Below are 72,089 nucleotides of genomic sequence, written 5' to 3' on the forward strand. Positions count from 1 at the left end.
CCTCCCGCTCAGCCCAGAATTATGGATGCTGGAAATGTAGGAAGCATTTCTCAGCATGCCTATTCCATAAAGTGTGCTCCAAGGCAGCAAATGCCACTTCTGAACCCACGTCCCCTGTCAGCCATTTTGCACATAAGTAGCATTCCTGTGAGCATGGCAGACATCTTGCAGAGAAATAATATCACTTGTGTGTAGGAACCACAGGAGACATTGATAAACAGTACCCACTCTTTATTAACGCTGCTTTAACGAGCAGGAAAAAGATACTGCTTTATTTTTGAGCACTGTGAAGGCAGTAGGAAATTATATTGCTCTTGCAGGTGGATAAGGATATTAAAGATTTTACTTTTATTACACACGTATCATAGTGCTGTGAGGTAATAAAAGAGATATGAAATTAAAGTACTGCACCAGCTAAAGAAGTGCTGATACTTTTCCTTGAGTCTGTAAGAGTTTTATGTTGAAATGCCTGTGAAAATAATTCACAAATAACTCAGACTGGATCTAAGCCTTGATTTTCCTATTCCCAGCTCCTCCATTCCCTTCCCTTTTTTCATCCATCGTGCTTTCATCTTACTGGTGATCTAAATGTACACAGTGAGATGAGATACTGGAATTGGTAAAAAAGAAGTGCTCCTCTTTAAAACACATATTCTCAAATTAAAATAAATAGGAAGCAAAGAATGCTGTTAGGGTTTCTTAATGTAAAAAATTTGGCAACTTTCACTGTGTAATGTGGTTCTTTATTACCACCGAACTTGGGTTTTTTCAGCATCTCTAAATCAAAACTTCAATGCCAAATCCAGTATCAGAAATTAAAATGGTGTATGGGGAGCACTTTTAGAAGCCCCGTGTTCTGCAGAGCTCCTTGCATAACTGAATGAACAAGGAGAGCTTAGGAATAAAAATAGAAGGGGAAAAGCCAGTGTTGTCAGATACAATTTGCCAGACTTTTGATCAGAAAAACATTTACTGTGAAGTTTTCTTAATCAGTAACTAAGATCAGCAGTGCTGTTATTCACCATAGGAACTGTACAAATTTTTAACCTCTTCAGTGCTTTACCTCAATATTTTTCCTGGGTTATTCATTCTGTTTAAAATAGAATGTTGGGGGGTGTGTGTGTGTGTTTTGTTTTCATAAAATCACTCTTTGCTTTCATTTTTTAAGTAGCCCATCCTGCATTGTTTCATGTTTGTGTAATTCTTGCCACAGTGCAGTTTCGTCCTGACAGCTGTGACATATCTGTGGCCCCCCTGCACAAGTCAAACATTGATCACCACTGTGATACCCAGACCTACTTGCATCATTCCTTCTTAATGATGTTTACCTCATGTACTGCACCACCACCTTGTTAATAACAAAGAATTATTATATTAGTTAAGCTTCTTGGTTTTGCCCAAGATTTAGTATATCTGGTGTATTTAATATATCTGTATTCACCAGTATAGATGGTGTAATCTCTAAAAGTTGATACTTGATGTCTTGATGAAGTAATAGCAGCAGATAGTTGCAAAAATCTCAGTAGTGTACATTTCACACAATACTGTGTCTATTCAGATGGGTTGTTTTAACTCTTGACACTGTATTGGTCTACAACTCCATGAGTAAAGTCCTGCATCTCTAGTAAGCCCCTTGTGTAGTTCCCATCATGCTGTTGCCCTCACATCTCCTTGTGACAAGAGCAGAACCCCCCTGCTCACCCACAGACAGGAGCAAGACACCCGTTCAGTGACAGGTATAAACTAGCAGATATCCCTGGAGAGTTGTCCCACAGGAGATTGAAAGGCTTTCAAAAAGGATCCATGTAGCTGGAGAAAAGAAGCTGTCTGACCACCTCAGCCCCCAGGACTTTGGAAGAAAGAGACCTTTCAGCCCAAGAGAATTGGAAAGGGAAGGCAAGGAGGCTACTACAAAAAACTGTCAGAAAAGTGAGAGAAACTGCTTTTGCAGGTTCATGCTCACCGAAAGAAGACTTGCTGCAGAAGGCACTAGTAATGACAAAGGGAAAAGATCACATCTGTGGGGAATGAGAGAAAGATTAAATGAGAATGTAAAAAAAGATTACTGGAAACGTCCATGGCACAAACATTAATTGAAAGGAAGGAAAAATTCAGACTGCTTTGTAAACATGCTGTCTACAGCACAGATATGTAAGACTGAATACAGAAGAAGAGTGTTTCTAAAAGTCTAGCAGACAAACTAGTGAAAATAACTGTTTCCCCTTCTCTGCCCTGCCTGACAAATTATTTTTTATTCCTCCTGAAGTTACATTTTCCTTGGCTAAATGAAATAAAAGAGTAGCTTTTTTTGATCCACCAAGAAATCGATTTGACTCAAAGTCAAACATTTTTTGTTGGAAGATTACTTACTTTCTAAAACACAGAAAGTGTATTCGGAATATTCCAAAACAAATACTGCCAACTCCACATGTACAGTTAGTGACTGCACATTTGGAACAGCCAATTCATATTACTTGTAGATGTATTCATAGTCAAACCCTTGTTGAGATCTGAGGTGGTGAGAATGCTGACTGATATGGTACTTAGGATATATCCAGCAATATAATACCTAAGAAAAATTAAATAAACCATATATGCAACAAATGCATTTGATTTTATTCTTTTTAAATTAGCTAGAAGATAAATGTGAAAATATACCCTGTGAATTATTGCCTGGGAGTTTGGCACGCACAACAAAATAAAGGAGTTTAGGGTTCCACAAAAAGTGTCTACCACTGAAAGTACAATATTTCATATCCCTAGTTCCCATGTAAATGAGTGCTGAAAGAAGGCAGCTTGGTGCAGTTCCCACTGACTGGAAAAGGGAAAACATAACCCCCATTTTTAAATATGGTAAAATGGAAGGCCTGGGGAACTACAGACTTGTTAATCTCACCTCTGCTCCTGGCAAGATAATGGAGCAGAACCTCCTGGAAACTCTGCTAAGGCACATGAAAGACAGAGAGGTGACTGACGACAGCCAACATGGTGAGTGAAGACTTAAGGGCAAACCTTGCCTGACAAATTTGGTTGCCTTCTGTGACATGGTTACAGTGCTGGTGGATGAGGGAAGCTACCTGGAGTTGTGCAAAACATTTAATAGTAATCCACACAATGTTCTTGTCTGTAAGCTGGAGAGACATGGATTTGGTGGGTGGACCACTCAGGGGATAGGGAATTGGCTGGACGGTCACACTCAATGTGGTGCAGTCAATGGTTCAATGTCCAAGCGGAGACAAGTGTGAGGGGTGTCCCACAGAGATCAGTATTGTTACCAGAGCTGTTCAACACGTCTGTCAATGACATGGACAGTGGGATCGAGGGTACCCTCAGCAAGTTCGACAACACTGAGCTGTGTGATGCAGGCAGCACACTGGCGGGAAGGGATGCCATCCAGAGGGACCTTGGCAAGTTTAAGAGATGGCCCATGCAAAACTCCGAAGTTCAACAAGGCTAAGTGCAATGTGCTGCTCCTGGGTTAGAGCAATCCCAGACAAAAATACAGACTGGGAAGAGAAAAGATTGAGAGCAGCCATGAGGAGAAGGACTTCGGAAACAGCACCAGCCAGCAATGCACCCTCATAGACCAGCAAACCGAATGTGTCCTGGGCTGCATCCAAAGCAGCATGGACAGCAGGGCAAGGGAGGGAATTCTGCCCCACCTGCTCTCATGAGATTCCATCTGGGGTGCTGCATCCAGTTCTGGGGTCATCAGCACAAGAAAGGTGTGGGTCTGTTGGAGTGAGTCCAGAGGACAGCCATGAAGAAGACCAGAGGGCTGAAGCACCTCTCCTGTGAAGACAAACTGAGAGAGTTGGGATTGTTCAGCATATACAGGAAAAGGCTTTGTGGAAATTCTCATTGTGGCCTTCGGTCTGTAGTGATAGGACCAGGATAATGGCTTGAAGTAGAAAGAACATAGGTTTAGATGAGATGTTTGGAAGAAATTCCTTACTGTGAGGATGGTGAGGCACTGGAACAGGCTAGAGAAATTGTGGATACCACATTCATGGAAGTGTTCAAGGCCAGGCTGGATGGGGGTTAGAGCAACCTGGTCCAGTGGAAGGTTTCACTGCCTCTGTCAGGGGCTTCAATTAGATGATCTTTAACGACCTTTGAAACTCAGAGTTTTCTATGATTCACTATTTCTGACTTCTTTCCATTTTGTGTAGCTTTCTGTCAGTCAGCTAATTTTATAATAATACATGAACAATATTTGGAGTGAAGTCTGTGGTACAGTCTCACCCTAACATTTGCCAGTGAGATATTGAAGTTGCAGAACATGGTCTCAGTGCTTTGTTCCTCAGGGAGCTCTGAAGAAGTGATTTCTTCCAAGCAAAGGGTGAGCTAAAAGGGAGCACTCATGACTGAGGGGGTTGATCATCCAGCACTTCTTCCTAGCAGTTTACACAGGGGGATTCTCAGAAATCTCAGAAAGTAGTGTACTCTTCATTTGGTATAAGCCTCTAGAAAAGGCCAAGTGTGGTCAACTCACCATCCACAACTTGGGTTGTATCCCATCCCTGCAGAAGTTTCCAATTATTTTCATTTGTGCCTGCTTCAATGTTTAGGTCTCCGTCTGTATGTTTTCGGAAATTTCTGGCAAGATCTGTTTGAATAGTCTTGTCTCCTAAATCCATTTCAACTTTAAAGAGCAAGTCCTGATAGAGACAGCATAGCTGAACATTTAATTCAGTTTCAACGTTTTTTATCATCACTTGAAATTTGTCTCAGATGCAGTTATTGTAACCAAACTTATTATGCATCATGTTTTCTCTTAGCAGACTTATGGATTTTTAAGGTCTTTATATGATTCTGCAGCATAAAAGATGGCCTATGAATCTCTCTGCTTCTTGACACAGATTCTTATTACCTTTTTTACTCCCTATATAGATATGGAAAAAAGAAAAATTTTCCTAGTGGGATAGCAGCCATGAAGTATTTGACAGATCCTGTAATCACTGACTGGAACAATTTAATATACATGAGTAGTATTGAACTGAGAAAAGAAATTAGTATTTTAGATTCAGGCTGAATAACTTTTATTCTTTTTTTATGTCTTTGAGGTAAAGATCAAAAATCTTTGTATGTTCAAGTTATGCACATATTTTGAAAAATAAACAAACTGCTCTTTTTACTTTGTATTTTTATAATGATTTGGAGTTTCCAATCCTCCTCATGAATTTGCTAATTTCAAAAACATATACTACATTTCTATAGTCCTGTGTGGTTATTTTTTCCTCCACGGATCTTCTAAAGACTTATGAGATTAATAAGAAGAGCTGAGAGTTCACTAGAAAAGAGGAAACATTGAAACCAGCTCTATGAAATTGTATAAAATGCATAAAGTAAGCAGTAGGGAAAAAAGTTATTGTGATGCTTTCAGTTACCACAACCTTAAATTGTAAATGGAAACATAAACAAGTTAAAAATTATTATTAAACGGCATGTCCTTTTAAATCAGTGTTTTAATTTCAAATTCTGGTCTTCAAAAATAATACTCTTTTACTAGATGACAAAATTACATTTACCTGGTAATAAATTTGCTGACCCTGCTTCTCAGATATTTCTGGATAGGAAGACTTCTTTATAATCTCTGGCTGAAGATTCTTTTGTTCTTTACTTACTGCCCAAAGTTTCAGGCAAAATGGTTTACACCTGAAAGTCTTTGAATGAGTGATTTGTGCCCATGATAAAGTGATGTCACTGTGCAATGACACTCACAAGATTGACTAAAATCCTAAAAAGATTAGTTTATATGGGTGCAGGCTTTGCATTATTAGTTACAATAGCTGTACTTAAGTTCTTTTTATAGATATACTACTGCTGTCAAGTAATTTAGTAATACTTCCTAGCACAATATTAACTCATTCGGTTGGCATCTAAAACAGTATTTTTAGTGACACATAATTGCCATCAGAATAGTCCATAAATTGCAGGAATTTTTTTCTTCAAGCTTGCCTTTGAGATCAAGCAGTTAATTCCCAAACAAGAACAGGTTTTTTACCTTCCTGTCTCTAGTGATATCTTTCTCTCAATAAAATAGTTAGCAAACAGAAGTGGGAATAGAACTTTATAAATTCAGAGGTAACAAAAGTGGAGAGAGAAAAGAGGGCTGGCCTTTCAGCAAGCTATTAATACAGTTGCATCTGTAATAAAATGTGAAATATCAATATGCTGATCAGTTTAGATAAAAATGTGGAACAAGTAGTATTAAAAGGAGACAAAAGCTAACTAAAATAAATTATATTAAGATTTGAAAGAATTGTATTTATTTTAATGCAAATTGTGTCCCCATATCCATAGACTGGCTTGGTGCTACAGCTGGATCTTACATTTAAAAGGTCTAACATTGGATAAGAAAGGAATTAGGATCTTCAGATTGTGAAGAAATTTTCATTTTGTCTGTAATATTTTCATCCAGAAATTGCTTTAACTTCTTGGAACTTTATTGCATGTTCAGTTCAAGGAAGCTTAAAAAAAGAAGTGTCTATCCCAAACTAAGGCTTGCTGAAGCACCACTGAAGACAGATATTGCTGTGCTTATACACATCATATTGCAGTAGAAAACTTTTTATGTCATGCAAGGTCTCTGACTATTCTTTCAAATAAGTCTTGAGAAGAAAAGACAAATAAATCTAGTAATATGGTTTTATTTATAGTAAAAAAGGAAAACTGATAAGTGATTACACTTAGAAAGCCACATAAGTCGTGCAATTAGAGGATGTCCATCAAAGAAAAAGAGGCTTTTTTCCCTTGGTCTGTGAGGCTATAGACAGTCTTACATGCAACAATTTAGCTATTGCCTATTGTATGACTTTTGGGACAGTAAGGCAAATATTGGTGATCATAGAGATGGAAAGTTGTTAAAGTGTGAATAGGTAAAAGCAGTTTGAGATCCTGAAAGGTAATGTGTCAAGATAGGGGAAGAAATATACACACCCTTCAATTATTCTTAGCAAGAAGAGTTGTCAGTCATTTTTTCATAGCAAGCCTCATGCTACTTTTCCAGTTTTATTGCTTCTTGTTGTATTTTATACAGCACAACTGATTCTACCCACACAAGCTGGAACACTGAAACTCCTGCCTTGATGGTTTTCCATGGTTTTGTGGACTGGAAAATTAAAGAAGGATGAGAGGAAGAGAGGGAGAAAGGGAGGGAGGCAGGGAGGGAGGGAGGGAGGCAGGGAGGGGAAGGAAGGAAGGAAAAGAAAGAAAGAAAGAAAGAGAGAAAGAGAAAGAGAGAAAGAAAGAAGGAAAGAAGGAAAGAAGGAAAGAAGGAACGAAAGAAAAGAAAGAAAGAAAGAAAGAAAGAAAGAAAGAAAGAAAAGAAAGAAAGAAAGAAAACTGAAGAGAATTTACTATATAAACTCATTCCTAAATCAATAGTTTCTGGGGAGACAGTCTACCTATGTCCTCAAAACCCACTGCATTTATTTCCCCATGGAGGAAGGTGGTCCAGTGATTTTCCTTTGTGCCATTGCCTTGTTTTCTTCCTCTGAAGTCTGTAATAGCTGTTCTGCAGCTCCTGAAGCACTGTGCCTGAAAAAATTTTCTTCCCCTGCTGCAATTTAATCTCAATAATGTTATTTGCATAGTGAATATACAGTTTATCTTCTTCTTGTACAGATGATTTTGAGATCTCCAAATATGTACATTAAACTCCTGCAATGTTTGAATAAAGTTTTACAAGGGCAGATTCACTTTCAGGATAGTACAAGTCAATGAGTTTCAATCTTCATTTATTTGGTCCCTGCCATTCCATGTCTCTTTATTATACTTGGGTCAGCGATTTTATCCCCTGCTTTAGAACTGAATTTGCCTGCAATCAGAGAATGCTGAGTAAAGTTTTTTCTAGTGCAACTCCACTGTGGAGTACTTACATGAGGAATGAATTTGGCTCAGCATATTTGGCATAACATCAACGAGGTACCATAGCTTCTCTAGGCCTCTTTATTTTCATTATCCTTGGCTACTCTGCTTGGTACTTAAACATGAGCAGTGGTCAGATTTATCTGGGATCTTTAGGGAGGGATTAAAGTAAACTTGACACAGCCTGAATTATTTCCTAGAACATGGTGCTTCTTACTCAGATCTAACATCATTACACATGGCCAAAACTGTGAATCCTGAATGGGAGGTAGGAGGGTATAAAACATGCATCACAATTAAAGGAAATGAAGAGGATTTCCTATGCTAAACCAGGAGAACAAAATGCAGGGCATAATGTGAGCTTTTTTTGCAACATGTTATGAATTGCACAATGTTACTTCCGGTCAAAAAGTGGCTGAAAATGGTTGCAAATTTTATCCTTATGTGGTGAAATTCCACTTCACTATAGACTTGACTATTCTATATAGCAACATGATAATAATTTTATCCTCTCTGTTCCTCTGCTGACATCAGTAGAAACTCCAAAAAGATTTGGTGCTGTTCTGTTACTTTTCTGTGCCTTATGCAAAATATATAATTGATATCTTTTTCCATTGACAAGGAAATTCCCATAGTGGTCAGTTATGTCAGGGACATTTGTCCTTAACCTTGAAATGAAGCAGCATCTGCAGAAGAGTTAGAAAATACCATAAATTGCTACTTTTTGTGCCATATTTGCTTCATATAGAAATACTAATTTAGGGCTTTCCATGGTCATCTGTAAAGGCTTTTTAGGATTTTTGTCCACTGTAGTATTAGGAGGTATCTTTTTTTAACTGGAGAAAAATACAGGCAGGCTTTTTTCTTTTTCCTGTCACATCCTCCAAAGCTTGGGAATAGGTAAGTTCAGGTGCTAAATTAGCTAAGTGACATTAAAAATCTCAGACTTATCTGGTCTATTTACAAGCTTATGTTTAAGGAAAAAAATAAAAACAGATTTTTAGGTCAGAAAGGAATCCATCTCTAGGTTAGAGTAGCCATATGCATGATTTGGGAATTTCACTTAGCATGTTCCTCCTATTAACAGGAAAGTAATTGGCAAATAGTCATTTATTATTCCTATTAACAGGAAAGTCATTGGCAAATAATGACTCTAGTATCTCATACCCCTCTCTCTCATTTGAGTAGCACATTTTAGCTACAGCTTTTGTTTTGTGTGGTTTTTTTCCCAGCTACACAATTTTATTATGGGATATCAGTGATATTATTACAGTGCCTGAATCTGTTGTAGCAGGCTCCAAGACAGAGGCCTCTGCTAAATCATAATGTTCTTGAGTGATTTTCTTTTCATTCCAGCAGTATGAAATAGTTATTTGCTCTTTCTCTGCATGTTGCATAAAGGATCCATAGTGCCTGCTGCCTCTGAAACAATACCATGTTGGATATATGTATGATCTGAGAAAATTTAGTTGAATGATTTCCAGTTAGATTGTGCAAATTCTCACTAGGTATTAGGCTGAAGAATGTTTAACCATGACACCTTACAAAGACAATCATATGCAGAATCACAGACTGACTTATTTGATGAAAGTGTCCAAATTCATCAAGTAATTTCTATAAATAACTTGCATCTGGTTAAGTATCAGCAAAAGCAATTTGCCAGATATACTGTAAAATAAACACAAAAAGGGAGTGAGACAAATCATCTCGAACAAACATCCTGTGACATTGCTAGAGTGGTGGGTTTGAGGTTTGTACTGAATACCTTGCTAGGCCATCCAAAGCCACTTGTAAGACTAAAGTGCCTCTTCAGACTCTGAGATAGGCTGGAGAGTGAAAAGGAGATGACGTTCATCTGTTGCTTCCAGAACAAATCAACAAGGAGACCAATAAGATGAGGAGAGACTAGCTAGGACCTTTGCTGTCTGACATAGATATTTGATGGAAGATCTGAGGTGATATATAGAGGTCATATTTCCTGCTGCTGGCCAGCTGTGAATGGCCATGGTTCCTCCTGGGAACCATTGTACCAGAGACTTATCTCCAAGGTGGAAAACTTTCCAGAAGCTGACAGTATCAGTCTGTGGAGAAAAAGCAAAAATTTCACCATGGAAAGGTTGGTGTGTGACAGTGTGCGTTCAGTCACACACAGAAAGAGCAGTGACCTGCTGTCAGAGACTAAAATATTATATTATATGACTTAAACATTTTCTTAAAGGACTTTTAAAACGTATTACAAAAGCTGCAGAGAAGACTACCACACCCTGACTGAGGCCTTACACTCCTCGCTGATGAAGATAAGATGAAGTAACAATTCAGGGCTGGGGACATTCACAAAGCACAAGCTTAACACCTCCAAGATGAGGACCACAGCCCCAGGGCTATCAGCTGCCAGGCTCACACAGACCCCCTGCACCAAAGGGTGGCGGGAGGAGAGGCTTTGGGTGTGTGTTGGAAAAGCCTCTGGTCAGAGGTGCAGTGACTGCCCATCCTCCAACTGTGCAGAGCCCAGCTGAGGGGTCCTCACCGGGGGGGGGAAGCTTATCCACAGTAGGAGGGGGTGACATGGCCCATCACAGGGGCCCCCCTCAAAGGGGTCCCCAGACCCTGCACGAGAGATGATGCAACAGACCCTCAGTGCTGCAAGGGACAGTGTCAAGCTCGCCCCTGCAAGAGAGACACGTGGGCATTCCCACCTGGCCCAAAGTGTATATTAATCCATGGGATTCTGCACTCTTTGGTGGTGGTGGCGTGTGGTGTGGTGGTGTGGCAGTGTGGGTGATCTGCTTCCACCTAACCCCTGTCACCTCTCCCTGTTCCCCCACCCCCCACGCACACTTCTTTTTTCTATTTCTTTCTTTCCCTCTTTCTTTTCTCTTCCCTTCTCTTTGCCTCTTTTGCTGTTAAATAAAATACATCAATTTTTTGGCATCAGCATCTAACCTCGTTTGATTTTAATCTCGTTTCTGGGAATATTTTGAACCTTCAAAGTTCTTTCCAGTTTGTGCTCAGACACTTAGCTTTCTTTGCTTTTCTGGGTTTAAACCAGATCGTAACACCTGCTGAGCAGAAATACCTTGATAGAAAATTGAATCTTTTCATAGAAAAGAAAGCACAAGAACAAATCTGTTTTGTCAGGCACTGTTGTAATGCTAGGTTTAGTTTAGCAAGCTGCAGCTTTCCTGAGAGCTCAACAGAGCTGCTTAGGGCAGTGCGACCCTTGTTGCCCACCTGTAGTCCTTTTTGGATGACTGTGGTTTTGCTCCGGCAGCTAGCAGTGCTACAACCAATGATGGCAAAGGAGGTGAGAAGGATCCCTCCATGAGGGTTTCAGAGGACCTTTAATAGTCACATCTTGTCCCAGCAAAACCCAGAGGCAGAGAGACCTCGTGATCCTGGCACAGGGGGTTTTCTCAGGGGCTCAAGGGCGGTACATGAATGGAGTTGGGGTACAGGAATCAATAGGGAGAACCTGAGGGAGTGGCCCGGGCTAGGGGCAGGGGAAAGTGGAGGGGAAATATGGGACCAGAAAAGCAATGGGTAAACAGATCACCACAAGGCACGAAACATATTCCTGCAGAAGATGTATCAAGAATTAGATAAGCTTTGTAGTTTACCTGTTATATGTAGTACAGCACAGAAATTAATTCTTTTTCTGAATTATTAATGTGCTTTATATACATGAAAATGAGCTTCATTTTATTTTACTATACATTTTTTTTTAGTTAGTGGAAACAGAAATATTTCTTTCACATTTATTTTCCTTTCATAGCTGTTTGTGGGAGTGACCAAATTCCCCCATGTTTTTGAAGAAATCATCTTGCACAAAAGAAATAAGTTATTATTTGTTTGAGTGTGTATGAGTATATGTTGATGGCTGTGCTTATGCCCCTCTTTGTGGAAATTGTACACACAAACACCCTGCAAGTAGAAAACAGTGGTCACTTTGAAATTTACAATAGAATTTTGGCAAAAGGATTTAGCTTTGTAACTCAAGGACCTCTAAAATAGCAAACAATTATCTACCTTGTCTGTAACAGTAAAGATGGATAATATAGCAATGTGATTTAAGAATTGATCTTAGCTCCACTCAGCTGAGCATAAAGGAAAATATATGACCTGCTGAGGAGACATAGTGTGCCTGCAGCATATAGTATATCACTGCCAAAAGTTAGGAAAGCCTTTAAAAGACCTTGCTACTATGAATCACGTTTTCCATCTGATGCAAATTTCTAGCTAAACTTTTATTTGACCTTGAAAAACTTACATTGTAGTCAATTTCATTGTAGTCAATGATCACCTAATACCAGCAGTGCATGTACAGTATGCTGGAACTTTTATGCCATGCATGTTTTAAGAAGTGCCTGTTCCTGATTCAGCTGTAGAAGCTGAAGACCTTTCTATGGCAGAATCTTAGGCTTCCACAGGGTTATTTTAGACTATCACCATTTCAGACTACTGGCCTTATTAGAACTAGACCACTATCGATTTGTATCTTTACACAAAATATAAAGGACTGGATATATGGAAGACCTTAGTTACCCAAAATACCCAGCAAAGTAACTAAAATGGGGTGCAGATTTTCTGAACTCCCCTGTCGGTGACAGAGGTCAGGATTCCAAAATGCTGCTGAGTGTTCTTTTAGCTGGAAATTTAGAAGTGCAGATGTGTTTCTATGTGTTTAAAAAATGGGAAAGAATTTAGGCAAAACCCCAGCAGAAGAAATTAAAGTGCTTTCCATATCACTTGCCACCAGCTCTGGCAGCATACACAGTCATATGGCTGATGCATATTTGTTAAAATATGATACCTTGACAGCATTTCCAATGCTGCCATTCAGTTTCCCTGTAGCTATCAGAGGCTGGTGGGTACTTCTACAAAGATAATAGCAGAGCAGCTCATTGCTGAGTGCATTGCCAGCTGGCATCAGTTCCAACAGCAACAACAAAAAAATGGGTTGGGTGCATTTCTGGCAGGCACATCGAAGATATTCAACAGATAGTTACCTCACATCAGGCAGCAAAATTTCATCTTCATTCAATTCAAGCTATACTTGATTTTTATCTCGTAAAGGACACTAAGATATTTTTACATTTTTACATCTGTCGCACTGCTCTGACTATAAGCTTTAATAATGCAATAGAAAACAATGAAAATAATTAACAAAAGAAATAGAAAAAAAGTATAAATTTCTTATCATATACTTTCCTGCTCATGGTCACTGGGGATCCTACAGTTTATCACTAATTATATGAAAGGAAAAGGTGTTGAATGGTACTTTCAGTAAGCAAAGGATGAATCCTTTTCTGTTTAGAATTTTGATGGAATTTGTTCACAATAGTGTGATCCTTATATTTTTTATTCCATGTTTTATGATGTGGGGTTTTTTTCAGAAGGTAAGAGACCATCTTTTTTGTCTGTAAGGAAGTTGTGCTGATTGCCATTTGCTCTTAAACTATCTCTAATTTTTGACCCTTTGTGAACAGAAAAGAATCATAAACTGTTGCTTGCAAAGACTGCATATGAGGAGATAGATACCAAGTAAAGTTAACATGGTTAGAAGAGTTGAGTAGTCCCTGGCACAGCTGTGAAAAACACTACTATACCATTTCTTTCTCTTTCTGATTATTCTTTGCCCAAGTTGAATTGGAGGGAATATTTCTTTGTCTACACTCTCACTACTGCAAGTAAGAAATCCCTGACAAAGTCCATATTTAATCAGCTGAAATCAGACCAAAGGTAGACCATGTAGAGCTGTTGAAAGTCTACAAAATGCTGTCTAATTTACAAAAATCAATTTAGCTTTGTTAGCTGTGAACTGTTAGCTTGCAACTGTGAACTAACATGAAGGGAAATTGATATAAGTTATGATTTTTCTGTAATTTTCTTGTGGCTCAACAAGTGCAACTGGAAGCAGACTTAAGCACCATCTTATGACTTTGGACTGTTAAAACAAGTTTATTAATTCAGACTTAAGGATTCTGTATTTATCTCTGAAGCAGAATAACAGGAACCATATTATAAAGATTGAAAATTACATTCCCTCTTTCTCCCCCGAGAACTGTTTGATTGCAGATGCCTGAAAACAGTACTGCAGCTCTTCATACTTAGACCTGTTGGTCTTTTTTTTTATTTTGCATATACCCATTCCATGATATTGTTGTCCTAGTCATGTTTTGAATCCTTGCCACGAAATTTTTTCATTGTATTAAAGAGGCCATCTGGACATATCTTAACCATTTTTCAGCCTGTCCCCTTCCTTTCTTCAGCACTAAATGGTTTCCCCTCCATATGGATGTGGAAATGGTAAGGTTTTCTTGATTTTAAATCCTTAAATGAATGAAAAAACCAGTGATTCAGCTTATGATCTCATTACCACTGCCTTTAAAATGAAAAAATCTTCTGAACTTATATGGAAATAAACCGATTTTGAACAGGGGTGAAAGAAAACTCCATCGTTCTAGACTTTTTATAACATAGGCCAGAGTGACTTACAGTCTGAAAACTGATTAAGAAAAAACTATCTTAAAAGATGTGCTCTTAAAACACCCTTAGAGGCACTTACAGAAAGCACTACATAACTTAACATGGGGCTGGGCAAAAGAACTGCTATAAAGAAATTATTTTTTGAACCTGTAAAACTCATTAGACTGAACAATATTTTACATATGATATTAGCACATCCTGTTGTTAGCACAACAGTCTCTGGTCTTTTTCGGGTATGTTGATTGCCTAAAAATATGGAAGATCTATTACATTGCCTGTTAACATTTTTAGGATTTACATTAAAGAAGCAGAGAGAGCATGCCCATTTACAATCCTAGAAATTAATTTCTGTTAGTTTTGTTCACTATTTAATTTTCCCACTTGATTCATTCTCTTTGGGAATAGTTTGGAATCCTTCTTCAGACAGGCCACTGGAGAAAAGCACTCAGTAGACCTTGTAAGGAGTAATTTCCATGTGGGAAGCTGTGCTGGTGCTATACTAGGCAATCAAAAGGCTGAGTGTACAGGGATGGCTTAAATGAGAATAACCTGTCACTGTAAAGGCAGCACAAGGAATTTTCAGCTGCTGAGACTCATGACTCATGAATTATGGAAGACATACAAATTTTGGCTTAGTGTTAGTGTTTCTGCAGAGTGATGTGGAGTCTGTCTGGAAGGCACAACTGTGGTGTGCTCACCTTGACCGTTTCCATGTGGCATCCTTTCTTCATGCAGCTGAACATGAATTTTGCTGTGAAATTTACTGTGACTGGTTTCAAGCTGAATGTTTCTCTCATGCTAAGAAGCTAAATCCCAGCTATTATATCGGAAATTTCATTGATACTGGAGTGAAAATGGTGTGAGAAGAGATTCCATTGCATGGCTATGTTGCTGCTGTTCTCATCCCCTTTTATTATGTATTCATATTGTTGCTGCGTCCTTGTTATTTTTCCCTTTTTTGCAGTTTACCTACCACACAAGTGTACTTTTGGCACTCATCTTCTGCAGCTGAGCTGAAAAGGAGCAGAACTCCACCATTTTCACCCATGAAGTATCTGACCCTGCATTTCCAATTGATAATTCTTTGAATTCTGTGAAAGCCACTTTAGTGATTGCCGTCTCAGGAAATGAAAACAGGAGGGTTTTTCATGTATCCAACTGAACTGTTCAGATGGAGTGGAAATATGGAAATGATCTACACACCCTTGTGGTGCCTCATCCCTGTGTGTACTCACACCATGAGGGAGGCAGTGAGTGCTATCTCATCCTGGGAGCACACAGCTGCTGCATTCAGAGGCATTTCAGAGGTAGCTGAGGCCTTTTTCAGGTTTTACTTCCTACTGGGGCCATCAAACTGCTTCAGATTTTGGGGGAGAAGGGTGTGTTTGGGTTTTTTTTGTTTGTTGTGGTTTGTTTTAAATATTTTAACAGTGACTAGAACCTGGAAGAACCTGAAAACATCCTTTGAAATGCTGCAAGTATGCCAGCTGTGGGAAGGATGGAAGGACGGAAGGACAGAAGAGAGGAAGGGAGGAAGGAAGGGAAGGAGGGAGGGAGGGAGGAAGGAAGGAAGGAGGGACTGGAGATTACAGAAGAAATATCTTTACCTCACAGAAAATCTGCAATATTTGACATATTTTCTTTTTAGAAAAGCTTGCAAAACTTTTAAAAGGTTGTTTTTTCCTATGGTCTCTAGGAAAATATGGTAAATAAATCAGATTTCCTTACACTTAGACAATAATATAAGAACACTTCTTGAGCTAGACCAAAACTCTGCCAAGGCCTGGACCCTGTCTGACAAGTTGCAGGAGTCAATGGTGCCTGTCTAGGTAAGACTGCAAGAGGAGGACAAGAAGGATGCACTCCCATTGCATGGTCCCCTCTTCCTCTGGGTTGAATCTTAGTGACTTGATGCTGACATGGTACACACCCATTTAAGAGATTTCTTCCTAAGAAACTAGCACAACTGGTTTGAATGCAAATAATTTCTCAGCATCCACAGCATGTAATGGCTTCGCAGTTTTCTATATATTCACAGCTTTGCTCTATATTCTTCTAGATGACATTTCCCTTAGATGCATAGAAAAGACATGGACCTGTTGGGGTGTGTCCGAAGCAGAGCCACAGAAATGATCAGAGCTTGGAATACTTCTCCTATGAGAGCAGGGATTGTTCAGTCTGGAGAAGAAAAGGCTTTTGGAAGACCTTACTGCAGTCTTTCAACGCTTAAAGGAGGCTTACAAGATGGAGACACACTTTAAACAGGGTCACTTGCAATAGGATGAGGGGTAATGTTTTTAAACTAAAAGAGAGTAGATTAAAACTAGATATAAGGAAAAAAAATTTACAGTGAGAGTGGTGATACATTAGGACAGGTTGCTCAGAGGTGATGCCCTATCCCTGGAAACATTCATGGTCAGTTCAGACAGGGCTCAGAACACCCTGAGCTAGTTGAAGATGTCTCTGCTCACTGCAGCAAGGGTTGGAATAAATGACTGTTAAATGTCCCTTCCAACACAAACTATTCTATGATTCTATGATTTTGAGCCTACCATCTACCTCCTTCATTATATTAAAATGTTTTATCAACATAAATTATGTACATCTCTGGTGATGAAACTGTGGTGGTTGTGGATACCAGTATTTGACCGATGAAGTAGTTGTTCTGCTATTTTATTTATGCTGTTAAAATTTTATATTTATAATATAGATTTCTGTACTGCGGTAGCTGTAATCTGATTTGGTATGTTTTTGGGTTTTGTCCAGTGTGTTAGCAAAGAAATGTTAAGTACTTTTATTCATTGTAGATGTCACTACTGGTAAAATGATACCACACAAGAAAATAAGTTGTGTGAACTTCATCTTTATATGATGAACTAATCCACAATGTTAATTACTTAAAGGCTAATGAATGAAGAGTGCATGGAGAATGGGCAAAATACTTATTCTACCTGAAAGAGCAAGTAAGGTAATTTCATCATTAGCATTGGAAAACAGTGACTTTTTCTTCTGACCACAACCAATTGCACTTTTGAGAACAAAGTGATATTTTTAAGGCATTTAAGTGAATTAGTTGCCACCTTTCCACTGACAGAGAGCTTGGAGATACATTATTTCAATGCCTTTTGAAAATTTCACTCTCAGCAGAGGAGCAGTTCTGAGAAAATACCAATGAAACAGTCCTCCAAACCAGTCAGAACTGGGCTTTGAGCTTAATCCAAGACTGTAATGCATAGCACACATCCAAAATAGCGAGACATAGGTAGTATGACATTAAAGACGAGAAAACCATGTGATATTTTTCAATAGATAGCTATTTCAATCAACAGATGGGGAGGTTTTGCCGTTTGGGGTAGTTTTTGTGTGGGAAGAAAACTACATCTTCAGAAAGAGCTCATTCCAGGGAAGGAGAGGGGTGCATACAAAAATACCACATACCCCCCCACACACACATACACACACATACACACTGTCCCCCCCCAGAGAGGCCCAACGATGCCCCTGGTCTTTGACAGGAAAAGAAGCAGTGCTGAGAAAAACAGACTGACCACCTGTGCAGACACTGAAACCCATGAACTCATGCAGCAGTGCAAACATTGCAAAGTCAATCAATTCTGATGATCCATAATAACGTTCTCCATCCAAAACTTTCGTTAAGCCTCATGGAAATGTTGGATGCACTCAATTAACTGGTAATCAGCCAAAGGTAGACTGTCTTTGGTTCTTTGCTCTTTTGATTAACAACTTCTTAGAATATGATCATTTTTGTCACTGCTGATTTTCATCTTGAGGCCCTACTCTGGCTTCATTTTGTTTTAAGCATTGGAATTTCAGTAAACTCAACTGATACATAGATACGTAATTTGAAAGCAAATTCAAAATAACTTCTTCTCACCCACATGCATGCACGGTCAATGAATTTACATATTCTCCAAAATAAATGTGTTCCTTTAATACAGTATGCATAGTATCAGGCCAATATCCCTTATGAATATTTTGTTGCATACTTCAAGGTTTTTTTAATGCTATATTCAGATGTTATCAGTAGGCTAGAATAATATAACAAGGCATAATAATGCCTATAAAAATATACCAAGGTAAAAAAACCAATTGTCTTTGATAGTTGCCAGTGGTTCACTAAATCTATCTTTACAGTATCCAAACTCAAGTTCCAGGGTAATCTGTCAAAAAGTTGACTCAATGGACCAATACTCCTGTCCAAATTACCATACAACAATACATCAGGTGTATGCACTCTATGATGCCTCTTCAACTGCACAAAAATAAGTGCAACTAAAGCAACACATCAGCAACTAATTAATTATAGAATCATAAACTCATAGAATAGTTTGGGTTGGAAGAGACTTTTGGAGGTCATCTTGTCCAATACCCCTGCAGTAAGCAGGGACATCTTCAAATGCATCATGTTACTCAGACTCTCATCCAATTTGACTGTGAATGTTTCCAGGGATGGGGGATCCATCACCTTTCAGGGCAACCTATCCCAGCGTTTTACCATCTCATAAGGAAGAAGCATTTTTAGGGACATCTGGGAGCCTTCTCTTCTCCAAGATGAATAAACCCAAGTCTCCTGGCCTTTCCTTAAAGGAGATCTGTTCCATCCCTCTAATCATCCTGGTGGCCCTCCTCTGGATGGACTCACTCCAGCAGGGCCATGTCCTTCCTGTGCTGGGACCCCAGAGCTGGATGCAGTGTTCCAGGTGGGGCCTCACCAGGGCAGAGCAGAGGGGCAGAATCCCCTCCCTCCCCTGCTGCCCACACTGCTTTGGATGCAGCCCAGGACACATTTGGCTTTCTGGGCTGGGGGTGCTCATGGCTGGGTCATGTCCAGCCTCTCACCCACCAGCACCCCCAAATCCTTCTCACAGGGCTGCTCTCGATCTGTTCATCCCCAGCCTCTTGTGATATAGGTGATTTCTGATATTCTCTTAAATTTCAAAATGCTCTCTTATATATTTATTTCTAATCTGGGGAAAAAAGGTAGCTCTAGTATCTTTTCAAAGCAGGATGTTTTATTCTTATGAAACTTACATAAAGTGACAAAAAATCACTTAAAATATGTTTGAAAGTTTTCTGAATTTCTAGTTAAGGTAATGTTGTTGAAGTTATTGCTTCTATTTATTCCTAAGGCTTGTGACCACACAGTGACAAGAAGGCTTAAGACAAACCATGAGAAGACTTTATCAACATCTATTTATGACATAATTTGTGCAATATGTTACTAAAACCACACAAAGTAAACTGTAAAACTTCACAATTTACTACACTTGTGGTTTTACAGAAGATCTATTCTTCTTTTGCTGTAGAGGATTTTACAGGCAGCAGGATGAGCACTGTTGAAAAGGTAAAATCTAGAGTTTCTCTGTCATTCATCTCCACCATGAAAGTTGCTAGGAAATTGTCATAGTGGATACTCAAGAAAGGTTTGTTACTTGCGTCTGCTCTCCATGTTAAAGACCTACTAAAAAGGTGTTTGGAAAGCAACAATACTTCCACTACATAACTTAAAGAGACAATCAGTATTTTATTTGTTTGGAAAAATTAACATGAATGTGAAAAGTGTGGTGTTAGGCTACCATAACTTCATCTCAAGGAATCAGTTCAACAGTTTTGGTTTTCGTCATGTCATTCCAGAAGTCTGAGAAAAATCCTCAGACTTTGGTGTAGCTGACATCAGCTGGAAGAGCTGACATCAGGAAAAAGAAGGGATGAAAATGAGGGAAAAAAATGACCAACACCCATCATCCCAACCAACCAGGCTGACCCAATAGGCTAACAGGAAATCACTGAACATAAAATGTTTGACACAAGATACAAGTCACCTAAAAAGCCTCAGATGTAAACAGTGCTAAAGTAATTCTTATTACTTCAAAGATGGCTGTCCAAGGCACACTTGCATGGGGGGCTGGAATGAGACCTCCTCATTGTTAGCATTTCCCTCCTTAATTTCACTTGTGCACAGTGGAGTGAGTTCAGCTGTGGTGCCTTTGCCCACTCACCATGTTTGTCATGTGTGAGTGGTTAAACCTCTTTCCGGAATAGAGCTGAGCAGTCCCACTCACAGGAATCTGCCTCCTAAACCATCGGGCTGAGGGAGGGGAAGTCTGGGCTGTGGGAACCTTGTGCCTCAGCTGCATCCCATTCCACCAAAAAATATTTTATGCAGAGCTAATTTTTTTGTGATAAAAGCATTTCAGGGGTGGCTATGGGAATTGTGATATTTGAAATACGAATTCAAAATTCACAGCTTATCAATAAAACGACATTGACTTTCATAGAGGTTGTCTAGTGAATTTGAGTACGGCAGTGCAAACATTTACTTACATCATGTCCACAACTGATAAACTGCAGTTGCTAATTAGATCTTGGTTAAGCTTTGTCCTTCCTGCTTTTCTGAAAACCTTTAACATTTGAGGATGCATTTGCATGCTTCAGTCCACACAAGCACTGAAGGAAGAGCTTGTTTTGGTAACAAGATAAGGAGGTGCCCTCTCCACTTCTGGGTTTCAGGTGCCACGGAGGTACCGGTTCCCAGGATTCACAGCTGCCGCTTATTCAGGCAGCTCCGTGGTTTGTGCTGCATATTAATTTCTGTCCAACATGGGAATTCAATTTGTACTGTACATTTCATTTCTACACAGATTTAGATTTATTTCATGTTCTCTGCTTTTAATTAACTCTCTGGCACAGCTGCTGGATGGGATATAAAAACTCATTGCTCTCCCTGCGTTAGGAGTACACCACCAATCATTTAGCACTTAGATGGTGGCACAGGAGCTATCAGTTTCCATGGCAACCAAGGCCGTGGTGATTGATTCCTTGCCAGTATGGCATCACCACAGGGACTGAGGCTTGTAATTTTTGTATGCTTGCAACATCCATCTAATTAAAATGGGATTAGAGAATCATCCTTATATATGTTCAACAACTGCTCTGCAATCCATTTATGTAAATGTCAGCCCTGTTCAACTCAGTAGTTGGAGTGTTTATGAAGAAACAGTTGTTTTGCTTCTAGTGTCTTGTGAAGGGGAGGAGGGGAGCTTTGAAAAGAGTAATATGTATACAGCACTATTTTGACTACTAAATAAAAAAATAATCCTTTCACTCACGCACAAGTGCTATGCAAATTGCATCCTCTTTCCAAACCTGAATCATGACTACAGGGACCAAAGATGGCAGAGCTGTTATGGTTCTGCTCATGTGCTGATGGCTAACACAGGAAAATGTACTGAGCCTGCCTTGAAAATGCATTAATTAATTTAGTGTGTTTGAATTATTCATTTGTCAAAAGCCTTTAATTCATATGACTGACTTTAGTACAGTGGCATGTCTTGAGAGCAAAGTAATCCTTGTATTCTCATAATTTTTCCTTCATGGAGCATTCCTCAAGTCTTATACAGTTACTTGGAAATTTGTGAAATCTTTGCAGATCAGGGAAAATGACAGATCTGTAAAATTCAAGGAGACTCCAGATGAAAAGAGAACGACATGGACTTTTGGAGGGCTGAAAGTGAACCCAGGCTCTTTTACATTGCTAGATGTAAATGCAGAGCCAAATAAAACCCCAAAAGAGGGAGGATGACGGATCAGATAGTATTTTTTCTGTATATCTCACCATTTCTCCTGCATAACTCTGACAAAAGAATCTGTTAACATGAAAAATTGCAGTTTGCAATACCTAATGTCTCATGTCTGTTTTCATTTCATTTTGCAGTCTACTTCTGTGTTGTAAAACTTAAAACCATTATACAAATTTTAGATAAAATTAATAGCCCATGGGATTTTATCTAAAAGCCCATTGATAGCTGAGTGGATTTTTATTGTTTTCTTTGTCCATTTCCTCTCTCAACAAAAGAAATCTGAGTGTATAGGAGGCAAAAATATACAGATGGTAGAAATGCTATATACAACACAGGAATTCTGTGTTTTATCATGATTCCTCAAAATCCTTCCTCATAAACAATCCTGCCCTTTTCTGGGTGAAAAGAAATCACAGTCACCATAGCTGTGGAACTATTGCAAGTCCTTCCACAAAAACTGTAGAGGTATGAGACTGAAGATTGGTTGTACCTTGTGAAAGCTATGATAACAAGTGTCACAATAACTTTGGCTTAAAATGGTCTAATCCACCTTAAAATCCATACAAAACCCTCCTGCAAAATAACAAAAAACACCCACAAAGAAAAAGACAAAGCTAGCAGTAATAAAAAAATCTCCAGGCAGCTTCCTGTCAAATGAAAGCCCTGCCTTCCTCCTTAGGGTAAGCCCAGGAGGCATTCAATGATCTTGCCTTTTGATGCATTTTACCTGAGAGAGAGCAATCCTTCCTTCAGGACTGAATGTCTGCCAGGTGTGAATCAATCTTCAAGAGATTTCTGACACTTGCGCTTGGTTTACATACAAAGACTGTCTAGCAGTTCTCTCTCAGATCCTTAAAGGCTCTTAAATCCTCTCTGTGCATTAAAACAGCCTAATTACAGATTCCTCCTTCCATATCTCACACGTAGACCCACTTGTTTCAGAAAAGGTTTTGGAACTTTCATTGTCAAAAAGTTCAAACAACTAGAAAATGTTGTCTCAAACTACAACATCTTAAACTGAATAGTTATCTTAGTGAATCCTACACTTCTTATGAGATTATGAGCATTTACCCCCATAATAGAACATCAGAAACACTTTAAATTTACAGATTGAGACTGAAGAACACCAAGGAGAAAATTTTAAAATATTTTCTCTGTAAAACAGAAGGAATACTTTCCTAAACAAATACATAGAAAATTCAGTATTCTCTTTGGTTATTCCTATGCCACTTTTGCAGGTTTAATTCAACTACTGAAGTGCAAGAGCAGATTCCTATCTCTGCCTCAAATAATTTTCACAACATAGCCATTCATACTGTTTCAGCACTGCCAGCTCTTGAATACCCTGAAATTATGCTGCATTAAATGTGGTCAGGGCTGTCTCTTCTGTGTAATGCCTCTGCAGATAATACAGATTCTCACCAGCAAACAGCAATGCATTTTTGTGCAGCTTCATGACAGGAACAGCAATGGGAACCAGGAAAGGTCCTCTAAGAATTTTGATTAAGGTTTTAGAAATTTAGCAGTATGCCATCAGTTTTAGGTGGCCAAACAAAATGTTACGATTGGAAACTCAGATCTGTATGTGTAAGTTTAAAATGTGTGCATTTTCCCATTCATTTAGTTCCACGCTGAGCCAATGCTCTGTTAGGATTAGCTCCCTTGCCTTTCCCTCTTGGCTCAGTATCACAGACACTCCAGGTGTGTGTGTATACTCTTACCAGTAAAAGTTAAAGCTGATGCTGAATCAGTGCCATACTTGCAAGTAGTGTGTTCTTACTGTTTCCCTCTGCAGAAAGAGAACTAACTCAAGGCAATTCAGTTAACCTGTCACTGCAGTATGTAAATGATTGCCATAAGGTAGAGTAAAATATTGCTGAATAAAAATTCTTGGGAAATAACTGTTTAAAATATTCACAGAAAATGTTTTCAAGATTTTAAAATAACAAATACAGTGGAAGAAACAAGCTTCAGACTGTGAAACATGGAAAATAATGGCAGTGAAGCTCAGTATTTTAAAGGAAAATATTACAATGGAAACAAAATGATGTTGAGAATGGAGACTTGGTCTTGTGTGTAGCCAAAATTGTTCATATTCCCACAGACAAAATGACCTACTGCAGCTTTGATCCCTACTTCCCTTCCAGCCAAGTGGTCCGGCTGTCTTTCATCCCTTACAGTTAGCTGAGCACGCTGACCAGGGAAAGGTGCCAGTCAAACATCTGCATCCTCTGCCTGCACAGCAGCCTGCAAGGACAGCACAACAAACTTCTTTACCTCCTTGGTTCTCCAGAAGAGCCATTGTAAATGGGGTTTAATATTACTTCTTAAGCAGTCCTTGGTGTCCCTGGTGAACTCAGAATTCTCCTTGCCACCTATTAAAATCAACCACCAATAGCATTTTTATTATTTTTCTTTTTATTTTTGCATGTGGATAGCTGCCCTTTGAACACAGCTGAGACAACTCAACTCACTTCATTCAAACCAATGTAGAGCCTATAGATGCTCTACTTGGGCCTATTTTTACATGAAGCATCCTGTGCTGGCAGCATCCTACCATCTCTGCAGATGATGTTTTTAGCCTTTCACACAGGTAGAATCCAAATGCTATTTACCTTTTAAACTTTTGGACAAAGTCTTACTCTGCTGATGAAGGATCTTTTGCAGTGTATCTTTTAGTACCCTTTTGTTTATCTCTTGGAGTGGTTAGAATGTAGACTTATTAAAATTTTTTGATACTTAATAGCTGAAGAGATATTGCTAATGGAGTGAAACTGCTGATCTCACCTTTTTCTACCGTTGTGGGAAATTACTCATTATGGAAAGCAACCAAATGTTTCTTCCAAAGGTTATTTTTTCCAGGCTCATGGCTGCAATATTAATGCCATACCGAATATTCATATTGCAGAATTTTGCAGTTAATATAAATGACCATCCTAGGCCATGGCTGAAATATATTTTGAAAGATGTTTGTGCCTCATGTATAGTTGTATGTTTTTGTCTCAGCTGTGGAGCTGTTAGTGACCATAAGTAACACTGGGAGGGAATACAGAGAGCTGTAAGGGGCTGAGAAAATTAGTGACCAGCATCTGATCACATGTCCTGCCTCAAAGAACCTCTCCTGCCCTGTGGTCCTGTGTTCTCCATTTCTGATGTCTGACATGGAGTAGAGCATGATTCTACTTCAGTCTGTGACACTGCAAAAGCTTTTGTCTCACTTGCAAAACACAATAAATTGTACATTTTATATTATTTTCTGCTACTAGAGCCTGCCAGACTATCTTGGCAGAAGTACAGCTTCATCAGCCATGCTACTGGTTCTGTTTGTTCAGAACTTTTGATCACAGCCAGTGCTTGCCATGTTTTCAGGGCTGAATGGAAGTCACCTGGGACAGAACAGAGCTACAAATGGAGCATCATCCACCACCATTCACTCTTCAGATCCCTCAGGCTGGCTGTTTCCAGTAAGCACAGTGGAAAGTCCTAGCCTGTAGTTTTCAATCTGTAGAATGAACACCAGTGGGCTTCTCCTTGTTACTGTTCTCCCTTACTGCCTTTTGCTCTCAGGCTCACCCCTGTGAGCAGGTACAGGACTCGGGATGAGATCTTAGTGATAACAAAGTTTCTAGGAGACTTTACATGCTTGAAGTGGAACAAAAGGTATTGCTGGTTTTCACACAGCTGTGAGACAAGATTTAAAATCTAGGTGAAGTATCAGAAAGCAAAGAAACCAGCTTGCAGAATCCACAGGGCAAAACAAAGAAAAATGAAGGCTTCCCAGTGGTGGTTCCTCTATGTGCTAAGGTTGGATTGAATGGATTTAGGTCCTTTTGACACAGATTTCACTCAATTCTTCTACTAACCTTCCAGTGATGAGAATGATCAATGTCATTCCCTAACTCAACTACCATCATTCTGCTTCTCTTGAGATGAAATCCCCACTCTGCTTGCTGCAGTCTTACCCACTAGCAAGCAGAGATGGTTTGTTCCACCTTGCCACTGCTCCTTGCATGCTCACAGCGGCTGTGGCTGCCTCACAACATTCTCTTCTCTGCACATGCCACATTATCCTCAGGTATCTGCTTCACCTCCGTGGCATAAGGAATTACTATGTAGACTGGCTCTTTCCAGGGAGAGGGTATCTTACATCTTCCTTTGCAGGACTTGATAGATGGGACTCATTGCATGACCAGAACTGTTGCTTTTTCCTCCTTTAAATCTGTGGAAAGGGGCAAGGATTTGGCTTTCAATTTTCATTCACCAATATTTCTAGAACTCTTTTCCTGGGGTCGTCCCTTATGTAATGAAAAAAAAATCTATTTGCTTCATCTTTTGTTTGTCCCTCTACTGCAGTAATCCCAATAAATTTCAGAGACTTCTGAATAAAGACAGCATATTTGGCCCATTTCTTTCATATGCGTCTCCCTTAGCATTTGTTTTCAGGAACAAGTTTCCAGAATAAAATATGTCCTCATGTATAAAACAACCCAGGCAGGCATTTAAAAGTATACAAAAAGGTAACCATGAGATGACTCTCATCTCTTTTGCCCTTATGTAGGTGACAGAAATAATTACCTCTAGTCGTATCACTGCACTGTGCACAATCGGCACACAGGAGATTGCAAGGTGTTGAATGTGATAGGAAATGTGCAGCCTGATTATGTGTGCTAGAATCCAAGTGCTACAAAACATCTCTTTTCAATGAGTTGAGGAACAAGAATTTAAAGATACCACTTAATTTTTCAACTGCAGTCAAGCAACACCAGTGTTTCAAGATGAATTTGCTAATCACATGGGACTAGGGATTGTACATGGTGATAAAAGGCAAGAAAAACGTATCCTAGCAGGCAGCAATAACTGTTCCAGTCGGTTTAAGTAATTTTTTTTTCCTTTGCTAGTTTAATTTCCCCTGCCCTGCTGCCTGCTTCAATTTATTTAAGTTGAAAGTGATTGCAGAGCTGGTGGAAGGCATCACATTTGTGACTGTGGAAATAAAATCCATTTGGTTGCAAAGTCTGTGTGAAATTTACCCTTCACGCAGTGAGGCAATGCAAGACCTCATCACCACTGGATGTGTCCACATTGCTGACTTTGAAGGAGGTCTAGGTGTTGCGTGAGCCTCGCCCAGCCCAGCTGCATGGCCATTGCTGAGACAGTGGTGGCAAGACAAGCCCCTCATGCTGTGCCGTCTCTGTCACCTGGCGCTTGCTTGGACAGGCAGCAGCTTGGTGTTACAACTCACATGGACTGAGCATCACCAGCTGGAAAAACAGCTGTCAGGGTAGGGAGCCCCTCATTTTCTGAGCCCATCACCTCCTTGACAGGAGTCCACCAGTAGCTCCTGGTCATTACTCAGACACATTTTTGAGCACTGTGATTCCTCCTGTAGCTTTGCACCGTGCTTGAGGTGTTAGTGAGTGACTGATGATGCAGGCTAGACAACAGCACACTGCTCAAAAAATTCACCTCAGTAAAGACCCTTTCAGAAAGTCTAAACCAAATGACTTAAATTAATTGCATCTCATTTCTCTTAATGCAGACACAGGCTGAGCAATTCATGCTCAATTATGACTTGATTATTTAGAGACATAATGACTAAAACTAGTGTACTAGTACTGCTCAGTCATGGAGGAAGACATTTCTTCAAATCTCTATAGCTATTTAGTTAGACTCATATTTACATCCCTTTTTATGCATTTATTCACAGTATGTATACAACAGATCCTGAATTTTTTTTCCCTGATGTGTTTGAGAACAAGACACATTTCCCAAAACACTGTTTTTGTGCATTTGCAAGTGTATCCATGAGAAAACAGATTGTATCCTTTATTGCTGACTCAAAAAAAAAAAAAAAGCAATCTAGATATAATCAGAAAGTGACAAAGAAGCCACATAAACCTACAATTCTTCACAATATGTAGATTATTTATTTATTGATTGATTGATTTTTGAGATAGTCTTCATAAAACAGCTTTTCCAGGCTTCTCACCAGCTAATTTACCCTTTCTTCTCATTTAGAACTCACACTGGTTTCACTGTGCAATACTGAGAGTGAATTTTCTTCTGCTCTTCTGAGACTTTAAAACCTCATAGCAACTCACTTTATGAATAGATTTCTGTTAACAGTAATATATACTTGCCAGTCCTTTCCCTATACCTGAACCTCTTTTTCCTTCCATTCTCTTCAAGATAAGACCCTTTCCACTCTTCTTTCAAAACCTGCCATTGTTTGTGATTTTGTTTTAAAGTTGATGTTATGAAAGACCAGGCATAGTCTAGCCAAGACACTGAGAAAACTGCATGTGCAGGCTTTTCTTTGAGTTCAAATACATTTCTGATAGTTTCTGGGTACCAGTAAGACAGGAGCTTTTCACAGCCTGTCTAAATACAAGCATACATATGTACAGGTATACATAAAATAATTAGGTTTTGGAGAACCTTAATAGGTCAAGGTGATGTTGTGGCAGTGCATCCCTTTCCCACTTCCCACCCCCCACTAGGGCCACACTAGGGTCTCAGAATATTCTTTGAAAGCAGCATAAAGAACTCATTCACGACAAATGTAAAGGGCACACTGAAACAACAGCAGGTATGTATCAGATGTCTAAGATCAAAGAAAACAAAAGAAATTTATTCTCTCAATACATTTTGTGCTTTGGTTTCTTGCTGAAACTTAGGCTGGATTCTTTCTCATTCCTTTAGCAAGATTGTTTCTGTTGCTTAGGCAGCCCTGCTTATTTACTTTTCACCTGCTACCAGACTTGTCTGAAAAGAGGGGAGTCATTTCCCTGATGCTGTGACTTTACTGTCAAAATAGTGCTCAGTTTCCAGAGCTACAAAAAGAAGACAGTTCATAAATAACCTTGCAGTCTTGTTACAGAATTATAAAAGCTTCAGAATTTGAATGCTGGTCTTGATCAGCTAAATTAGTGGTCCTGCTGACACAAATGCTCAGGTATGTAGCACATGTGGCCCAGATACCCATGGCATGAGGGATTGACAGGAGCATTTCAATACAAAATTAAACCAACCTGTGTGCTTGACAGTGGGAGCTGGTCAACAGCTTTTCCCATGCTTTTCAGGATAGTGAGTAGAGAGGACATTGTGGAATGGATGTGGAATAGCTTCTTTGAGACTGCTCTTCACAAAGGTTTCCCACCCCTACAGTTGCTTGTGGCTGCTGTGTAAAAAACACCAAAGCTTATTTTTTTACCAAAAACCAAAGTGTGATGATTCATCTGCATATTATTCATTGACTAGAAGGGCTGAGACAAGCTAGGCAGGTACCTAGAAATATTTATCAATAGTCTCTTTTGGAAAGTGTTAAGATATCAGTCTTGCAAAATACACACAATTGTATACGTACAGAAATTTTTGAAAAGTCAAGAACCACATGTGCAGGACTGTTTGTCTCATGTCACTTTGTTATTGTTTCTACCACATTTACATTCATATATGTCTATGCCTGGTTTATGAAATATCTTTCAAGTGGTCTTATTAAAACACCAGATGTTATGGAATATTCACTGAAGGAAAATTTTGTTCATATGCACAGAGTGACACAGATTCTAAAGATCGTGCCTTTTTAGCCAGAGAGCAAAACCAGTACTGAATTACGCAAAATCCAGCAAGCATGTCTCCCATTCTGGTGGAAGGCTGTTTGAAACTCAGTTATGGTCCATGAGTTACACAATGCCTGAGCTGAATCTTTTCAAACAAATAACAAGACTGAGAAAGAAAATAAGTATAAATAAATCAATAATTGCAGCATCTTTTAGAAGAGAGGAAAATTTGCATAAATGCAAGTTTCACACAGTATTTGATGTACAAAGTATAGAATCCATTCTCAGAAAGGAAACCCTTCCATCAACTGCTGTGTGATTTTCACCCGCTGCCTGCAAAATACAGATGGCAGCATTTCCTCAGCTCAGGATTGTGAAAATACAGTCAAGAGAATTATCCTTCAGAACCTATAGTCATGGAGGTTGAACAAGTATCAAAGAGAACAAGGTGATCAGGAAAAGGTTCAGTTTTAAAAATATTATAATTTGGGGTATTATTTTAATGTCAGGTAATTAAAAAAGAAATTTAAAAAAGGAAAAAAAAAAAAAAGAAAAACAAAGGCCAGAGTCAAGCCATCTAGGAATTAGGATAAGAATTCTTTGTGTATAAGAAAGAATAGCGGTACATGAGTAGTTCCACTGAAGTCAAGTTAAGTAGGACACAGGCTAACCTGCCAGATGTTAGGTCTTATGTGTAAACAGTCCAGGAAATCATTCTCCCCTGCCCTTACCACAAAGTATGAGTGCAGTTCAGGAGAGAGCATATCAGAATCACCAGCATAACTTCTGAGCTGCAGTTCTGGTGATGTTAAAGCAGAGTTTGCAGCAGCTGGGAATACAGCAATACCAGAGAAGAGCAGTAACAATTTGCTGTGGGTTTTACTGTATGATTTGCACAGTGTATTAGGAAAGGGCCTCCATTCCATTTCCTCTCTGCTGCTCTCTTCTTATTCTCTACAGTCAACAAAATGCAATTATCTGCTAGAACTTATGTGTGGATGTGAGCAAAGTTTAAAGCGGTGAAGAATATCCCATGTTATTATTTTTTTATGAAAATTTTGTTCAGGATCACTCCCATGCTTTTAGTTATTTGTACAAAACAGCAGTAAGTTTTCTCTGTAACAGGATCTGACTAAAAGCAACCCTGGAAGCTAAGATACTGTCTCAAAAAGTCACTGATACTGATCTAAATTTCTCAGAAGTAATTTCCTGGCATGCTCTCTCTAACCATAACATCTTAGAAGTAGCAGATCAGAGCAAATGAACAGTGCTGTGCTGAGTGCCAATTGTTTATGTACCTTTCTGAAGTCAACCAGCGCAGCCCAGGTATCTACTGTCATGTGTCACAGGGTCACCATTTCTACCAGTACAGTCTACTAAGCAGAAGGCTGGGTGACAGCTGGGTAATACAGAGTAGGAAAGCACCTTGTGTTGCTGGTTTTTTATGATTTGAATGAGAAATAGATGTTTTTCTCGTGATTTAAATGAGGAAGGAGCACATGAGCCTTTTTAGAAGAGGAGTTATCTTTTTTTTTCTTAATGGAATATACGCTGTCTAATATTCCTTTAATTGCTAACTTACATTTCTGCACAATCTCTTCCATGTGTTGACTAATGGCTCTTGTGTTATCACAGTAAGTAATTTATACATTTAAGTCACTTTATTTTCTGTTTACTCTTTCTGTGCTTCATTTCTCTTACTGAAATTAGAACATACCTTTCTTTTCTTGATCAGTCTTAAATTTCACTTGCAAAATAACATAATGCTGTTCTGTTTGGATTTTAGTTTCCAACAGCGTGGATGGAGGGGACTGTTAAATGTCATCTTAAATTAAACCATTTCCATTGAAATGTGAGCACTTACATTTAAATGTTTCTATTACCACTTCTTTCTTTGCTTGCTTGCTTGCTTTTAATCTTTCTTTCCTATTTCAATAAAACTCATTCAGAGATTTATAACTACCTGACAAAAAATTTTAGGCGATATGTTAAGGTTTGCTTTTCTTGCTAGTAAAGTTCTATATCTGTTATGGTGTATAAGATGAATTTTGTAACAGTTCTGCACACACAGTCCACTCAGGAACAATGAAGCATTGAAAGTAATGAGTCTGGCAACATGCAATTACATTTTCTCATCCCTTCAGAAGGAATATTCCTGAGAATAGGTTCTCAGGATTTTGATGGGTCAGTCGTTTTAAATTAAGGCTCCTAATTGCATTTTGTGGTTAAAAGGACAAATAAACAGGGCACAGAGTCCAACAACTTCTTTGGTGCATTTTGCTTTTTCTCAACTTCTTCTCTGAGTGGAGGGAAGCTGTGCTGAGGAGGGTATTGATATTGGGAGGAGGCAACATCAATGGGAGAGTGTGTTCTTACAAGCACAGCTTTGCATCAAGTTACTCTTCAGTATGCATCACTCATTATGGTGCACACAATGCCCTGGTCTCACTCCTGTTTGATTGGAGACTTGCTCCCTGGTCCTGGGAAGCATTTGCTTTGGTTCCAGAAGGAGATCCGCAAAAAATGGTGCCACGAGGCTCTCCCCAAAGTCCTCCCCAAACACCTGCTCCATAACATCTTGGCTACAAGCACTCCCTAATGCAGAGAGACAGAGTCTCTGTGCGATGAAGTAAAGGATTCTTCCTGATTCATCTGTTTCCAAATATAACTGAAGTCTTAACAGCTGATGACCAAACACTTATTCATATATGGAGTATATTCAGGAACATTCCAAGTATTGAATCAGCAAACTGTGTTGGCCATTAAGCAGATGAAAGACCAAGAAGATAAATTAAAGCCAAACCCTTTATGCACTATTCCCTAGAAGCTGAAAAACAGTCACTTATAAATAAAGAATAGAAAAACCATTTTGTCACTTGAATAGAAGATTCATCTGTGTGAGGCAAGGCATCAAAACTCCCATTTGTGCAGAATATCTTATCTCTGGGAGGAATTAAGTGCAACTCTTAATTACTGCATGAAAATAACATCCATCACTCATGGGATGAATATAGGAAGAAAATGAAGTGATAAAGACTTGCTTAATAGGCTGATGAGTAGAAACAGAAGTGTTTGAGGGGTGGAAGTGAATGTCAGCAGAGAAGCAGTAGTTTATGCATGCTGTTCTGCTGGTTTACCCTCCCTTATCTGTGACAAGTGTAAGAAAAAAATCAGCAAGTCTCACTTCATGGGATTATGCTAAGACTGCTTGCATGAGAGAGTTCATAGTTCAAGAATGCTTTATGAATGGCTGCCACATTTTGTAGACATAAAACCACGGCACAATCAGGAAATGGATTGGCTTGTTGATGTCCAGTCAGACAACACCAGGATCAAAAAGAGGACTACAGCAGCTCATTACCACTGAGATAGGAAGCAGTTTCACCACTTTCTGGGTTTAGACAGGTCTATGCTTCATATACTGGAGCCAGGAGTGCAAAAGACTGGAAAAGATATGACTACTCTGGCTGCATGCAGGTCAGCTCTAGAGGTTGGAGGATCACTGGATTAACACAGCAGCACTCAGCACTCACACTGAAGCGCCCTGCTAGATTGCTAGACTGGACTAGAGTATCATCCCAAACAGAGGTTCCACACAGGTGTGCCACTAGCAATGCTCTGATGGTGCATAATTCATGCCAATTGGCTTGTGAGACAAATCACAACATTTTCTGCACCTTCAAAGAGAGCATACTCATCCCAAAAGTTCCTAATAAAATTGACATTTTCTCCTTGTGAGAGACACTTTTCCTTACAATTTATAAATCCATGCTAGGGTTTTGATGCATGGATGAATAAGAGGTGGGTTTTCTTACAATCCAACCCTCGGTCTAGGTTTCCAGAGCAAAGAAACTGTAGGCAAATTTAGTCAGCCAATACATGATGTATGTACTATTCATAAGTCCTCTTTCTCAACTAAGCAGAATTTTTCCCCAACACAGATTAATGCAATGAAACCTGTTCCCATGTTGCTATAAGATCCATGTTACTACTGGCCCCAAGGATTTGTAGATTTGCATCTGGACCAGCAGATCTCGCACAGCTTCAGGGTCGGCTGGGAGGTGATCATTCTCACAGTCATGGTCCTTCAGCTCAGGGCACTGAGACCCCCTTGGTCCATCATCTGTGTCAAAGACAGAGGCAAGAATGCATTAAACATCCCTGCCTTGTCTCTGTCCATGTTCATCACCCTCCAGGTTGCTTGTTCTATCTGAGGCCTTCAAAATCTCCACTGGTTTCTCCTGGCAATACAGCTCCTTGCCTGCCTGGCTGCTGAAGGCTTCCAGGTCGTGATGAGGCTCGGGCCTGCTGAATGGGTTCCCGAACTCAGGATGTGCCTGAACAGATTGCTCTTACCCCCCATGCTTTCCTTCAGTCATGGCCACTTGAGCCTTCCTGATGGAGGTGTTGTTACACTGCATATTTTTTGTCCATATTGCTTCACACCCACCACCTACACAGATCATAGAAAGGGCAGAAATCCTTTGGTCTGATAGCAAAACCTGAGAGGTCCAGTTTTTTTCTTTTTATGAGTACAGAATATTTTTTAATTCTCTGGCTTGCTGCCAAAATTGGTGACTGCAGCTGTGTTTTATAGTCCAGGCTTACCTCCTTCTCCCACTCTGAAAAATCACACTGGGTATTTCTGTGATAATTTACAGGATCTCTGCTGTTCCCTGATTTTTGATGGGCTTACCAGCTGCTGCACTGCTTGCCTTCACAGCTGGTATCCCAAATCTTCTTCCTGCAGATTTGCTTCTTGAGTATTCCTCAGGAACCTTGAAACTTTGCCTTCTGCTTGCCTCATGCAGTGATAGACTTGCCACAGCAGCAGCCTTGAAACAACACCCTTGAGTGCTCTCTTTCTCCCATTTCCTGTCCTTAACTCTAACAGGTCACCACTTTTCAGAATGGGTGTTTCTATGGCATAGTTCTCAACACAGGCGGTCCAGCCCCTCCCTTCACACTAAAATACTAACCCCTTCAGCCTTGGTGCTCTTCAAGACTAACACTGGACATGCTCATGCTAACATTTTATTAGATTCCTCATACACAAAAGCAGCTGAAGTGAGATTTCAGTGGAAGTCAAGCCCCTAAATAAAAACCTGTGAGCAAGATAATTGAAGTACTTAAATTCAAATAGCTGAAGAAACTTGCTCTGTTTCACATTTCATAGGTGTGATGCCTAACCCTTACTTCATTTCTGAAAAGTGAATTCCTGTGTTGGTGTTCTTCTCTATCCCTAAGGGTCCTGGTCAGAGCACTGGTTCCCTGGCCACCCATGTGGTCACTACTCTCCCTGGGATACCCAGGAAGTATCTAGCTGGGACCTCCCAATCAAGAGATTATGGACAAAATCCCTGTTTAGAAGTAGCACTAAAAATTTCCTGAGGGTAACAACAGACTTTGATAATTTATGAAAAATGGTACCACTTTATGTAAGTATAATGCCCTAAATGATTTTTTGTCACTGTTTTTCAAATTGCAATGCTAATTATTTTCTCCCTTACAGAAATACTGAGATGGTCTACACCATGGCTCATTTACTACATCAATAAAGGCAGAAAAAAAATCTTTCTCAAATTGGAATCATAATTGCTTTTCTGATTTTAACCCTAACAAATACAGGAGCAACTTGAAATCAAATAAATGATTGTAATTTACCCAGCTGGTGATCCACACTGGTGATCCACACTGATGAGCATGTTCCCACATATCCAAAGTAACTCTGATAGTTCCTAGTATACACTAGCTGGCTCTTTTTGCTAAATGAATCAATGTTATGGCAGGCAAAATTTCAGTGAAAGAAGATGCCTGGACATCTTGTCTAATTTTCTCATGATAACAGTGAATCTTTTAGAGCTTTTTCTGATACTGTGCTTGAAAGGAACTGCAAAATAATCCTAGGAAGTAAATTCTTTGGGATTTTAAGACTCATCTTGGTTCTAAGATGAGCTTTTTACATAATTAGAATTAAAAAGACCTTAAAACCACAACTGGATGGAAAATATCTACCCCAAAAACATTGCATGCTTTAGAGGGCAAATTTTTTTCAGTTGGCAGTGCAGTCAGATGTGCTAAGCTAATTGTTGAACCATAACTCCTCTGTACAGTTAGTGTCTTAGGAATATTTTTTATAAAGTGAAGATAGTTTTTCAATACTCCCAAACCAGGTGATTCAGTCTTGCAGTTGTATGAGCTGAAAATGTTTATTTAACTTTGGAAATAAGTATTTTTCTTTTAATGACATATCACTGTTGCAGCAAGTCACAAGACTTGTTTTTGACAGAAAGTATTGAGTGTCAAAACAATTTCTTGGTTGTTACCAACCTGATGAAGCTAGGCAGTTGTGATAAAGCTGTTAAGGTCTCAGGTGGAGCTAAAGGACCAGAACAGACTTACAAGAGACTAGCTCAGAAGCCATTAAAAGTATGTCAGAAAAACTTTTTTATTCATTTCTTGTGTCTCATCTCTGGAATATGATGTGTTTCAACTCTGCTAAACAGACAGTTGAGAAATTCTCAAAGGGAACAATTTTTCCATCAGAGAATAATTTTTGTCAAATTTCAAATGGTTGCAGAGACATTTTGATTTCTGTGAGGGTATGATAGGTGAGGCAGGGTTTTGAATTTTGCCAGCAACTTTCTTTAACATCTTTGTACCCTGCCTGCCTGCTGGAGATTAAATAACTCCCAGACTCTTCAGTTTCTTGTCGAAGTGGGAATTGGAGGTTTTCTAGGTTTTGAGGTTTCAATTATGACTCTAGCTGCCAGTCATAAAAATGAGCTGGGAGACAAGGTCTGTAATTTACAGGCTCAGAGCTTGGGAACTAGCACTTCTAGGGTTTCCAGACTCCAGCTGTTAATAAAGACCCAGTTTTCCCACACACCACAAAGGTTAACTAGAAGCCTTTAAAAATCGCATCTTGACACTTCCAAGAGGCTGGGTTTTTGTTATTTTTGTTGGGCTTTTTTGTTTTGTTGTGTTTTTGGTTTTTTTTAAAGATAAAATTCATAACTTCAAAATTATAATGAATTTCAGAATTCCTAAATCATCTTCAAAATTAAATTATGTTCTCACTTCTTTTAACCACTTTGCAGTTATTTTCAAAACTTTTAATTCCAATTCTACAAGATTCTCCTGTAAAGGCTTTCAGTTCTAGTCACTGTGTCTAACTGTTGCTGTTAATATTCTATTTATTTTGAGAAATTGGTATTTTTAAGACTTTAGATCTTTTTTTTTAGTCACTTTTTTTTTCGCATGATGAAACTTGGCCCTTAATTCCCTCATGAAAACCAACTGGCTACTGTGACTCAAGGAGAGACATATTGATCTTCTGTCTGCCTTTTGTTCATCTTCTTCCTAGTCTCCCTATAGTTCCTGAGATTTGGATTAGTAGAACGTCCCTTTACTTTCTACACCCTCTTGCACCAGAGTCCCAGAGCCATCTGTAGTCCTTGCAAGCTACACCGAGTTTCCATCATTAGCCTTTGTTTAATCAGGGCAGTATCACGGACGTGTTTGTGAATATGAAATTCTGTATCTCGGAGTTCTGCTCAAACTGCAGCAGATAGAGTCTCTGTTCATACGTAATCAGTCAAGTATATTTCCAGAAAAAGTGATGTGCCGGTAGCAGACCATTGTGCTGAAAAATATGGTTCTTTTCCTTCAGTTGTGTAATAAGTAAAATCTGGGGATATATTGAGTGAATTTTTAAGTAAAAAATCTATAGCACAATATCTGGGCTTTATCTTTAACATTATTTGCTCACATAGAATTGTATCACCCTGACTGTACCCAGCAATGCAAGGAAAGCTTTCATTTGCACTCTCGTTTGTCTGCCTCTGACTTGTCCCCTCCCTCTCTCCTGTCTTCTTCTCCCCTTTTTGTGTATTCCCTCCCCATACATCTTTCTTCTGCACAGCTCACCCTCTGCTAATTGATCACACAGTTTTGGCTGATTTCGGAACAGAAGAAAACCCACTAAGTCTAACCTCCACCCCCCACCCCAATCCCCACAGAGCTTGGTGTCCCTACCAGCTGACTTCTAGCATCATCCACCTCCTTTGTCTCTAGCTATTTTTAACTGCACAAAAGAGCTTCCTGTAAATGCTTAACACACCTGTTCTGTCAAAAAAGTTCCATGCTTATCTACCTCTTTCCTTTTTTTTAGTTCTTTTTTCTATTTTTTTGTTTCAGGACTCTGAATGGTGGGCTATTAGTACCTCACTCCTCATAACTAGAAGCAAGGCAAAACCAGAAACTCTTTAAAACAAGTAGCTGGCGTAGTTGTCTCTGTCCTGCAGTTACTGAACCTTCCCAAATCTTTTTTTCATGTCAGGTTCCTGTTTAACTTTTTGGGACTAGCAGGGGCTAAAATACAGCAGCCTTGGGATAGGCAGGACTCTGAAGCATCATTTTACTGAGGACACTGACCAGTGCAGAGGGTGACCTGGTTTACATTAGAAAAATGGCAGCGGAGTGTACAGTAACATGGTATTTGTCGGAACAGTGTCCTGCGGTTTGGCAGTCTGATAGTCACTTGCCTTGTGGATTGCACAGTTAGAGTAAATTGCAAGTCTAACCAGCAAGAATTTAAGGCATGGAGCACCAAAACTAATTCAGATGCCAAATAGCTCTTGGGTTATTCTACAAGGATGTCTGTGTGAGGAAGAAATGAACTGTTTCCCAGTACCCAATTTTTATAGCTGTGAAATGCAGTCATGTTTGACAAAAAACAAAGACAGAAAGAAATGTGAAATATCTCATATGAGTGTTTGAGATCCCACATATGCAAGGCCATGGAATCTGTTTTCAAGATGGAAGTGTTTAATGGAAGATTATGCTGTTGATTGGCTGTATTCTGGGTGTGCTGATCCAACACAGTGCTTCTGGCTTCAAGGTAAATTTCTTGGATTATAAATTGCTGCTAGAAGGAAATGCCTATCTGTTAGTGTTATTAATTAGATTGTTCCCACCACTCAAAAGGCACAGAATAGTAATTTTTTCCTGTGGTACAAATTAAATTACCAAGTTTCTAAGGCTTTGAAACTAAACTAAACTAATAATGTAAAAAACCAGGCAAAATAAATTCATAAAAGTGGCTATATGTCACATATCTACAGGACAGAAGATCTGTTCCAATTTCTGTTTATACTGGTCACATGCTTTAAAAAAAAAATACTCAAGAATCCATTAGTGACAAGATGCACTAATGGCATTGACATATGTATTCCAAAGAGATTATTTCTGAGCTATTATTCCACAGTCAATAAATGGGACTTTTATTATTCCAGAGACAATAAATGTTTGCATTGAATTGAAAGACAAAAATCTCTTCTAAAACTAAAGGGTGAGTTTTTCTGAAGCTGGAGAAACACCTCTAAGGAGGAAGAGGAACCATACAGAATTAAAAATTCCCCAAATCTCAGTGAAAGCCCATACAGGTTACAGATTATGTTCATCAGTAGCACTATTCTTCAGTACATTCCCATTATCAGAAAATGACAGGCAAAAGAGACCATTCTCTGCAAGTTTCCTTTTCACTTTTCTACATTTTTTAACAGCCAGATTGTGTCTACTGATATTTTCTGACTTTCTGTAGGAATATTTGTTGGAAACACTAGAGCAAATGCAGCTTTGCTGAGCCTCCTCAGACTATTTCATAAGGGAGCCTGTGTCCAAATCATTGTTCCTCTCACTCCAGATTCTTGCTCCAAGTGATTTAATTTTTAAAAAGAAAAATTGATATCTTCTAGTCAGAAAGGTTTATACACCTTCAAACTTCAGAGTCTGAAAGCTAAGTTGAACAGAGAAGATAATTTGGAGTCCAGTCCTTGATCTTCAGGTAAGAAAGTAATCAGGAGACATCTTGTTTTAGTGTAGATTATAATACGTTACTACAAGTGTGTGTAGTGTGCTCATTTGTTGCTATCAAAAAATAGTGTTTCCAGAGGAAAAACAAATTACTAATACTGTTCTCACAAACATATGGGCTTTTTGCTTTTTTTGAATGTGAAGCATGTAGCTATGCACTCAACAATAACTGCCGATGGCTAAAATGGATTGAATTGAGCACGGAATATTCTACCTTTTTAGTAGCTTGAACATTTTAAAATTTTGGTTTAAGAAAATATGACAGTCCCTGTATGTTTTTTGTTTAAACCCGATGAAAATGAATCCCAACAACACAAAACATGCCCACTTAATTGCCTTATCTAAATTCTCCTTCTGGGTCATAGATGTCAACTGAAGTCTAATTCTATTTTTGCTGTTGTTACAGCTATTATTATTGCTAGTGTTATTGTTATTCATTTTGTCTTTGTGTTCAGGTTGCAGCTTCTTTTCCCTTTGCTGCTGATTATTAGTGGAGGAAGATGAAAACGCAAGTGACTCTATGGTCTTAACATTCATGCCTTCAGTATAAGCTTCTTTGCTTATGGTTTACTGGAAAGGAGGATGCATTAAACACCATTAAAATATTTCATTATGGAAGACTGTGCTCATGGTCTCTCAGGAGACAGTCTTGGAAGCTTATCTGGCCATCTGTGAAGCCTCATGGAAAAGTAGGAAGGAGAATCTTACCTATCCAGTTGCTGCATAGACATCACCCTCCCTTTAATGGAATAAGGTTGTTACTGGCATCTTCACCCCACATCATGGACTCTGCTCCCTGGATTTATGAAGGCAGAGTAGGTGTGTTACTGTGGCCATTGGTTTATGCCAGGAGCAGAAGTATGAAAGTTTATGATACCAGAGAAGGAAAAAGTGTTTCCAACTCATGTTTTTGCAACCACTCTTTACTGATGAAGTCCAGCTCTTTGGTTGCTATACAAGGGGACTCAAGAAAGACGGAGAGGTGGGCATCACAATTGTTTGTCTAAAAGGTAGCTTTGCATGCTGATAGTCCCAAGCAACCTACTTCAGCTCTTGTTCCTTTATTTTTTTCGTACCCTATACCTTGTATCCTCAAGCTGTCTTCCATTAAAGCTGTAGCTCCAACTTTGTGCTCTCCTATTCATTTCTTCTGTTTCTCCTACTTCCTCAACAAAGGGCTATCTTTGGTTAGTTTTCTTATCCCTGAACCAACTTCCTAGTGCACTGTGTCACAGACAGCAAAACAAGCTGGAGCCAACATCGCTATCTTAGACAGGTGTTTGCTTTCTGAGTAATCGACCTACTACTGCTGTGCCACCTGACTATAACACTCATGGAGCAGAGGGCTGAGTGGGTTGTATCTGTAGGATTTGTGGAAGAATAACGTAAATAATTGATTAAAAATTTTGGGTTGACTGACTGTACTCAAAATTATCTGAAATCCAACACCACTCTAAACTCCTTCACTGGCAAAACATCTGTTTGGGGTTTTTTTAAAACAGCTATTTCAAATATTTCTTTAGTGTTTTTCTGGATACCCTGTTATAAAAGGTACACAATTAACTTCTTTAATGTTTGGTTTCTTTATGACTTTTATTATAAATTTATCCCTATTTTTCTCCTAAAGGAAGAAGCTCTGAGTGGATGCAGAATAAAGAAATTAAAGGAAATAATTCAGAAATATGTAATGCAATGCAGTTATTGGACAATTAATCAAATAATCTGTTCTGATGTTCAGTTGTTGAGTCACAGTTACAGTGACTCCTTCTTAGTCACTAAATTTTGTGTTTTTTCTTCAGTTCACGTACAGACTTTCTTTTCCTAGCAGCACTTCATCCTGTTGAAGGATCCTCATCTTGTTTATTATCATCGAGCAATTCTACCCCTGGAATTACTTCAAGCAATTTCTATATTGATTGGCCTTTTAAACCTTCTAATAATTGACTTTACATTTATATTCTTACACTGACAGTCATGCTGGCTATATGTTCTTTTTCCACGGCTACCCTTCATTTATATCTTTCCTTTTGTTTATCTGCTTCTCTTGTTCCAGTATCATTCTTTCTCCCTTGCATAATGACATTAAAGTTTGTGACTGATTAACACTTGCATTAAGTCACTGCATTTATGCCATTCCTAAAGATTTCTCATAAAATTTCAGGAAAAGGTAAACATGAATAAAAATCATAAAGCTCCTGGGTAAGAAAGAAATGTAATTGCATACATAAATCTGTGAGCAACTGACACTATTTTCATGTTTAAAGTTACCCATGTACTTCTTCTTCTAATCTGGGTCATGGGGGGAAGAATATGCTCATGATTGTAGCTGTTTTAGAAGCCTTCACTAGCAGTTTTTTGAATAGAAACCACGAATCAGCTTCCATGGTGTTCAGAATTCTTTTCATTTATGTTCTCCAAATGTTTCTGAAAGCAAGTTTTTGTTCAGAAGAATGTTCAATGCTAAGTAAAATATCAGAAATAAGGGCGTGAATGCATGTTTGCCTGAGTATTTACAGTGGAAGCATTTACATGGCCATCTGCACAGCTCTGTCATTCTGGGAGATGTTCAAAAATTAGCATGTGATTTGGAAATCATAAGTGGAGTGCAAAAAGAGAGTAGCACAGTGGTGATAGTTTCAGTATTAGTACAGTGAGTCATTCAAGAGAAATCTATGGAATGAAATTTCACTAACTACTACTCTTCCTAACTCACTGTCAGTGAGGTTTTGTCAATCTGGAAAAAAAAATGGGTTTAGAAATAATGAAAATATCTGTAGAATTCCCTCCTGAAGTACACAGGGTGTGAGTACATGTGCAAGAAACTTGCCATTATTCAAAAATTGTTCTCTTTTTCACAAAACTATTCATCACTTCACTTTAAATAACATAAATCTTTCAAATTCTATTTTTGAGCCCAGCTACTATGAGAAACCTCAAAAAGATGATTATGAGATCTGGATTTTTTTTTGTGCTTTTCTCACAACATGCTAGCTACAGAAATAAAAAGATGTAGCAAGCAGCAGATGTGGACAGAGTATGAGTGTATGCAAATCTAATCTTTAGATAGTTCATCTTTAAGAAAACCACTTTACATATGTCAGTAACCAAAATAAACTGTGCCACTTGGCTTTATTATAACCATGACTTTAGTTAATGTGATTGGCATGAACATGAGTAACCTCCAGAGTCACTGGGTCCCAGGCTCTGATTGCTTGCGGCTAGCAAGTTGTCCCAAGGCTCTCTGGCAGAAATTTGGCATCTTCTATGGGCAGAAAAGTCAGTATTTCAAGACATAATTGTTTAAATGTTAAGCCATGATAAAATGATTCTTAATTGGAAGCTCATGTCAACCCACTATTAAAATAGAAGAAACTTTCAGCTGAGAAGAGGAAGGAAGGAGGGAAGCAATTGAAGAACGTGGGCCATTCATATATTTTTAATAAAAATTTGTTATTACTTCTGCGTATTATTTAGAGATTAATATATCTTTTCCAATGATCTACCTTTCTTGTCTATTTTAAAAATATTTTCAGTGGAGGAACATGTAGAAAAAATTCCAAGAATAAAGATTACTGTCTCCATTTAGGCTCATCTTTTTAAATGGGTAGAAATGATGTTATATTTTTTTACCATGGCCAGCCCTTTGAGTAAGGTGTAAGACACACACGGTGTTTGGCTTCAACTGGAAAGAACTACTTTTTCTTTAGACCTTTCACATCTGGCATTTTATCCTTTACAGAGTGATGCAATTATGAAAAAAACCAAAACAAAACCCCAACAAAACTCTTTTTTAATAAGAGTTAGTATTAGCATTATGTAAAGGATGACACAGAATAACAGCAGCCCCTCTCTCATTTGTAACAAGCAGCAAATATATTTCTAAATCTTCACAGAAAAGGAACTGAGGGTGAAAGTAGCAATATGTTCAATAGCTGTTACTTTGGTATACATTATGCCTGAATGAAAAAACAGACATAGATGTAGAGTCATCTGGGGCCCAGTGTTAGGATCCTCACTTTATCAACAATTTCTTTGGGGAAGTTCCCTTGATATTTCAGTTATTCTCTTTAAGTACTGAAATTGCCTTTAATCTTCCAAATAGTTCTAGTTTCATGATTTTAAGGAAAAACTGTTTCCAGCGAATGTTTTTACACTTCTAAGGAATCTAATCTTGTAGCTACTTCAAAGGTACAGAGCTCCAGCACCATTACTGTTGGCTTTGTTGCAGCTGAGTTGGACGTAAAACACCAACTGTACTTCATTGACTTGGACTGCTCACCAGCCACCTGCTCACAGGGTCACTCTGATCCACCACTGTTTAATTATAATTTTAATTGTCTTTAATTATAATTGGGAATGACAACCTTGTTCACAAACCCTCTATCATTAAAATTCCCTATGCCAAGAGGAAGCATTTTCACTGGCGTATAGTGTGTAGCTCTTACTGGCAAAACCAGTAAAAGGGATGGTGGGAAAAAACATGGAGACAAAACAAAGCTTTGTGGTCCTTCTGTAAAGCCACTGAAGGGACAGCCTTAATCTCTGCTAGGACAAGGAGTGCAGACATAGTAATGTGAGAGAAGTACCAGAGGCTGGGAATCAGATATGGACATTACGCTGATACCAGGTGAAAACACATATCCTCTGGAGAAGACATTCAAGCAGCAATGAAACACTCTGATAGGAATGATGGAAAGAGCCAGATGAACAGAAAAAATATACAAGGATTTTGTCCATTTCTGGCCAAAAAGCAAGTTAAAACCACTAAAATTAACATTTGCTGTTACAACAGGGAATCCTTGTTAAGATGAAGCAGGGAGTCACAAGGAATGGAAAGCTCAAATTGTTAATTTATATGTAAAATAAATTCCTTTTAATAAGGTTTGGCTGAAAGCTGCTGCACCCAATGCTTTTTGGTATTTTCTGTATCAGTCAAAGAAGAAAAGGAAGACAGAGAATGAAAAATAACCATTTCTGTGCTATTTACGTAGGATCTAGGACTACAGAATGAGAGGATGTGGCCACTTCTATATTTTGGCTCTCATGCAATAGGGAATACAGTTTAAAAAAATAATCTGCAAGGTTCAATATGAGCCAGCTAAAACAAGTAGAGAAGACAATTGCCTCAGAGAGAAGCTATTGCCTGAACAGAAAAAAATGAGCTTAAAGAGAACACATCTATTTAGGGCCACATCTATTAGATAATATTTAACTTACATGAGAAAGAAGGCCATGAATATTATTAGAGGCCTGGAACACCTCTCCTGCAAAGACAGGCTGAGAGCATTGGGACTTTTCATCCTGAAGAAAGGAAGGCTCCAGGGAGCCTTCACTGCAGCCTTCCAGTACCTGAAAGGGGCTACAAGAAATCTGGAGTGGGATTATTTACTAAAGCATGTAGTGGTAGACAAGGGGGAATGGATTCAAACTGAATGAGTAGGTTCAGATCAGTTATAAGAAAAAGTTTTTTCCTGTGAGAGGGGTGAAACACTGGAACAGGTTGTCTGGAGAACTTGTGGATGTCCCATCCCTGGGAGTGTTCAAGGCCAGATTGGATGGGGCATTGAGCAACATGGTTTAATGAGAGGTGTCCTTGTCCATGGAGTGGGGGTTGAAACAAAATGGTCTTTAAGGCCCCTTCCAACCCAAACTATTCTATGATTCTATGATTCTGCGGAGGGAAAGGAAGGAGAATATTGCTGCAGAGCTATGCAGAGGTAAAAATTATGCCAGTAAATTAGTCAGTTATTCCTCTGCCCAGTATTAGATGCTGAGGGCAATGATGTGAGAGGGAAGGAAAAGGAGAACTACAGGAGAACAACTCCTGTAGAGAAGAACTGAGGCTACTGATTGAATGCTGCTGTTTCATCTGACCAGAGTGATGATGCTGGCCTGGATTGTCAGATGAAGCAACTCACATGAACCACATTGATATGAGTAGAATAATTTTAATTCATGTTGCAATTTATGCAGTTTGCTTATGAAGTTCTAGTCACAAACAAGTTCCTGGGGGAATGGTGCTTTGGTTAAGAAAGGATGAGCTTCAGCTGCTGGGGTTTCCTACTCTGGCACAGTATTAAGCTCACGCATTTAATATGTTTTAAATACGTTAATGTGAGTAAACAGATTTGAACATGTTTCAGTGTTTAGAATGTTAAAAAACAACCTCCTTCTTACACTTGCATTTCCTGGGATTTGTGACAGCACAGCTGTTCAGCAGCTATGCCATGATCTGTGTCAAGAAATTAATCCAGCAATAAAGCCTCAAACTCTCCATGTTTTCCATAAATGTTTTTGGCATCTGATTCAATTCCTCCAGTCTGGTTCCCCACATTGTCCTCAAAGACGAAGCTGGAACTGAACCTGGCAAGGGATGTAAAGAGCAACAGGAAGGCCTTCTTACAGGTATGTTAACTGGAAAAGGCAGGCCAATAACCTGTGCTGGTAAATTGGCAACAACAGATAGGAGAAGGTGACCACCTGAGGAACCCAAATGTGCATAACTCCATGGGGCCTGATGAGATGTATCAGAGTGTCCTGAAGGTGTTGGCTGATGTAATTGCCAAGTCACTCTCCATCATACTTGAAAAGTCACGGAAGTCAGGTGAAGCTCTACGTGTCTGGAAAAGAGAAAATATTGTACCCATATTTAAAAAGAGCAGAAAGGAGGACCCTGGGAACTACTGACCTGTGAGCTTTCCCTCTGTGCCTGGGAAGATCATGGAACAGATCCTCCTAGAAGCTGAGCTGAGGCACAGGGAGGACAGGGAGGTGATTCGAGACAGTCAGCATGGCATCACCAGGGGAAAATCCTGTCTGGTCAATCTAGTGGCCTTCTATGATGGGGTGACTGCATCAGTGGATAAGGAAAGGACTACAGATGTCAGATATCTGGACTTATGTAAAGTCTTTGACACGGCCGCCCCAATGTTCTTCTCTCCAAATTGGAGAGTGGGGGATTTGATGAGTGGACTGTTAGACAGATAGGAAAGTGAGTGGACAGCCACGTCCAGAGGGTAATGGTCAACATCTCAGAGTCCCAATGGACATCAGTGACAAGAGGTGTCCCTCAGGGGTCTGTATCAAGACCATTGTTATTTAATATTTTCATCAGTGACACAGACAAATGGATCGAGTGCAGCCTCAGCACATTTGCAGATGATCCAAAGCTGAGTGGTGCTGCTGACACACCTGAAGTTCAGAATTGCCATCCAGAGGGACCTGGACAAGATGGAGAAGTGGGTCCATGGGAATCTCATGAGGTTTAACAAGACCAAGTGCAAGGTGCACCTGGGCTAAGACAATTCCCAGTATCTTCTCCAGGCTGAACAAACCAGGCGTCCTCATCCTGTCCTCATAAGGTCTTGTTCCAGTGGCCACTGAGCTCTTCCAGCACAGCCCTTGCTGTGGTTGTGTTGCATCAAGGAAACAATACAGCTGAAAAGAAGGCCTCTCATTCTTCAAATCAGCTCCTCCTTTTGGTTCACCATGCAGCTTCACAAAAGCCCATGCTGATACATTGCAGGGGCAGGCGAGCACAGAGGGTCAAGGACTGCTGAAGATGTTCCTCCACAGAGGAAATCTCTGCAAGACTGTGCATGAGATTCTCTGCCCAGGGCATGCCCAGACTGGCAAATGACCTTTACCTTGTAATTGCCATGGGGGTGTCAGGTCCCCTGCCTAGCTCTCCTCATGGCCACATAAATGTCTAAAGATGCTCCAAGAATTTCACCACTGAAAATCAGCTTGCTTCTCTGTGCCTGTTTCATGTTGCACTTCAAAAGCACAAGGGACTTCATAGCACCAACTAGGTGTGTAGTTCTTTCCTTAACTTTGAAAATGTATCTTTTTCACTTAAATATAGGATTTGGGGAACACAGACAGCTGCGGTGAAAAATTTTTAATAACATAGACATTTTCTTATTCTAAACAATTTTTCATTTTTGATGAAACTATTTCCCAAAACTTGAAATATATAATTATTTTTCCAGCAACAAAATAATCTTCTTTTAATTCATGTTCTCTTGAATATGAAAAATATGTTTACCAGTCAATCTTTTACTCAGGTTATTTTTTTATGTGGCTAATTTTTTTGTTTTACATATGAAAAGTGAGAAAAATTCCATAGCTGTGTAGCCTTGAGGGGTATTTTTGATATCTGAGTGTGGCAACTTTTTCGGACACCACCAATAAAGATTGTTACTGTTTACAGTATAATCCCTTTAAAGTGTCATTCCCTGCTACTGCAGCTGTGAATGATTTCCTTCAGGGAAAAAAAACCCCTTTTTTATTCTGGTCCTTCACTACTATCTAAGTATTTGCTTTACAGCAGTGCTGCAGGTTTCTAATTTGAGGCTAATTAAATGCAGACACTTATGAAAACCAAGTATGTGATTTGCAAGGAGAACAACACTTGTGGGGATGTGAAAAATGAACCAAAGTAATGAAAACCATCCATTACAACTAAGGCTGCAAGGCAAAATTCTCTGTAGGTGTTACTCCACTGACTTGTGGGGTGATGCCAGAGGAGTCTCTGGTGATGAAGTCTAGTTCTCAATGTCAGTGAGCACACCAACAGCAGGAGCAGAAGCATGGCAGCTTCACCTAAAGTGTGGCTGATGCTCTGAGGGCTGCACTTGCCTGACTGCAGCCCATCACCTTGCAGGGGCTCCCAGGACCTCTGGGGGTCTCACCGTGGCATGCCTGGCCTAGCATGGGAACAGCGCTAGTGGTGCACTTTACAGTCTTCATTGCACTGGGTCCTTGTCCCTGGTTTACATGGTACAGGATTCTCTGGCTTGTGGGGCCAGACAGGAGAGCTCTCTTCCTGCTGGCAGGGAGAACCCAATGAATCTGAATTACATGTGTAAAGAAGGTGATTGCAAAACCCAGGCTTTTCTTCAATCAGACCAGAGCCCTTTGTCATTACAAGTGGAAATGGACAGCTTTTAGATGGATTAGTGTATGCTACTGTAGATCGTCAGCTACTTATCTCAATCAGTCTTAGCTGAGAAAGTGATGAGTAAGTTTTTTTTCTCTGCTCTTACTGAGTTAATAGTTGCCCTCGGTAAAATATGTCCAATTTTAAACCTACTGAACATCTTGTGACAAAACTGCTACCAGTCACCAAATTAAAAATTATTTGGGAACATATTTTGAAAGCGGTTGAATTTTCTGGCTGAAGATGATCTCAGTTGCAAAGAGTTACTTGATTTGACTTTGCTTCCTTATCTATTGCAGAGGACATCAGGAAGAGAGAATATTGGAAAGAAAAGGTACTTAAAGACCACAGCTAATAGTGCCTTTATCACGTTATTTTATTCTGCTGGCACTGGACTAATCTTTCCTTGTGGCAAGTGCTGTTATGAAATACATAGAAGTGGAAATAAAGTGCTGGCTGTGAGCAGATCATGGGCAAAGGAAACCCCTTACGGCAACACAACACAAGGCAATCCCAAGTGACTATGTGACAGCAAGCAGGTTGGTTTTGTGCCTTTATTTTTTGTGGTTTGGGGTTTTTTTTGTTGTTGTTGTTTTGTTTTTGTTTTTTTGTTTTAATTACTATTATAACAAACAGTTTCAAAACATTTTTTTCCAAAGAAAAGAGAGAGACAGCATTTGGAAAGGAGCCCAGGGAAACACAATCATATTCCTGGTCATGGAGGGTCACACATATAAATTTAAATGCCTCTTCTGGGAGAAGGGGTAGATGGTCAAGTTTTCTCTTTGTGTTTTTGTGATTGAGGTAATGTATGGTAATCAAGGTGTGCCTGGAAAATGAAGTCAGCGATGACAGCTGATTATGACACATTTCAGTGTCTGGAAAAGGTACCCACTAATGTCAAGTCTGAATGCCCACAATGAGCTGTAACTTGTGTTATAAATACAAGGAAAGGGTCAGGTGCCAGCATCAGCAACCTGAGCAGCCTCTGGAGAGCTCCTTTTTATCTACAGTGAGGATGAGACAGGTGGATCATGTTCATACTGGAGGTGGGGAACTGTTTGACCATGAGGTCACAATGTGCCATCTGCCCTGCATCTTGCATGTGCAGCATGTGGCTGTGCTGCACAGGGATTTTAAAGCAGCATTCACCCTCCAAAATAAGTTTCCATGATTTTTTTTCCTTTTGCGTCTTATTGTGCTTGTACCCATATGGATGCAAAAATAACCTTCCTTATGTGTTTTTGTTTAACTGTCTGCCCTGTCTCCATTACTTCTCTTGAGACAGTTCCAACTTATGTAACTAATCCCTTCATGCAAAGCATGTATGGATCCATACAAATAACTTGTAATGTTTAATTAAACTAAACTGTAATCAACAGAATTTATCTTTTGACTACTGTGTACCAGGGAAGCTTTATCTGCTGAAAATTCACAGTAAGATTGGCTTGACTTTTAAAGGCACCATGTGAGCCTCTCATTAGCCTTATTATAATTTCTGAATAATAAGTATGTAAATGATGAATTTCACATGGGAGATTTAATTCTGTGCTCTTATTTCTGATTAGCTGGATATACACTCTGGCTCTGTCAGATAATTGGTAGCACTGCACACCAATAAGGCATTTCCCTATAATTCATCAGAAGCAGCTGAAATTATAGAAGGCAGGAGCTGTTACATTTTTGACAGTTTTGTAATGCCAACTTGTTGAAGTTATAACTCAGCCCTTAATATAATGTATGAATTATTAAATCTTTCTTATGTCAGGAATTTAAAAACTGAAAACCCCAAACTGAAGATCTGAGCCTGGAGTATAAATGCCCTGGGAACCAGATTTCTGCCTTCTTCACTTCCCCCATTTCTTTTCTGAACTACTCTCCAAACAAAACACACTCATTTAGTTTGAGTAAACAGGAGGGAAAGGTAGTATGTTTAGGAATTTGAACTTTACATGCACATTCCAAACATGTATTTTACCTGTGTGATTTTTATTTTTCTTGAGATCTTGACACTGATGAGCCTGGCTATATGATAACTGATAAAGTGTCACTGCAAATGGAAGATTACAGATAAATGTGAGTGTGTGCAAGTGGTGCAAAACAAGTAATGTAAAGCAGCTTCATACTTTCATGAATTTGCCTTTCCTTGACTGAATGCAATGGAAGAGGCAGTATTAATTTTCTCTTTTTTGTTTCTTTTTTCTTTGCCTCTGTTTCATGAGTTCTTTTACTCAGAGTTTGGATTGAAACACAGGAGACATGGAGTTTATCTTCAGACTCAAATGTTTATTATTCCTTATCTATAATATAGCTGCACAGAGTGTGCCTCTGAGTTAACAAGGTGAAAATGGCCCCAAGTTCTAACTTCCAAGGCCTTTTAAAGTCTCAACTGTCCATTTATGGAATGCCAACGAACTTATTTTTACTTATAACCCAGTAACTATTCATTTATGATCCGTGCTGAGGGTTTTTGAACCAATACCAAAACCACCAATTTTGTGAAGAAGAAAGAGGAAAAAAAAGAAGGACAAATCCACACCCAAAGTCCTCCATCTTGTTACTAAATCCCATAAACCTAATTTTCTACATCTCTACATATTCCACCCAGTGACACAACTTTAATTACACAGCAACAATCTCAGTGTTATCACACAATTTCGGAAGCCTTTCCCAAGGCTTCAGGTCAAATGCAGTGTGCTTTTGAAGATCATTGTCTGTCAACACTGAAAGATTGAAATTCTCAGAACTCAGGGTTCCAGCAAGGCAGGACCATATGAAGAAATAGTAGTTGATTAGCAGTAAACTATCAAAATGCAAATGTACCCTCCACATCAAGAATCCATAGTTTTAATACATTATCTTTCTGTAGACTTTATTTTGTTGCTTTAGTAATTGACTCCCATATACATAATAAAAAGCAAACACTTATCTACTGAGATGAACAAAATAGCCACAAGCAGAGACAGTGGTTTTAGTATTATTTTAGTATTTCATGATAGTGTAATATTTGAGTGATTCGGTGAATCTCATATTCTCTTCCAGGTTTGGAAAGGGACCCTTTTTGTAGTGATCATGTGGCTATCCCCTCACCATTTTTTTTGTCTTCTCACAAGGCCAACTTTAAGTTCCCCTTTTGGCAACCTGAGTTCCAATTTCTACCGAGCACCTACCACCTCTCCTCCGCACAGGCAGTCTCCTTGGCTGACAAAGGACAGTCCTCTCCTGTCCTGGGGCAGTTTCTCCCCTCGATCAGAAGCAGCTCAGTTTTATCAACTTCTCATGCCTTTGTATTCTTCTTTACTCTTGATGTTACCCACCCATTTCAGAATGCACTAGGCAGCTTTGCTGCTTGTCTTCATCGTGTTGTATAAAGTCATAGAAATAAAGCTTACTTAAACTGCCCAGACTGCCTTTTAACACTGCAAAATCAGTAGAATGAAATCAGGAAAGGTTTTAATTGTAAAGGTCTGGTAATTGTTCACAGAACATAAATAAACTATGATTGTCAAACTTGTCATATGCCCAAGGTGATCTGTTGGGGAAGATGAAACAGGAAAGCCTTATAAATATGGTTGCCTGACAAAAGATTTTGGGAATATGAAAACTACAGGCGACATCGAAATGAAAGCCACTTTTGAAATACCAGGTCTTAGTTACTGAACAACTGGAAAACAATGGTATGGCCGACTGAAGGTAATCCCCTCTTGATTGAACAATACCCTCTGCTTGCAGGCAGGTCCAAGGGTCAGAGCAGACCCTACTAGCTCAGCAGAAGGGGTCCAAAGAGTAGTTTTTAGAAGTTAAGATGTAACACTCTATGGTAATATAAGAACTCTTATAGGCTGTATGTAAATGCTATAGGATTTGTATCTTGTATTAGATTGGTTAGTGACAATTAGAATATTCAGTACAGAAGATGATTTATTGTATTGTAACCAGGACTTCAGACACTTCATTCCTTTCCTTCCTTACTTCCACTCTTGCTCTTACACCCTCTCTCTCTCTCTCACCTGCTTACTCTCTTGGGCCTGCTCAGAGCTGAGTCTGGCAGCTCTGAGCAGTGCCCCTATACCCACGCCCTTTGCAATAAACCCCATGTTCCAAGATCTGACTATAGAGATCTCTCATCACCGTCCCCGTCGCCATCCGTCCCTGACCGTCCGAACCACCCCGCTGTCCTACAGTGATCTATTTACTAATTTTTAGTGATGTTTCTACAAAAATTCTTTTTTTGTTCTAGCCTTCCAAACAATTTTGGAGAACCACCAACTACAAACTATTAAAACCTGTCACATGAAAAGAAGAGTCACATAATCAAATATTAAAAAAATATGTCACCAACTCAGCCCTAATAAGAATTTTTGATGGTGTATACATTTTTATGTGTTTGTGCAATTCTCCATTATTCCTTTACAGGTGAGACCATGCAAAATAGAGAAGAGACTGTTATTGCTGTACTGCAATCATCAACCCTTATTTCTTTACTATTATTGCAGTAGTTTTTCATCATCAGTATTACGATGGTTTTAATAAGTTTAAAAAGCACATTCTTTCTCTGTTCATTAGTTTTCTTCAATTGTTATGATCCTCATGGCATCTGCAATTGGTAGGCAGTCAACTTAAAGTCTAACAGAGATGGAAAAATTCCTTTGTGAATTGAATGCAAGTCTGCATTTATAGTCACCCTACAATGCAGTAAAAGCAGCTTTAATCCTTTTCTGTTTTTTCTTTTAATACTTCTGCAAAGTGAGCAAGGGTACAACCAACCCCTGGAAGCATTATTTTCCTTCTGTTAAGTGCTGAGGAGTATGAGCAATCCTCCTAATTTATAGACTTCTGTCACAATGTCTCTTGATTATAGGGGCACTCCATTTGGTGAGACACAACAACTGTTCTTTAAATGGTATTGAGACACTGCCTTCTGTGAAGATGGAGGTGGCAATTCCTGAGTTTTAGCACTGTGCATTGGGTAATTTTTAAGATCAACCACCGGATTCCATCCCAAGGAATGTACAAATCCAGGCTTGGCACTTGGCATCATGCAAAAGCACAGCGGTGGTTGGGATCAGACACCTGCATAGATGACATGCAAACACAGCACAGCACAGCAAAAAGAGCAATAAAATAGGACTGCCCTTTGAAAATATACAAACATGAACACAGGAAAAAGCTGTATTTGTAATAAAAACTAAGATCATGGCACAGTCCACATGATCCACATTGAGCTCTCTGATACCAGAGGTGACTGTGAAGAAACACTGTGAAAAATGTACCGAGCAGAAAGGTAAGAATTTTCCTCTTTTTCATGGGGAAAGCACTATTAAGACTTCAATTCTTTACACTCATAAGAAAAGACAAAAATATTCCAAGAAAATTAATATTAAGTCTTGGTGTGGAAAAGATCTTTACCAGTTGCAGCTAGTAGGGTCTATTCTTTGATATAGAAGCATAATTTAGGCCTTGTTTAATTTAGAAAATATTAAAACCGCAGAAACAGCAGGGCTTAGCAGAGCTATCAAGTCCTTCTCCAAGCTACTGGAGGAAACTGTGTTTGAATCCTTTACATAAAATGATCAGCCATTTTAGAGGTAGTTCCCTTCTGCTCTTCCTTCCCTTCCTGTACTACCCTTCTGAAAAGGCAGGCTCAGACCTGCACTTTACAGGTTAAAAATCTTCTTGTTTCATGGTTTAATTTATTCATGATATATGAAGGCTTTGTTTAGCTAGACTTAAAAAGAGTGTCCCTATCCTGGGATGTGTTTTCTGTGACCTACATGCCTGTGAAGCATGTTTCTGCTTTGATTCTGAGTGTTTCTTTCTTCAAGATAGGACCAAGAGAGTCCTCAGCAAATTGTTCTATTTATGTTTTTTATTCTCTGCTCTACTGGTCCCCAGCTTCCCTGATCTTGGACTGCATGGCAGTTTAAAACCCTTGCTTAGGTCAGCTCTGCCCCACATTTAGGCTCAGCAGATAATTGCTCATCTGCTCTGGTAAAAGACAAAAATTATGCCTAACATCCCCAGCTGCCAAGCTGCTATCCTACTTAAAACATGAAAACTGAAGGAAGCAATAGGAACCATTTCTATAAAAAAAGCCCTGCTAGACAGCATCAGCAAGAGGCAATCTAACACCTCCCAAATCATCAGAATAAAGCCATGTATGCTTCTACTCTGGAGAAAGCCTAGGTCTTCTTTACTGTCCCTTCCCACCCTAACTCCACTCAGGAGCCAGGTTGTTATGATGCAGAATTTGCTAGGCTGTAATGCTGGCTGCCAAATTTGTAAATGGAATTCCCCATGAAGACAAATTCCTTCTATAATCTCACTATGATGTGAGCAAACTGTGCTGGTTTAAAAGTAAACCAGCAGGAGGAATGAACCACACACAAATACCATGAGAAAGATTTTAGGTCAGAGTTACAATTTAATAGAAAGATTACAATAAATACAATGATCTAGGAAAACTGGCTTAAACCCACAAAGTCAGAATACAACCTAGCACCCTCTTGGTCAGGGTGGTAGGCACAATCCTATCAAGCAGTGATTGCAGTTCTGTTGAAATGGTGGCTGCTGTGGAAAGTGGTGGTCCTGTGGAAGGTCTAGTCCTCCTGTGGAAGTTCAGGTCCTCTGGATCTGTGCAGTGCTGCAGCCCCAGGTCCCCAGAATTCCCAGACTACATACCGGGGGCTTCAGGCAGTACCTCCCCAATTCAAGCCAAAAGAAAGGGCAAGCAATGTAGAAAGAAAATCCTGTGGTTTTAGGCTAAAATGCCAAAGATTATTGATATGATATATGGGTCTCTAGGATATTTAGGTATATAGTGTAAAATGAGACTGAGGATTGTGATTATTATTTCTAGCACAGATCATGTTTCCGTGTGATTATATTCCATCTTTTTTTTCCAGTTCTGGTCTTGCAGACTGTCTTCCTAGTATCAGGTGAATAAGAGCAGAGCAGCATCCCATACGGACAATTAATATCAACTAAAGTATACCCTATTTATTTTTCTAGCTTTTAATCCATCTTGCCAATGGTTTTCTGGAGTGTATGAAGACACTTTGGAGATGAGCAAAAAAGTCTGGATATCACGACAGGAGATACGTGCACTTTTTCCTCAGGGGTTTTCACATCTCACTCACTAACAAACAGTTGTGTGATTTGCATTACTACAGTAACACTGACACTTCAGCTGCAAGCTTTCAGTGTGCTGTTGCTGAGAAACAAAGAAGTATGTGTGTACACTGGTTGGGTCTTTTAAGAAGAGTGAAATATGTTTGTGATTTTGAAGCCAGGTTATCAAATATTGCCAGTTCAGGGCATGCTCTAAAAATATGAAGAGGTTTGCTTGGAAAAGCAAGAAGACAATACTGTCATTAAAACCTCTGTGCACATACTAAAGATATGTATAGACATGAGCTTTACCTACCAAAACCAATTACTACATGAATAAAAATAGAGACACAGGTGTGTATTTTTACAAATAGATTCTGAGTCATTAACAAATTGGAATTTCATGCTGTGGCAGTAAATATCAAGGATGTTTGAAATGAAAGGGCCACTTCGGCAGTCCCTTGGTCCCTTTGTAAAAGGCTGGAGACAGGCACAGGGATTTAAGCACTTCAGATAGAAGGAGGGCCTGACTGACATTCCACCATGCAGGCCTGTTGTGAAGGCTGGCAGTCTTCTGAATAGAAGCCTTTGCAGAGCTGTAGCTGATGTCTTGGCCTCTCCTGCATTACATTTTCAGTAGGGCTCAGCTTGATAAATTACATTCTCTTGGCTTCTTTTACTTTTGTTTTAATGGTTACTTATCTGACCACTGCTGCTCTATCACACATCTTCTCCTGACTCCCTGCAGCCTTGTTTTTTAATCTTCACTCAACATTTATGTGAGACATCATTTCAGAGACATAACAATCTAAGTTCAGGAAACAGAGAGAGAAGAAGAGAGACACAGAGAGCAATACATGCATATATCAGGTGGAAACAGAAGGGGCTTGCTGATAATCAGGGTGACATTGAAGCCCTGGATCTAGTCTCAAAGTGTTTTAATACAGGTTGTCTATGATTGCAGGATAAACGAAGACATTCGCTTTAGGTCTGCAGAAGTGAGTGCACGCTAGGACTATTTGTTCCACTGTTTTTCATGCATCTTTTTTTTTTTTTTTTTTTTTTTTTTTTTTGCTTGATTATTTTATAAGAAGTACTAAAAAAAAAAAAAAGCCTAAGTAGAGCAGTAATTCCATCACATTACATTTAATTTAGTATCACAGTCCATCAGGTGGTTTTTTTTTCCTGATCTACAGCACCCTCACCTTCCTTGCTTGTTATTCCAAGGAGTGAATGTCTGTGTATGCTACATGGCTGTATGAGGTGGAGCAGCAGAAGTAACCAAGGTACTCAGGAAATGTCTTCAATGCCAACTGAGAGTATTGCTTCTGGAACAATTGCCTCAAATGTGAGTAGAAGCTGCAAATTTTTTCTCATTTTTTCTTCTGACATGCACATTTTTTTGCTTACTCTCCTGTTCTTCTTACATGAAAAGGTCACAAATATTTCATTTATGAATATACAGGAACATCTTTCCAGAGAAGCCATTCTTTTTGCCTAGTCTTTTTTGAATTTATCTATTAAATATTGGTGAAATCTCAAGACTTATCGTATTCGTCCCTTCTCCCCAGCTTCTTCACTGATACAAACTGAGCAAAAACCTTTAGATTAAGAGGAATTCTCTAAAATAGTATTTATTTTCATAATACACATAGAACTGGAGTTTATTTAAATCTACCCTAGGAATCCTTGGTGGGGATTGCACTGGCTGGAATAAAGTGGAGGTCTTTCCACGCAATTTCGTGGTCAAGAAAATGGATCCTTTGGAATTGATGTTTTCATCAGTGGTCCTTCACTATTTGCTGGATTCTGAAGCAGTGAATTTCATGGAAACATTTAAAGACTTGCTCACCATTCTTCTTAAAAATTTAGGAGAAGAGAAGGTCATATGAATTTTTTTGTTGTTGGGGAAGAAAGTTAAGAATATAAGTTGCATAGCTCTTCTCCAATAATAGGCAGGAATAATTATCAATCTTTTGAATTCTTCTGTCTGACATACTGTCATTTGTCCTCGATTTTGAGAGCTTTACCTGTACTGGAGTCATGGAGGAAATAGGCAGAATCTTTCTCATCACCCATGAAGAAAGGTTGAAAAATATTCACGGATGCCAGCACACAATGCTAGAAATGTTACATTTGGCATTACAAAACTTTATCAAGCTAAAACCATTTAATTTTCAGCCTGTCCCTAATCCAACACCATTCTCAGTCTGTAAGAGCTGAGATTGTATGAATATTTCTCCATTATTTAACCTATTTTTAGACAGGAAAATCAACAGTGAAGAATAAGTTAACTTCAGGTACCAGTGGCACAGATAAGAAAAGCCACAGCAGGGACTGTCAGTGATTTTCAACTGCATGCTGGTGCTTGTTGATGGTTGAAGGGTTTTGATGCCCTTTTCAGAAGTAAAAGCTGTTTGCAAATATTGGATGGTCCTAGACATTATGTATTTATCTTATTTTCTGCCTGAGATTCTAGATGTTCAGGTTCCCTGACTTTCTTAAAGAATACAGGGTGCCTGAGTGCTTTCAAGGACTTAGGCATTACAAAGCTTTTGAAAACTGCCCTTTACATATGTTTCTGTAGCTCAACAAAGCTGACATGCATACAAATACAGCCAGGGTTATACAGGAAATGGGTGCTGCTGTTGCATCAAGCACTGAACGAACAGGGCCATTCTGCTCAGGAGGAACTATGATGTTTTTACTCTTACTACCATTCAGAATTGCACTGGAAAATATTGCACTCAATTTCTTTGGTGAATGGAACCAAATTGTAGTTTGAGTCCACAAATTTGACAAAATTCACCAAAAAAGTTACCAAAACTGGAATTTTTGACCTGAAAAGCTCTTGCAGTGCAATGACTTCCTTCTGCAAGAGCAGCTGTGTGCAGATCATATGAAAAGCTGTTCATGAAAGATGCCTCAAGACGACAGTTTGGACTGGGAGCCCTGGATTCATGACTGGATTACACCACAATTTTACTGCATGGCTTTAGCAGCCCAGGTTACTCCCTGTGTCTAAGAGTCCCACCTCTAACAGAGGGATAACAGCATTTCTCTTTCTCACAGGATATGTGCTGCAGGTAAGTGCAGTAAAGGTTGTAAGGTCTTTGAACACCAGGGTGTGGAGGAGATGGATGTGTTTTAGAGCTTTGCTGAGGAGGAATTAGTAAAGAAAGGATTTTCAGAAGAGGAGCAATGCATAACCACATTATAATGGCTTTTCCCCACCATGTCTAACATGCATAGAAAATACCTTTGGTAGTATTTTGGGCAAGGACTTCAAAATGTTATCATACGTGTCTATTTTTCCCTTCCAGTTTTAAGGGACTCTACTCAATCATCCTCAGTCTAGTTAAAAGAAAAAAAAAAAAAAAAAAAGACAGAAATTCAGAGATTTCAAAGTTTTCAAAGTAATTTCAAGTACCTCTTATGTATGCAATGCATGTCTGTTTAACATAAGTATCAAGTTTTATACATATATATATAACATAAAGTTATTATTGTATAGTTTCTTAATACCAGGAATACTGCCAGTAAATCACACCATATTTTTTAGTTATCCAAGAGGGAGGATTGCTCATATACTGCCTCCCAGGCAGCTGTGACGGGAAGGAGGGAAGGAAGAAAATGAGGATCTCTGTTTTTCTTTTAATAGACATCAGTCTCTGCTTCAAGACAGTTGTCTGTTTTTTAAAAATTGCAGCTGATAGGAGCTGCTCAATGATTTGACTTTTAGAGACAGTCTTTGTGGAGTGTGCAGAATGCACTTTGAGGGACATGATTAATGAATATTTCACAGGGCACTGAAATATGAAATGTACATAGCCCCGAGTGTGCATGAACAAACACACACATATATATATGCATTGGCTCATTTACGACTTCTGTAGTAGTTTTGTAAATCAAACACCCAAATTCACTCACACTTTATCATAAACTCCAGAAATATAAACCAATTTAGTATTACCTGTTGTATTTTTTTAAATTCAAAATATTCCAATGCCACTATTGTTCTGTTCACATCATCAGCTTTGTGGTTGTTATCTACTGGGTCACTTTTACTTGAATTCTCCTCTTGTCATGAAAATTATTAGTAAGGTCCACAATTATGAAGTATTCCTGATTATGAAATAAAACAATAAAAACAAAAATCAGTAGAAGACTGGTTGGAGTGAATTCATAAATTGCTTAAAGTGCAAAACTGTCCATTTAACTTTTAAAAACATTCTTTTTTTTTTTTTTCTGTTTGTAAACATTGTCTGTGATTAGAAAAGCCATGAATTTAAATAATCCTTATCAGTCTGAGAAATTAATAATTTGAAAAGTGTACCAGGCAAAAAGTTGAAATTATACTCTCTTCCATCTTCTCGTCGAAGAATTCATTGCAGGCTTTCTGCCAAAACTACAACTGGAGAGGAAGGCAGTGCTAAATAGATAAACAAATATAGAAGGTCTCAAAAAATAACTATTTCTTGATTTTTCAGATACTATATTTTAGGTGGATTCGGAAGTAGAGCTCCTGCTGTCCCCTTGTTTCCTCAATCTATGACTTGCTCTGGAAATTAAAAAAGTCTCAAAAAAGAGATTTTATTCAGATTTTATTGAAATGAATATTTAATCTGATTCAAGTTAATCGATGGAGTTGCTAGCAGCTCTCAAGCCAGACTTTATTGTTTTGCAAAGATGAATTCTTATTTCAATATTCATGCAGACATGGACAGCCTTGCTAACTCAGTTTGACTGACAGTCCACATAGGGGGTTTGCAGGAAAAGAGGGGAGCAAATCCTGTCCTCTGAAGGTGGGAAAACTTTGGCCTGTGGTCCCTGAGGCAGTCATCCCTGGTATGGCAACTTGGACAGTCACAAGCTGCTTGACCCTGCAGATGTTCGCGTCCTGGGCCACCCAAAGAGCTTGCAGGGGTCCTGTGGTACACCAGGAGTAAGGCTAAAACACCTCTGTGATCTGCTAAGGCTCTCTGTGGTGCAGCACAGTCGGGAATTGTTTAGATTGCAGCAGAAGGATTAGTCAATACCTGTGTGCAGTATATGTGGAACACAGGTCTGCAGGAATATCTCTTCTTGCTTTTCTCTGTATCCTGGCTGACTTGTGTGCAAATGAGTGCAGTGGAGACCAGGCTTTTGATACAGAGCAGAAGGAGTGTCACAGAAACCTGTTTTTCATCCAGCAACTGGAGAGAGAGGGTGAGAATTTCACTTTGAGGCACCTGATGTGGGACAGGGTGAGCTGGCAGCAAAGTCTCTGGGACAGTGATGGTGGATGCACAGTCCCACTTTACAGGGTGATAGGTTTTCTATAGGCTTAATAAAGAATCATAAAATCACAAAATAGTTTGGGTTGGAATGGACCTTTAAAGGACTTCCAGTGCAACACACCTGCAATGAGTAGGGACACCTTCCACTAGGTTGCTCAGAACCTCCAGACTAGGTTGCTCAGAGCTCTTCCTACCTCACCTGAATGCTTCCATGGATGGAGCATCCACCACCTCTCTGGGCAACATGTGCCAGAATTCTCATGGCAAAAACTTGTTCCTTGTATCTAGTGTAAACTGACCCTCCTTCTGCTTAAAATTATTACCCCTTGTCCTATCACTGTAGATCCCAACCCCATCTTTCCTATAAATGCTCTTTAAGCACAGGGAGGGTGCATTAAGGTCATCCTGGAGACTTCTCCAGGCTGCACAGCCACATCACTCTCAACCTTTCCTCATAAGAGAGGTGCTCTATCCCTCCAGTGTCCCTTCCTTGGATCCACTCTAAAAGCTCCATGTTATTCCAGTGCTGAAGTCCCTGGAGCTGGAGGCAGTGCTCCAGATGAAGTCAGACAGTAATAAACTCTTCCTTGTCTTGTGCACCTTTGTGTTGCTCTGCAACTCTCAGCCTCCCAAGCTGTATAGGCTCACAATCTTTCTGGGCAAAGGAATGCATCTTGCTTTTGTCTTGTTATTTTTTCCAAGCTGAAACTTCAGTGTAAAAATTTTTCCTGTTTGTTTATGTTTTCAGAGACACTTGCAGTTTTCAGTGAAAACTGACTAACGAAAAATATTTTGTTGTCAAACACATTTTTATCAGACTTGGGAGGTTGCCATGCATACATCTTGTACTGCATACCTTCTGGTTTTCCCCTTTTTTATGCAAATGAGGAGAAAAAGAGAAGAAGATCAAATAATGAATAATTTTATATTAAAAAAAAGGTCTTTATGTGCAACTCAATTTTGATTGAAGTTTTTAACTAGTTCTTAGATGAGCTAATTAGCTTCTGCTTGGATTACCTTGGAATTCTGTGTAGGTGCTGGGGTGGCTCACTTTGTTGATAGGAATTTAATACTGGTTTTGGCTGAACAAACTGAGCAGTCCTTTGGGATTAGTAGCCTGTGAACTCTTTGAAAGGAATTGTCCGGAAATATGTAGGTAGCAGGTCAAAGCTTTCAGTGGATATTGACAAGTATGAAGAAAGATGGATGACATGGGGAGAGGCAGTGAGATTAAAGTCAGAGGAAAACAAAAAGGAACAACAAAAGCAAGTTTATAACTAGATGTGTATTTTCCACCCAACATGGCAATACAGTTTCCCTTTACAGATACCTTCTCATCCTGCAGATCTTGTCCTTGTCCCTGTGTATCTCAGTCTAGCTGGAATTTCCCACTGCATTTTTCCAACACCTCACAGTGACGGGGTTGGTTGAATCCTACTTTCCTGCCGTGTAACACTGTTCCTTGCTTTAATCAGAGTACAACCTTATTGTAAGTATGGAATACGGTTACAATAAAATCTTTCCTCAAAAGTTAATTTTTCTCTTTCTTCTCTTTCTGGGGCCAGCAGTGTGGAACAGCAAGCTGCCAAGAGGGAAGGGAGTTGGGCGGCTGGGTGTCCCTCCACTCCATGCTCCAGCCCTCCTCCCAAAGGAAAACAGCATTCCAGTTAGTCAACCCTAGCAGTCCTTGTGGTCAACACTTTTACAGTCATCTCCATTCCTGTTTCTAAACTTGCTTTTAATTGTAAGTGTTAATCCAACTGATACTGCTTCTTGCAGAAGACAACATAAAGATTCTACATAAATATAAAGTTTTGTAACAACTTGTAGAACTGTTTTAGGCCAGGGAGGGAGGGTTCCTTCTCATGCTAATATTTGCCTTTTTCATGTGGCAAACACTTTAACCCAAAGGGTTTTTGTAGCAAACCAGTAGGTGCACACTGACCTTTATGGTCTTTAAACAGGAATTGCTGGGCTGGGGAATGACTGGGAAGGTACACACAGACCTCTCACTCCTGGAATACAGTTACAAGGAAATTAAGCCTAAACCCTCTGAAAAATACTGCATGTATCTTCTCTTTCTGTGATAAATGTGTTACAGACTCAACCACTTGAGTTAATACTTTGGTTGTAGACACACTCTATCTCCTGATTATCATAACTCTCAATAGATCTATTGAATTCACAGACTAAGAGTCATTTTAGTTAATGAAACACATTTGCAAGTGGTATGTTTTATATATTTGTAAAATGATAAAAAAGTCGGATGTCTAGTGCATAAAAACCATAAGAGCACATCTTACCACACAGGCAGCAGTAGGAATTGGGTCACTGCAGAATTTGCTTCTCCTCTAAACATGTTTCACATGATTTGTTGACCAAAGTTATCCTGGAGATCAGTGGAGGTCTAGTTGCTTGGTTGAAAGCTTATTGTGAACCTTGAGAGGAGTTAAAAAAATGACTGACTTATATAGAAGGGAATGCCAAGGGAAAGGTTCAGCTGAGCTCATGGTCATTTACATAAGGAAAGATTTACTCAGAGCCTGTAAAGCAATATTTCTGCAAGCAGTATCTCTGGTCCTGTCATGAGAACTCCGTGTAGGCACTTTGATATATAGGTCAGGTCACACAAGTTAGTTCTCACATTATATGTGGGACTGGATTGTCAGCCTAGGAAACCTTTAAGTATTTAATTTATCTAAAAATAAGAGCAAAAAGGGAGCAGGACTGACTTTGCTACACTCTGGCAATCAAAGCACGTTCCCAGGTGCCCCAGGCTTGTATGGCCCAGCTTTGAAGTTCAGGTTCCTTGCTGCTACAGTTACCTAGCTCAGGTAGATTAGTGAAATTTCTTTGCAGCTTCCAATTCTGCTTCCCAGGCCTCCATTCCCAGTTTAAGCCTCCTGTGGATGAATAGATGTCATTAAAAAATGCTCTGCAAATCAGCTAGACAGAATAAAATTTTGTTTAAATTTTATGGTTTTAATCTGATCAATGTTGCAGAAATACTTCAAAAACTCAAAGCCGCGTTAAACAAAGAAGTCTGTAAAACTTCTTTCATTCCTTCTCATGGCAGAAAACTGAGCTGTGACTAAAACCTTGCTGCAAAACATGGTGTGACATTTTCAGTCCTAGCTTACACATGGATTAAACTTATATTAAAATTAAGACAAAACCAGTGTGCATTCTGAACAACATTAACAGCTAATATCGGAAATAAAATTAGAGAGTGAAAAGTAAGAATGGGCTGACTCCTTCCACACAAAACTTTGAAGTTAAAGAAATGCAACACAAAGAAAGGAATCTTTATCAGAAACTGCTTGATGCACTCATAAAACTACTAGAAAGACATATTTTTGACAAGTATCTTTCCAATACTTTTTAAGAAAAGTGCCCAGTCAAAGGGTGTTTAAGTGAGTTTAGGTGCTAAAGGTTTTCAAAAGAAACTGCAGCAAATGCATTATGCTAGATCCTGCTTAAGAACAGTGATACGTATGAATCTTTGATCGTTCAAATATTGCAGGATCAAAGTATTCACTGTTTTGGATATAAACCTGTGCTAAAATCAACTGATAATACTTCTGACCGCAGAAAAGAACCAGGTACAAATGACTTTGAACTGATGTCACTCCAGGTAGTCTGTGCACTTTTGAGTTAATTAGCATGTCTTTGAACTTAATTTCTTTCCTGTTGCATGGTCTGGAATAAATACCAGTTAATGATAATCTATTTAAAACTCATTTTCGTGCTACACTGTAACAGACACAGAGAGAGAGAGATGAACAGAAATCTGTGGATATGTGCATTTGCTCTCCTTACTCTTCTTAATATATACATTAAAAAACATCACATCTAGCACTCTGGTTACCAATTTTTCTTAATTGGCAATCCTTCATACTAAATCAAGCACTCACAGTAGCATGCATTAATTAATATTAATGAAAGCACAAGAAAATTCTGCAATGGGTCATTCATTATCAGTGCTTATTTAAACATATAAAGACAGTTTGAAGTTTTAGAGGGAGGGAGGAGGAATTGCTTTCTTGTCTTTAAAGGGCAATTCTCATGAAAAAATCAGCCCAGACCTATATGGAAAAAAGCTCTTTATAAACCGTTTGAAGGTAGGGTACTTGCAAGACTCCTGGACCCAGTGAAAATTTTGGTCATCACTAATCAATGTACAGAAATGCTACACTTCACAGGTTTGTTTTTATAAATCAAAGTATGAGATTATTAGAAAAAGTAATAGAGAAGCTCTATTGACTCCTCAGCACATTTTCCCCCTTCTTTCTCTAAATAACACTGGCTGCAGGCATCTACCCCTTCGCCCCACTTTCCATGTGGTTCAGGACTGCCAGGTCCATACATGCCTCTTGCTGAGTAACACTAGAGACCCTTTCCACTACTGGGCTTGTCTCCTGCAGCACACAGATGCCAAACAAAGTTTTTAGAGCACTGATCCTCTTCTGATTGTTGCAGTCTTTGCCAGCACTGCTAGCTTCATTTTGGTGTGCCCTTGGAGTGGGCACACAGAGCATGGGCCTTCCTGCCCATGCATGAGAAGCCTTTTACTTGGTGACCAGTCCCAACAGCCCTCTTTGTACCTGGCTTGATTAAGGTTATGTAGAAATGTCCTTGCTGGTGTACCTGCTACATGCACAAGGTTTTTAAGGTTTACAGGTCTCTCTGCATCATCTCCGAGTCCTTGTGAATGTGTAAGCATAAGAATGCCCATTCAGTCATGGATGCAGGAAACAAAGGATAACAGTCAGAGAGGCTGGCAGTACACAGACTCTATTTCTTAGGAAGTTGTCTCCAGGAATCCTTTCCTCTTACCCAACTACTTTATATTACCCTCCAAAGCAAAAACACGGTGAAAAATGCTTTAACTGAGAGGAAATTCTTGAAAGAAATACAAAATATCACTCACAAAAAGATGCAGGTCATTATAAACTCAAAGGCAATAATACCTGAAACGATTTCGGCTTTGAAAAATGCACATGAATTACCGATGATAACTTAAATTTCAGGCGAACAGTGACTTGATACAGCAAGAATGTTCTTTAAGAAAAGAGTAAGAAATGGCCTAGAAACTTAACAGGGTTTCTTTTCAAACATTTTCAATAAAAAAACTTTATTTTTTTTCAATGAAACATGTAGATTTTGCTAAAGATTAGAGTGATTTTTTTCTTTCAATTCCTCCTAAAATGCACATAGGGCAATGAACTGAATTTGCGTGTCAAGTCAGCTGGCATTACATAACTTTTGAATGCCACCTGGATATGGACTTTGCTTTTTGGACTTTGCCTGTAGTATTTCCCATTTAGCAAATTTAATTTCTAATTTCACTCTTCCTCATTAATTCTTCAGAACAGCATTCAATGAATGGAATAAGACCTAACCAGATGGAGTGAGCAGAAGTATGTAACTTTGAGAAGCGTGTGATTCAGCATACTCTTGGACTGGAAATATATTCACTGATCAGGCACTGATAAGACAAGACTCATTCATGAGCAGCTCAGTGTATGCAATGCCATTGTTGAAGAATATTGCACTCAAAAGAGGCTTTCTGTGCCTCTATTTACTGCATGAACCTTACACTGCTGAGTTCTTCTCTCATATAAAGACTGAATAGCAGAAAAGTTTTTCTACAGAAAAGTCAGCGTGAAGGTAGTTTATTCCATTTCATCTTGCTTGTCTATCTGTGGTTCCACAAAGGTATGCAAAGTTAGACCGAAGTGCCTATTTGTCCAGAACAAAAGCTACTTCAACTCTTTCAGCTTTGTCAACAAAGCCAGAGGAGAGCAAGTAAGTTGTCAGGGAAAGAAAGAAAAGTCATGCAATATTTCAGCCTAGAGCTTTGTAAACAAGCTCTTAAATATAGGATTCATGTACCTCATTTATCCACAACTGTTTGTACTATGCTGACACACTTCTGTAACGCTAAATAAATTACTAGTGCATTTGGCATTTGTAGGTTTCCTTCCTCATACTTTCTCTAACACATCACCTCAAAAGACAGTTTCTTCCAAGACTCCCTGTCCAAACATTTACTGCATTTCATTGCCTGTTAGATGTCATAAATTAAAATGAAAAAAAAGGGAAGATATTTAGATGGAAATTAAGCTAACTGAATTATTTAACAAACAGATGCCACATGGAAATGCATAATTTATTCTAAATGTGTGGAAATGAGCTTTAAGATTATGGTGCTGTTAAGTCAGACAACTTTTCTTCCTTTAATTTACCAAGCTACTGTCATCCAACTGAGTAACAAAGTGGGAACAACATATGTTCTTTGAAGACACAATAATGTCAAATATAAGCCTCTCCAGGTCCTACTGGCTTGTCTTTTAATTAAACTGGTTAACTAGAAAGTGAGATAGTTGAACTTGAGCTAGCTCCTGAAGGTGTATAGCATAGTAAAAAGTTCAATGAATCAAAAGTGAGAGTGTGAGGGTGTGTGGCTGTGATAAAGAGAGATGAAGGCAGACAAAATGCTTAATGCTTTTAAAATGAAAGAATTATTTAGGTTGGAAAAGATCCATTATCATTGAGTCTAACCATTACCGGAACACTACCAAGTGCAACATTAACCATGTCCCTTAGCACCATATCTATATATGTTTTTAAATGTCTCCAGGGATGGTGACTCAAGCACTCCCATGTGCAGTCTGTGCCAATACCTGGATAACCTTTCAGTGAAGAAATATTTTTTAATATCCAATCCAAACCTCCCTGTCACATATAGAGACCTTTTAGTCTCATCCTAGGGCTTGGTACTTGAGACAAGACAACAACCTCCACCTGGCTACTACCTCCTTTCATGTCTTTGTAGAGAGTGAAAGGTCCATCGTGGGCCTCTTCTCCATAGTAACAGTCCCTGTTCCCTCATTCACTTCTCATATGATTTGTTTTTCAAACCCTTCATCGACTGTATTGCCCTTCTTTGGACATGCTTAACAGAAATCTACAACAGGGTCATGAATTAAGCCAAAGACAAGCACCCTATGTCACCTTCTAAACCTAGGGAGAAACTGGATGAGCTACAAGTTAGGTACTGTGAAAAACTCTGGCATGATAAGCACAGCAGAGTCATGGGATTTTGTTAGTGTCTTAGCTCTTGCATTTGAGTGCTTTTAAACAGTGGGACATGATATTTACATTATGTGTCAATAAAGTACATTCTCTCCGCAGTCCTGAAAACCTGAGATGGGGATGTGCTGAATGTCTCTGGGGAGGGGAGAGTAAAACAATGGGTAACAATGTTGTAGCATGGAGTACACTAAAAGAAAAATGATGGCTTGTTGAGTAAACAACAATGTGAAGAAATAATGTACCACACAGAGAAATTTCAAGTGTTCAATTGTTGGAACCCTGGGTTCAGAGAATTTCAGTCTGTCAGTGCTGAGAGGCAGTGATCCTCAGAAGTACACTGTATTCTATCCAAAACCCTGGGAAAAGCTTCCTAAATTGTGTGATAACACTGAGGGTGTTGCTGTCTAATTAAAACTTATACAACTGGGTGAAATATGTAGAAATGTAGAAAATTAGGTTTAGGGGATATAAGTAATAATAGGTTACAATATGGAGAATTTTGTGTGTGGATTTATGTCTTCTTCCTTCTCCTTCTTCACAAATCTAGGATTTCTGCTATTGGGTCAAAAGTGAAAAGTTAGTGAAAAGTTAGTAATTGGTTTGTAAGTAAAAACATATTACTTAGCGTGTCATAATTGGTTAGTTTAGACTTTAAAAGCTTTGCAAATTAAAACTCATGGCCATTTTCCACCTTGTCAACCTTGGAGGCACACTGTGCTGCTGTATTACTGATAAGATATAATAAACAACTAAGTCCGAACAACCCCAGGCACCAGCACAGGCTGGGGGCGACATGCTGGAAAGCAGATCTGTGGAGGAGCTGGTGGTCCTGCTGGACAACAAGCTCTCCATGAGCCAGCAGTGCCTTTGTGGCCTTGCAGGCCCGTGGTACCCTGGGCTCCGTTCGTGGTTTGAGGGAGTTGGTCCTGCCCCTCTACTCAGCCCTGGTGAGGCCTCACCTGGAAATGCTGTGTCCAGTTCTGAACTCCACAATAGAAGAGAGACATGGAGCTCCTGGAGCAGGTCCAGTGGAGGGTGACAAAGACGATTGAGGGACTGGAGCATCTTTCTTATGAGGAAAGGCTGAGTTGGGCCTGTTCAGCCTTGAGAAGAGACAACTGATGTGGGACCTCATCAATGTCTATGAGTATTGGAAGGGAGGGTGTCAGGAAGATGGACTGGGCTCCTTTTGGTGCTGCTAAGCAATAGGACAAGAGACAATGGACAGACACTGATGCACAGGAAGTTCCACTTGAACATGTGGAAAAATTTCTTTACTGTGCACATAACCACACACAGGAATAGGTTGCCCAGAGAGAGTGTGGAGTTCCTCTCACTGGAGATATTCAGAACCATCGGGACTCAATTCAGTGCCATGTGTTCTGGGATTACCCTGTTTGAGCAAGGAGGTCAGACCAGATGACCCACTGTGGTTCCTAACAACCTGATGCATTCTGTGATTTTTGAGAGCATGGTCACTGGGCAAATTAATCTGAGAAGCAATGCCAGTGTATTAGAGTTTATACTATCATGATCTACCAGTCAATGCTTTCATAAATCAGATGGAGTTATGAGTCAAAAATGGACAGATAGATGACATGTCAAAAAAGTTTGCATTATGTTAAGTGGATGTCAAACTGAAATTTAGCTAGTAATCACTTACTGTTGCAAGGAAGTATATACAATCATGCAGTTGAGCCCCAGATAAATGAGAAGTGTGAACCTTCTTTCTCTAGTAAGCATTTTCAAAATGTCGTTAATCTTAGACTCCAAAGATTCACAATTTCTTACAATGATCAGACTATTTTTGGACAAAGGAATGACTAAAATATTAGAATAGATTAGATTAGATTAGATAGTCCAGAAATAAATAGTTTAAACCCAACTTCCCACATGCCCATCCTGTATTAGTTTCTTGCTATGCTGATTCTAGACGTGTGGCTACAAGTCTGTTTGAGCATCCTGGACCATGGAAAGTCTACCTGTATATACTCTGAAGCCTGGTAATCCTTTCTTACTCCTCTCAACAGTCATGTCAAGATCTGGAGAGGCCAAACCAGCTTTGTGTAAACACGAAGTTCCTCACACTGTTCCCTGTTATGAAAAACACAAGGTCCCCCCCTGACAGAGTCATCAGACTTACTGTCTGGTTCTCCCTGGAAAGCCAGACTGTTTGGAAATATGTCCATGTGTGTAGTGGTTTGGTTCAAAATATCTATTACTTATTTACCTTCTGTGAGATAAGAATTAGGAGAAAAGCAAAGCAGGCACAAAACTTAAAAGAATATAAAGAAGCTTATTAACAGACCTAAAAGAAAGGAAAAAAAAAAAGGTCAAACTAAACCTTCAGAACACTTCTCTTCCCCCCACCTTTCTCCCTTCTCCCACTGACAACGTAAAAAAGAAAACCGTTGAGATTTTCAGTCAGTTTACCACCTCTATGATAACCTTTTTCAGTTCACTTAGGGAGAGGAGTCTCTCTTGCTCATGCTATGGAGACATCTCCACAAGAAACAGTTCTCTCATGGCTTCAATGTCACAGCCAGACAGCCACCCAGGATGGTTCTCTGCTCACATGTGAGAGTCCCTTCCCTCGACTTAGAGCTGTCTCCACAACTGCTTTCGAGGGTCCAATCTTGAGCTACTGGGGTACCATTTTAAGGTTGAGCTGTTCAGAAACAAAAGGTTCTCTTCACCTATCTCTGGGAGAATCTTCATCTCCAGGAACAGAGGTCTTCTCCTTCCCTGGGAGCAAGGGTGCTCATCACCTTCCTTTCTATCTGTTCAAGACTCTCATCAAATTACAGCTACTTCAACATTTGCTTATTCCAGCACAGGTGCTTTTGCTCACAATTGCAATTTGAACACTCCAGCCCCCATGCTTTCATGAAATTACAGTGGGTACTCTGATGTATCATAGTCCATCACCATAGCTTTACAACAGAATTTCAGCTCCTAGGCTTGAAGCATCTCCTCTTTCTCCTCTCTTGGGGTTTCAGCCCTTCCTTCTTCACTGACTTTGGTGTCTTTATGGTGTTTTCTTCACTTGCCTTCACCTTTCCCTTTCTTCTGATTTGGGAGAGGATTGATGTCTGCAGGCTTCATCTGTTCTGGAAGAAACTTACAGCACTAAAAGGGTTAATCTCACCTGGGCCCCATAGCTGGAATTCACCTATCGATGTAGGCCACATGATCTTTGCCAGGCAGTGGCCTCAGATGAATTTTGGCCACCAGGTGAGGGCCAGCCTGCACAGAGCAGGGCCATGGGAGGGCCTGGCCCAGCCCCCCTTGGGCCATCTGCAGGCCACCCCCAGTTACCTGTCCAAAAGCCAGAAGCAAGAGAGCTTTCCCAGGCTCTGTTCATTCTTATATGTGGGTCACAGAGGCGTGTCAAGCTTCTTAAGTGGCTTAAAAAGTTGCCAGTATTCAAACTGGCCAGTTGATTGGTTCTGTTAAGTCATAGAGGAAGCTGTAAGCACCTCTTTGCAAGAGAATCACTTCCGTGGCTGATGGAGGCTTTTTTAACTATGCTAAACCATGACAATGTGAAAGGTGGACAAAGAGTTGTGGGCATTGCTTGTGGGAGTTGGAAGGGACTGAGAGACAACTGAAAGCACAAAGGAGAAGATAAGGGTAGGCTTCCCTGTGTCACTTGAACAGTCAGCATCCCAGGCTGCTCTGAAGAGTGTTTTTGATGTGCACTCTGACACCTGAGCTGACTGACCTTGTATTGAAGGCAGTGGCTTTGTGCCACTCATGAAACTGTATTTACTCTTCCCTCTGCAGCACATGGGGTGGAATGTGGGAATGAGTGAGGGCAGGGCAAAGGGAGACGTGAGCCAGGAGTGGTGGAAACTGTACAGCCTGGGAGGTGTCCTGAAAACAAATACCACACCTTTCCCCTTGGCTTTTTTCTGCGTCTGTGTGAAAGACTGTGGGACAGAAGTAATGGTCATTCAGAAACGAGACAGCAAGCCAGATTGAGCTGGCTGGGAGGTAAGGGGAACAGAATAAGTGTGCAGGACCTACAGAGCTGTGGAACAGCAGCAGATGTCCACTTCATGTGACCCTAGCAGCAAGGAATACTATGCTTCTCACTTGAACTGCAGGAAAGTAGTTGCTAGGTAAATTTGTTTTGCATGACAACACTCAGTCCAAAATTTATCCAGCTTCCTTACAGTGGGGGTCACAAACAAGACGAATCAGTTCTGGAGTACATCAGGGATCATCCTGTCCATCAGGACAAACAGAGCTTACACACAAG

At 39.4% G+C, this 72,089-nt stretch overlaps 1 long non-coding RNA gene across 1 annotated transcript; it reads left to right on the plus strand.

The window, feature by feature from the left end:
* Positions 1-33,000: 33,000 nt before the first annotated feature.
* On the plus strand, positions 33,001-45,059 carry LOC108445196. Its single transcript, XR_001859960.1, has 3 exons — positions 33,001-33,011; positions 43,953-43,954; positions 44,983-45,059. It is a non-coding gene; the product is annotated as an uncharacterized LOC108445196 (long non-coding RNA).
* The last annotated feature ends 27,030 nt before the right edge of the window (positions 45,060-72,089 follow it).

This window comes from Corvus brachyrhynchos, unplaced genomic scaffold (genome assembly GCF_000691975.1).
Source record: "Corvus brachyrhynchos isolate BGI_N302 unplaced genomic scaffold, ASM69197v1 scaffold90, whole genome shotgun sequence".
In the NCBI taxonomy this organism is placed as follows: domain Eukaryota; kingdom Metazoa; phylum Chordata; class Aves; order Passeriformes; family Corvidae; genus Corvus; species Corvus brachyrhynchos.